The sequence below is a fragment of the Xenopus laevis genome, chromosome 9_10L (genome assembly GCF_017654675.1).
Source record: "Xenopus laevis strain J_2021 chromosome 9_10L, Xenopus_laevis_v10.1, whole genome shotgun sequence".
Taxonomy (NCBI): Eukaryota; Metazoa; Chordata; class Amphibia; order Anura; family Pipidae; genus Xenopus; species Xenopus laevis.
The window spans coordinates 59,382,090-59,453,631 of NC_054387.1; the positions used below are offsets into that span (position 1 = coordinate 59,382,090).

General features: G+C 42.4%; 2 protein-coding genes and 1 pseudogene across 6 annotated transcripts; 1 reads left to right on the forward strand and 2 right to left on the reverse strand.

Moving 5' to 3' along the window:
• Positions 1-9,403: 9,403 nt before the first annotated feature.
• On the reverse strand, positions 9,404-38,145 carry map3k2.L (mitogen-activated protein kinase kinase kinase 2 L homeolog). 3 transcript variants are annotated; one of them, XM_018235654.2, is made up of 17 exons: positions 37,796-38,145; positions 31,731-31,801; positions 26,990-27,102; positions 26,670-26,710; positions 26,276-26,375; positions 25,327-25,440; positions 24,699-24,780; positions 24,311-24,441; positions 23,855-23,934; positions 22,892-22,959; positions 21,863-21,955; positions 21,557-21,763; positions 20,151-20,299; positions 19,108-19,239; positions 18,564-18,693; positions 18,245-18,422; positions 9,404-10,276 (listed from the first exon to the last, which is right to left on the reverse strand). In XM_018235654.2, the coding sequence occupies exons 2-17, from the start codon at positions 31,759-31,761 to the stop codon at positions 10,051-10,053; spliced, it is 1,875 nt and encodes a 624-aa protein (XP_018091143.1). In that variant the 5' UTR covers positions 31,762-31,801; positions 37,796-38,145; the 3' UTR covers positions 9,404-10,050. The 3 variants fall into 3 exon arrangements, with proteins under 3 accessions (XP_018091143.1, XP_018091141.1, XP_041431812.1); XM_018235652.2 differs by having other exon boundaries at positions 24,693-24,780; XM_041575878.1 differs by lacking the exon at positions 37,796-38,145 and having other exon boundaries at positions 24,693-24,780; positions 26,670-26,717; positions 26,996-27,102.
• Positions 38,146-47,746: 9,601 nt separating this feature from the next.
• On the reverse strand, positions 47,747-57,265 carry LOC108701828 (annotated as a pseudogene).
• Positions 57,266-59,092: 1,827 nt separating this feature from the next.
• On the forward strand, positions 59,093-65,283 carry tmem169.L (transmembrane protein 169 L homeolog). Of its 3 annotated transcripts, none has more exons than NM_001091221.1 (3): positions 59,093-59,191; positions 63,229-63,612; positions 64,145-65,283. In NM_001091221.1, the coding sequence occupies exons 2-3, from the start codon at positions 63,300-63,302 to the stop codon at positions 64,765-64,767; spliced, it is 936 nt and encodes a 311-aa protein (NP_001084690.1). In that variant the 5' UTR covers positions 59,093-59,191; positions 63,229-63,299; the 3' UTR covers positions 64,768-65,283. The 3 variants fall into 3 exon arrangements, with proteins under 3 accessions (NP_001084690.1, XP_018089724.1, XP_018089723.1); XM_018234235.2 differs by lacking the exon at positions 59,093-59,191 and adding an exon at positions 59,609-59,638 and having other exon boundaries at positions 64,145-65,277; XM_018234234.2 differs by lacking the exon at positions 59,093-59,191 and adding an exon at positions 59,655-59,781 and having other exon boundaries at positions 64,145-65,277.
• Positions 65,284-71,542: the final 6,259 nt, after the last annotated feature.

Here is a 71,542-nt window from a genome sequence, read left to right on the forward strand (position 1 = left end):
GGGCTTAGAGTTGCATCCTATTAATGCAATCCTCTAGAATGCTGCGTTTTGCCGTTAAATCTGTTGAATTTATACAGTCCAAATATCTTTCCTCTGAGCACATATGCTAAGGCTGAATGAAGCTTGTGAATTCTGACATCCTTAATTGTTTTATCAAGAGTTGCTTTATAGCTGAAACACCCTGAAAAGTCTGCCCAGCTAGACCATTTCAAACTGCTACTCAACTATGATTTTCTAAAAGTTCAGTCAAAATCCAAGTCCAAATTGACTGCCCAATTAGCACTTAGCATGAAATACTAGTAGATAAGAAATATAATCCATAGGACTCATCGCATCTCCCTAATTCTCTTTTTGCTTCTGCCCTTTTCTACCTTGGCAATGCAAAGTTGTCTCTAAAAGCAGCATATTTGAATAAATTGAATAAGAGTACTTACCTTTAGCCCTGTAGTGATGGAATGCCTATCTAACAAGCTGGCTATGCTCCCTTTCTGAGGCTAAAAACTGGAGAAATGCAGTTACAGCAGCAAGACTTGTTTGGATTTGCTTAAATTCAATAACTATCTAGAAGAGAAAAAAAATTATCCTTGTTAAACAGGAGATTTTCAGTGTAGGAGATACCATGTTCTGCAGCACTTAACAATGACAACAAAGGGCTGGAGGATAGGAATTAATTATCAAAACACATATTGAATGGAAAATTACCATCAAGATCTCTGGTTCCGTTTTTAAGCCTTTTTCCCCCCCATGTAAATTAAAGTTTTGAGTCAATAAATAAAAGAAAGAAGTGACGAATAAGAAACCACACCACACAGCCATGGGCACAGGATGGCCTTTAAACTTTTTATAATTCCAATGCTTTTTTTTTTAATTTCAAAACTACAAACAAGTTTTAAACGGTTAAAAACAAAAAATAAAAAAATATTTTTTTTATTCTGTATATCAGCCAGCTGAAAATATAGATATCTAGTCATTACTCTCTCAGAAAGCTATATATATATATATATATATATATATATATATATATATATATATATATATATATATATATATATATATATATATATATATATATATATAGCTTTTATATATATATATATATATATATATATATATATATATATATATATATATATATATATATATATATATATATATATTTTTTTTTTTTTTTACGTACATTTAGTCCTAACTAAACAGTGTACTGGGAATCAGAGAGTAATGCAGGAATGAAATGTCACTGTACACACAAGGGTCCACGTATGAAACAGCCTTGCACATATAACCACCATCATGTTTGGCTCCCCTTAGATTTTTGAGTGACACATGGAACCTTGCGCCGCTCAGCATGTTGCACTCCAGACCTGGTATATCTCAAGGAATGCTGGGAAATGATTATGCTTATCGGCTATTACTGGACCACAACTCCATGCAGTTTCAGTCAACTGCTGGACGTCTAGACGGACCAGGATCTGTAGCTGGCAAACCGCAGGTTCTGCTATTACCAAACTGTGAATAACTTAACCCGACCGCACATTTTCAGAACGGATACTGTACAATTTGGCTTTATTGGCCAAGCAATCATTCAGTGGGGCAGCAACTCACTGATTGCACTGTGGGTTGACTTTGGATGGGTGAATGCACTGCACACCTGGCTGTCACTTGCCCACACACTAATGTGAGTTAACCAACTAGATTGTCATTGGTCAAAACACAAGTTCCATCAAAACAATCAAAAGCTGTGTGCATAGCTGTCTTGAAGACCCAAAATGCCCTGGCATTTTTCACCTGATGGGTGAAAATGGGTCCTATACCTGGAAAACATATTTGCACAATGGGAACAGCTCCAATCTGAGCAAAGTCTGTTGCCGGCCCTCTATATACTGCAGGTTTATGGTGTAGCTGCCACATAAAGAACTCTGCCTTATCTCTGCTCATCAATATTCAGCTAAAAAGGAAATAAACAAATAGGCATTTTCAATACAAAAATAATATGAACTAGTGTTGGATCCAGTACAAGACACATTGAGCAATGCACAAGCAGCAAGTTATGCAAGTTATTACTCACAGATACTGAACCAGCAGACTAGAAAAGTGTATTGAAGAGGAAGGCAATGGAAAGAGCAGTGAGCAGGCAACAGGGGTTAAATGTAATTAAAAAAAAGGGGACCTGTCACCCAAAAAAAATATTCCAAATTCTATTATATCACATTAGTCAAGCAAAATGAACTTTAATTACACAATATAAATTATTTGAATCTTGTTTCCTTCCTGCTGGGAATTCATAATGATAGCAAGCAGGCAGGAGCCATTTTGTGAAGGAGCCACTGTTATTAAGGCAAGCCTTGCATCATCTCAAAATCTTGTTTGTGTAACCAGTGCATAGGGATGGACATCAGGTCCCCCATTCTGGTGCACAAATGGTGAATAGAGTGGGGGAATGTGGGGAGAGCAGTGACATTTAGGAAGTGCTGAATGGAAAGTGAAAGTAATTGTCTGTCCCACCCCTATGCCTCAGGCAGCTGAGATTTTAAAGTTGAGTTTACATGCTATGAATGGTTTAATAAAAAAAATAATTTGGATTTCATGTTTAATAGGAAAAGGACTTTTATTATACATCTTTTTATGTCTAGGTGACAGGTCCCCTTGGGGTGGTGGGGGGCAGCCATTTTCCAGACCTTTTAATGAGCAGCAGACCCTCTACAAAATAAGTATTTCCATAACAATTCAGATTGACCCTTGAATATACAGCTCCAGAAAAAAAAAAGTTGCTAGGAGTTTCGACAAGTTTTCGACATTCCAGCTACTGTGAACTCCCATCATACTCGATTGCGGGCCTTGCGGTTCATATTATCAGCAGTGCAGCAAGCTTGGCATCCCTTAACCAAAGCAAGAAGCAGCCCAGTACATTGCGATTCACGGAAACATCTAGTAGTTTGTCACGCGCACAATTACAGCTGCTAGAAGTTGTACAATCAGTGTATCATATCAAACAAATTCATACAAATTATGTGCAAAAAGAGACCATATACAGAGAGTAATACCAATACGACTATAAAGCAAGATATATATATATTGTCAACTGCTGACTGTTCAACATAAGAAATAACTTACAGAAGATTAAAGAAGCGGGGTGCCTCGTGGAAGCATTTTTTTTTTCATTTTTATAGAAATCAGAACATAATTCTATAACTTATCATCGGTGAAAACCTGTATTTAAATAAATGTACCGACATCCTCCAACCTTTGCTGAAGTGAGACCAGCATATCCATAATTCATCAAATGCTCCATCTCTGTAAAATGATAAGCAGTACGTACGGGTATAAAGAAGAAAAAGCATCCCTTTCATAAAATCAAATGAAAATATATACAGTAGATTTAACGGAGGATCTCAATAAAAATGTGTCTTATTATCAGCAAATGGGCAACAAGAGTTTCCAAAATACCTGCTAGGAAAGTGTTCATTGAATGGCCCTGATTTGGGGCCACTAGAATCTTTGAATGGCAAGAGTACAGCCTAAGGAAATATATATTAAGGCATGGACTTTGCAACAAACCCCTGTATTGTACAGATGCAATGGAAAAGATGGGAGAAGACTCACAGGCTCATAATGTGCTACCTCACAGTCATTTGATCTATGGTAGCACTTGACTGGCTGAGTGGTCAATACACTCACTATTTGCTTTAAGGGTACTGGGGTTCTGCTGCAATATGACTTTATACCACAGTAACTAGTAATGGAATAAGTCAGTTTAGTACAGACTACTGATGCTTTGATTGCATTCCTGCCTTACCCTGCAACTGACCAACTGCAATCGATGGCACGTGTTAAGTACGATATTTACTATGATCTCCTATCAACAGAGGACGTCTTTGGCATGCACTGCTAAAAATGTATTTAATCCTTTCCAAAAGTCTTGGCGCTCTACAAAGCATCCAACAGATATCGGCCCCAACTTCTAGTAGGTTACACTTGTCGCAGCAACTTTGTTTAAGAGTTAAAAACCCATTTGTGAGAAGACACAAACATAGCCCATAATAATTGGGAAAAGCAATAAAATTGCTGCCTCAGTATTAAAAAGAATCAGATGATTTAAGTGAAACTTAATGCAGCAAAAAATGAAGCCATTTGCAACCCCCCAGAAACTGCAGTAGTGGCATGTGTGAGCTACCCCATAAGGCTTGAGAAAAACCATCAGCAGGAAAACCCCCAGTGCAAATCAGCCCGAAGCAAACAGTTATATCTGACTATACGACACCTGATAACCATGGATCAATACACAGTCCTCTATATATTTTTTTTAGAACATTTTTAGAAGTTTTTGACAAAACACAAAAATCCCCAAGTCACATTTAGAAAAGAAATCCTATAAAATGACAACAGATTCCCCCATTTGGCACACTGTGAAAAATACAGAGCAGGAGACTAAGAGCCGACAAATATAGTCATATATTTCTTTGCTACTGACACACAAGTCTGTGTGTATTGTACATAAACCGAGGGAGACTGGACATTGAGCCAACACTGAGCACACGTGCAAAACACGCATTGACACAAGTTATAAAGGCACCAGTTATAAACCGCTAAATATGAGTGCCAGTAATGGCTTCTGAGAACAGCTCAATGCAATATTGTAACCAAAGCCTCGTTCTGCCAACTTTACTAGATAGAGGAAACCAACGCTGATACAAAACAATATGTAGATTTATAGGAATAAACAGTAGCTGAAACAATGGATAGATGCCCATTAAATGTACCCACTAAAATAAACATAGGTGGAAAAGATTAAAACTATAATTAGAATGCCATTATCCTCTCCAGTACCATGCTGCAATAGAAGAACGAATTGGAAGTGCTGAAAGCAAGCAAATCCTTTAGTCCAGTTAATTTAGGTGAATTTTGGGGTGAACCCTTGTGTGATGTCCTTGAAAAGTCTGAATGGGTAATGTCATGCATTTGTAACCTTGTTATGAGCTAATGAGGCCCAGCCTGAAGGCCAGTTAGGGTGAGATTTGGGGTGAGTGTTTATTTGTTCTGGGTACCCCTGGAACTATAGCAAAGTGACCGATACCCCAATGTTTCTATATATCTGTAACCTTGTTATGAGCTAAGGCAGCCCGATGTCCAGTTAGGGTGAGATTTAGGGTGAGTGCTTATTTGTGCCCTGGGTACTCCTGGAACTATAGCAGGGTGACTGTTACCCCAATGTTTCTATATATCTGTAACCTTGTTATGAGCTAAGGGGGCCCAGCCTGAAGGCCAGTTAGTGTGAGATTTGGGGTGAGTGTTTATTTGTGCCCTGGGTACCCCTGGAACTATAGCAGGGTGACTGTTACTCCAATGTTTCTATATATCTGTAACCTTGTTATGAGCTAAGGGGCCCAGCCTGAAGGCCAGTTAGGGTGAGATTTGGGGTGAGTGTTTATTTGTGTCCGGGGTACCCCTGGAAGTATAGCAAAGTGACTGATACCCCCAATGTTTCTATATATCTGTAACCTTGTTATGAGCTAAGGCAGCCTGATTTCCAGTTAGGGTGAGATTTGGGGTGAGTGCGTATTTGTGCCCTGGGTACCCCTGGAACTATAGCAGGGTGACTGTTACCCCAAAGTTTCTATATATCTGTAATCTTATGAGATAAGGGGCCAGCCTGAAGGCCAGTTAGGGTGAGATTTGGGGTGAGTGCTTATTTGTGCCCTGGGTACCTCTGGAACTATAGCAGAGTGATTGTTAATCCAATGTTTTTATATATATGTAACCTTGTTATGAGCTAAGCGGGCCCAGCCTGAAGGCCAGTTAGGGTGAGTGATTATTTGTGCCCTGGGTACCCCTGGAACTACAGTAGGGTGACGGTTACCCCAGTGTTTCTATATATCTGTAAACTTGCTATGAGTTAAGAGGAAAGAGGCCAACCAAATGTATAATGTGATTTAAACTGAAAAAAAAAATTCTGGGCAGTGGCAGTTAAAACGCCAGTGTACCATAATCCATAACGCACTGAACTTGAAAGCAACAGCCATTTCTGATAGTGATGAGTTGCTATGACCACTCTATTGAGTTATTAAAGCAACAATAACATCACACGTCCTCCTTGCACACACTAAAACACACAGAGTATGTCCCCATCTCTATAAATAAAGACAGGGTTTAACATATACCAATGAAAGACATTTCAAGCACAACAAGACAATAAGGCTCTCAAGAATTTTTTTCCCCAAGTCCTGCCAACATCGCTACCAAAATCAGAAGTCTGCAAACTTTACTGTTATGTTGATATTTACATTGAAGAAAAAACATCATAAGTGCTCATGAGACATGCAATATTTTGGCACGCTTGGTAGGCTCCACATGGCGGTAGCTGTATATGATGCCATGTTTGGAAGTAAGAAGCTCATTGCCAGCAGAGAAGTGTGCTGATTGGATGCTTATGAGAGGCAAAATTAAACACAAGCAATGCTAAAAGCAGGTCAAGGTGACAAACATGCAATACCCATTTATCTACATTAACTTACCAACTAGCTCATGGGTTACCAGGCAAGTGGCCATACACATGCATAGCCATAGTCCTTTGTTTCATTTGGGGTCCAACACCTGGAATGATCTATAATTTAGGTAAAATTTAAGTAAAATAGGAGCTTCCTGGTCTGTTGATACACCTGCACCTCTTTCACATAGCAAGCTATATAAACAAGGATCCCATTGGCTGAGTGCATAAAGATATAACAGAGCCTCTGTGAGGTTTACAGTCACTATCATTTTACTTGCATACCAGCATTCACTGTTTGGTCCTAATTAACTTAGAATTGCCTGCTCGTATACAAGTGAACATTTTTTGGATGACTGTACTCCTTGAAAGGAATGGAATATGTCTATGATGAATGATGAGAGATCTAACTGTGTCTGTTGGTAAACACTCTACTAACAGCAGCCCAAATCTAACTACTAAAAAAAAACATAAGGATTGCACACTCAATGGATAAAAGTCCACATAACCAGTTTTAAGCCAATTTTCTCCCTTAATGAATCTGCTAGAGAACAGAACTGCTAAAATGTAGCACCAGTCCTACAAGACATAAGCATGACTTGGCCATGGCAGAATGGTTCAAGGCTATCACATTGCAAGGTGAAAGACTTTCCAGAGACTTCAATTTTAAGTTTTTAAGACTTCAGACATGGCAAAAGCTGTTATAGTTGCACTACAAACAAAAGCTTTGACAGAAGAGATGCATCATCTGCGAGGCAGACAAAACTGATGTTTGACTAGATAAATCAGCATCTATTCGAAAAGCTCTACAACATTTTCCCCCAACAAACAAAGCATACTGCATCTTTACATACTGTAGTTCCGGGTTGTTGGCAGACTGTTGTTCAACAGAACATACAGAAACGAATGAGCTTGATCACAAACCATGCAGGATGGATTCGGTTTTACTCAATAAAACAACAAATAATCCTCAAATATCTGTAAATCTACCCACTTCATATGACAATGTGGTGTCCACCTGGCAATATAAATAACGAAAAAAAATGCCAAAAATAAATATACAATATTTTTGTCCAAAAATTTGAAAAAATGCTGCTATCAGGCACAACTATACTGAAATCTTTGAACTTTCAGTAGGAGAGAGGAGAGCACTCTGACGCAGATTAACTGCTTGTGATTAATATTTATTTAAGCTGCTATACACAACATGTTTCGGGCTGTAATCGCCCTTTCTCAAGTGTGACACTTGAGAAAGGGCGATTACAGCCCAAAACATGTTGTGTATAGCAGCTTACATAAATATTAATCACAAGCAGTTAATCTGCGTCAGAGTGCTCTCCTCTCTCCTACTGAAAGTTCAATTGTTTGGTTCGGTACATCTGTTCGGGAGGATTGATGCATTCATTCATCAGGTGCTAATTGGCAGAGCGCGGATTCCCTACTTCCACTATACTGAAATCTTATAGCTAATTATATCAGCAAAGGCAGCATAAGGTAAGCCACTCAACTTGGCTTATCACAAATAATGGGATATCAGTGTCTGATCTACCTACATATGGACTTTTGTCACAAAATTAAGGACAAAGAATTTAAAATCCTTGCAGCCTTTATCATCACGCTCATATTTAACCATAATAAAAATTAAAAAACATAGATACTCCAACTACCATAACCAACAGTAATTTTTACCCCCGTAAAAGTGATTTTACAACAGGAATCAACTCACAAGAGCAAAAAAAAAAAAAAACAGAGCTGTGGAGTCAGGAGCAATTTCGGGTACCTGGAGTTGGAGTCTCCAAAAAAAGTACTGACTCCTAATAACTTTACATACAAGCACTTAAAATAATTAAATCAGATTTAAGAGCTTCTATGGAGGAGGATATGGCAGAAGCAATTCTGTTTCTAGGAACAATACTTTAGTTAATTTTGGATAGTATTTAACAGCTATTCTACAGCTATATGCCAGGTTAAATATATAAGTTGTTTTAGGCATTCCAATTATGTTTCATTTAAGTGGTTTAACTTTGATTTTATTTTTGAATTATCAAGTGATGCGGTTTCTATTTTTGAGCTTTGTCAGTGATAAAATGCCTTGTATGTTGAGTACTTAACTTCTTTCAATCAACATGGAAATTACATAAGGAACAGTAAAACTAAAAAAACACCTGTTAGCATGCACAGGTAAAACTGGTGTGTTTGCTTCAGAAAGACTAGTATAGTTTATATAAACAAGATGCTGTGTAGCCATGGAGGCAGCCATTCAAGCTGGTGGAAAAAATTTGAAAAAGCACAGGTTATACAGCACATAACGGATACGTCTTCTCCAATACAATGGTGTTTTCTGTTATGTGCTATGTAACCTGTGTCTTTTCTCCTTTTTCCAGCAGCTTGAATGGCTGCCCCATGGCTACACAACAGCTTGTTCATATAAACTATAATAGTCTTCTAAAACAAACAACGTTTGATACACTTTCGGTTTTTAGTATTACTGTTCCATTAAAATCAGAGTCGGAGGTACCATAAACTGAAGAGTTGGAGGTACCATAAACGGAGGAGTCGGAGGTACCATAAACTAAGGAGTCTGAAGGATTTATGCACCGACTACACATCCCTAAAAAAACAAAACAAGAGAAACCGTACATAGAATGCAATGTGAAGAATACTCTGCTTGTACCACGGGAGAACTAGTGAAGTACCATTCCTACAGTCAAGGCTATAATATATATATATATATATATATATATATATATATATATATATATATATATATATATATATATATATATATATATATATATATACATATATATATATATACATATATGATTCAAGTTTATTTCTCATATACACACATATTTGTTCCCTACAGTAATCTGTGAATCAGACAAATTTGTTCCCTACAGTAATTCCTTAGTATTATAATTCATCATCATACTCTTTTTATGTATCATTAACTCTGACAGAGTAACAAAAATGCTACAGTTTAGAAACAATTCTTTTTGTTTGAGTGCCAACGTGCTTCATACTGTACATTTAGCTGAATTTTGGGTATAAAACTTTAAGAGGGTTTTTAGAGTCCTGAGGCCCAGGTTTTTCTTGACTTGTTTTCTTGAACATCAGGTCATGTAGCACAAGGATTCCAGATCACTCATGAGAGGTTTAGGGTCATAACTCAAGAAGGTCAGACTGAAAATTTGATTTACAAAAAAAAACCAAAAAAAAAAACCAACAGTTCTGTTCTCCCAGCATCGACCAAACCAGGTGCTTGGAGATAAATGGAGCTGCCTTGTGTAGATAGACATCCTTCACTACCATCTATTCATCCAATAATGAAAATGCAATAAAGTGCTTTGTCTGGGAGAGTCAGTACCTTGTATAAAGTTCCAAATGTAGTACTCATCCTAAACCGACAACTAAACCAAGTCTATTCAGCTCTTCCAGAAGGGGATAGGGGAAGATATCGAGAGAATTGCACAGACCTCTCTTGTCATTCTGCTGTTTGAATAAAGTGCCATCACCTTTGGAAGTAAAGGAAAGCAGCAACGGAAGAGCTGAATCAAGGGAAGCCGTTAGTGATACTGAGCAAACGTGTGCCGCAAGAGTTCCTCTGCGGAGGGTCTCAATTTGGCTTCTACGAAAATTCTTTTGAGGAAATCCCGACAATGCTCTGAAACATGTGCCGGCAGCTGCGGGTTGGTGGGCTGTGTGGCAATTTTAAAGATTGCAGCCATGGCTTCAAATTCAGCCCATGGTGGCTTCTCAGTCAACATTTCAACAACGGTGCATCCCACGCTCCTACCATAGAAAAATAAAAAATAAAATAAATAACAAACAATGTGTCCCATAACAGATGGGACAAATGGTTAAAAAAGTTACCTAGTTCTTTTGTAAGCAATTATACAAAAAAATTTTTAGACTGTGAATACAAGGCTTATTACTTAACCAAGAGGAAGCAACAGGAGTGTTAAGTGAAAATGAGAAGTGCATAAAAAGGAGATTTTGTGTGTACTCACCGTTAAATCTCTTTCTCTTCAGTCGCTTGGGGGACACAGGAGACAGTGGGTATAGCTAATGCCACTAGGAGGCAGGACACAACAGAATAAGAAATGTGACTCCTCCTCCGCTGGCTATACCCTCAGCAGTAGGCGGAGCCGGAATCAGTTTGTACCAAAGTAGTACTAAGTAGAGAATAACAACTAATAACTTGTAACTTGTAACTTGAACATATTGACAACGGGCAGTAACATGTCTGACGGACAGAGAAGGGCCTCCATCCGGGAAGGGAAGTCCTGTGTCCCCCAAGCGACTGAAGAGAAAGAGATTTAACGGTGAGTACACACAAAATCTCCTTTTCTCCTTGTCGGCTTGGGGGACACATGAGACAGTGGGGACGTACCAAAGCTGTCCCCTATCCTCAGGGCGGGAAGGATAGGCCCTATGAGGAAGTAGCCACGGCGGCTTGGAGAACTCTCCTGCCGAAGCGTGCGTCAGATGCCGCAAAAGTATCAAAGTGATAAAATTTTGTGAAAGAGTGGATGGAAGACCACGTGGCCGCTTTGCATAGCTGATCAGCCGATGCCTGGTTTCTGAAAGCACAAGACATGCTCATCCCTCTAGTGGAGTGAGCCTTGACCTTGACAGGAGGAACTCGACCTTGTGCCGTGTAGGCTCTTTGTATGGCTTGCTTGATCCATCTGGAGACAGAAGATTTGGCCGCTGGTAAACCCTTTCGAGGTCCCGAAGGGAGAACGAACAGTGCATCCGATTGACGGAAGTCCTGAACTCTGTGTAGGTAGAATTTGAGGGCTCTGACAGGGTCAAGAGTGTGCAGTGCAGCCTCCTTTGGATTGGAGGGTGAAGGACAAAAAGTTGGAATGGTGATCTCCTGATTTAAGTGGAAATCCGACACCACCTTCGGTAGGAAGGAGGGTACAGTGCGGAGGACTGCTCCGTCGTGATGAAAAATGAGAAAAGGTGACTTGCAGGATAAGGCGGTGAGTTCTGAAACACGCCTGGCAGAGGCTATTGCTAGGAGAAAAACGGTCTTCCAGGTAAGCCACTGAAGGGGAATAGAAGCCATCGGCTTGAAGGGTGGTTTCTGTAATGCCGTCAACACCAGCGTCAGGTCCCATGGAGGTGCCGGTGGGCGAACTGGGGGAGCAAGGTGAGCCACCCCCTGGAGAAAAGTCTTGACGTCAGGTAGGAATGCAAGTCTCCTTTGAAAAAGGACAGAGAGAGCCGAAATCTGGGACTTTCGAGAACCGAGGGAGAGGCCCAAGGCTAGGCCGTCTTGGAGAAACTCCAGCAGATCTGGGACAGAGAAAACTGCGAAGGTCTTCTTGTGACTATGGCACCAGTCTCGGTATGTGGACCATACTCTGTGGTAGGTTTTAGCAGATACTGGTTTTCTGGCTGCCCGCATGGTGCGTATGACTGTGTCCGAGAAACCTTTCTTCCTCAGGATTTTGGTCTCAAGAGCCACGCAGTCAAACTGAGATGTGCCGGATTGGCCCTTGTAGGAGCAGATCCGGCCGAAGAGGAAGAGTTCTGGGTTCCGCTATGGATAGGTTGAGGAGGTCCGAGTACCATGTGCATCGAGGCCACCTTGGAGCAATTAGGATTAAGGTGGTGTGCTCCCTCTGTAGCTTTCTGATCGTTCTGGGGATCAGAGGCAGTGGAGGGAAGGCGTAGGCTAGGCTGAAGTTCCAGGGAGCCGTGAGGGCGTCCGCCTCCAGAGCTAGTGGGTCCCGGTAGCAGGCTAGGAAGGTTGGTACCTTTCGATTCTGCCTAGTCGCCATGAGATTGACCTCTGGAGTGCCCCAATGATCGGTTATCTCTAAGAAGATGTCCTCGTTTAACGACCATTCCCCTGGGTCCAGGGTCTGACGACTGAGGAAGTCCGCCTCCCAGTTTTGGAGGCCTGGAATGTAGATTGCCGACAGTTGGGCATGGTGATCCTCTGCCCATTAAAGAATGAGGCTGGCTTCGTTCTGGGCTTTTCGGCTTCTTGTGCCGCCCTGATGATTGATGTAGGCCACTGCCGTGGCGTTGTCTGACTGGATCTTTACTGTTTGGCCTGACAGTTCGCGTTGCCAGTGGGTCAGACCCAACCGAATGGCTCTGATTTCCAACAGGTTGATGGGTAGGGTCCGTTCCTCCTGGGACCACCTGCCTTGTGCTGAGCGTCCTTCCAGCACTGCTCCCCGTCCGAACAGGCTCGCGTCTGTTGTTAGTAGACGCCATTGGGGTTCTCCCAGATGTCTTCCTGTGGACAAGTGTTGAGGGTTTAACCACCAAAGAAGAGATGACTGGGTTTTGTGTGATAGACGGATCTCCTGTAGGAGGGATTTCCGTTTCCAGGCAGTAAGGATGTTCCACTGCAACTCCCTGAGGTGATGTTGGGCAAAGGGGACGGCTTCTATGATTGATACCATGACCCCTAGGACTTTCATGCAGTGTCTGGCTGAGTGGGTTGGTTTGACCAGCAGCGTATTCACTAGGGCCTGGATTCTCACAATCTTGTCTTGTGGGAGGGAGACTTGTTTGGTCCTGGTGTTGAACTGCATTCCCAGGAAAATCATGGATTGACTGGGAACCAGGGACGACTTCTCCCGGTTGATGCACCATCCGAGCTCTTGAAGCTTGGAGATGGAGATCTGTAGGCAGTGTTGTGCTGCCGAGAAGGAAGGAGCTTTGATCAACAGGTTGTCGAGGTAGGGAGTAATGGATATTCCCTCGTTTCGGATCAGGGCTGTGGCAGCCGCCATGATCTTCGTGAAGACTCGAGGGGCTGAGGTGAGTCCGAAGGGGAGGGCTGTGAATTGGTAGTGTAGGTTTTAGAAGGCAAATCATAAGTATTTCCGATGGGGAGGGAAAATTGGAACGTGCAGGTAGGCATCTTTGACATCGAGGGATGTCAGGAATTGGCCCTCGGTCATGGCTGCTATGATGGACCTGAGGGATTCCATCTTGAATCTTCGAGGTCGGATGAACCTGTTGAGGCCCTTTAGGTCTAGAATGGGTCGTACGGACCCGTCTTTCTTGGGGACGACGAATAGGTTTGAATAGTAACCCTTGAATCTTTCCCCTATGGGAACTGGTGAGATCACTTCTGTTTGAAGGAGGTTCGAAATCACCAGACGAAAGGCCTTTTGCTTGTCTTGTTCCCGAGGGAGTCTTGACATAAAGAACCTTTGAGGGGGCCGTGAGGAAGATTCGAGATGGTAGCCTTGTGACACTACCTCGTGTATCCAAGAATCCTGAGTAATTGAGAGCCAGGTATCCGCAAAGCGTTGAAGCCTTCCGCCTAGAGGTACCTGGGGAGACGGGGGGAGAGACCCCGTCATGCAGAGGACCATTTGTCTGCAGGTCTGGAAGAGGGTTTGCGATTCTGCCAGGAGGATCTGGGCTTGCCCCCGAACCTCCCTCTATTGTAAGGAGTGTGTCGTGGAGGAGATGACCTATTGCCCTTGTTTTGGGAGGGACAAAAGGACCTTCCTCGGCGAAAAGGCAAGCGAGGCTTTGGTTGTGGAAGTAATGTGCTTTTGCCTCCGGTCGCTTGACTGATGATCTTGTCAAGGTCGGGGCCGAATGGAAGCTTTCCTTTGAATGGAAGTGAGGTAAGAGACTTCATTGAAGAAAGGTCTGCTGTCCACAATTTTAACCAGAGGCATCTGCATGCCGCAACAGACAGGGCGGAGGTTCTGCCCATTTGTGCTGCGTCTAGGGAAGCTTCACAGATGTAATCATTCGCCTCTTTTATCTGGGATGCCCATTGCGCTAGCTGGTGGCGTGGGGCTCCCAAAGAAATTCCCTGAAGTAGAGTGTCAGACCAGGACTGAATAGCCCTGCTAACCCAAGGTGTGGCTAGCACTGGTCGGAGGGAAGTACCCGATGCTGAAAATTGGGAGCGAAGTAAGCCTTCTAATTTCTTGTCCATATGATCTTTAAAAGAAGATGCGTCAGGAACTGGTAGAGCTGTATTTTTGGATAGACGTGAGACAGGAGCGTCCACTGATGGTGGAGAGGACCACTTGTCAGTCGAATCTGATGGAAAGGGGTACAGTTTGAGGAATCTGCGGTTTGGCTGGAACCGCCTCTCAGGTTTGTCCCATTCCTGTTGAATAATCTGTTCAAGTTGGGAATGAGCTGGGAAGGTAGGCGAGGATCTACTGTTTCTTTTGAAAAGGGCTTTGGCAGCCTTGGGGTTCTCTTCGGTCTCCTGTAGGTGGAGCGTTTCAATGACAGAAGCTTGGAGAATTTTGGAGATTCGTCCTCTGGTTGATCTGAGGTGTGAGACAGCTCACCGTCAGAAAGGGAGAAATCCCCGTCAGGTTCTGGTGGAGGTGAGGAGAAACCTGGGGAATTGCTGCCGCTTTCCTCGTCTGAGGGAGAAGGGGCTCTGCGCTTTGGGACCCTTTGTTTAGGATTGTCCAAGCGGGAAAGGAGCTTGTCCAGGGAAAGGGCCAATTTCGGAATCCCCGTGGCAAGATGGGAGGCCCAATCTGGAATGGCCTGTGGCCCTGAGGCTGCAGCCTCTGACTGGTTTGGAGGGGAGGCCCTTTGGGAAGCCTGGTCCACCTGGGGGGAAGCAGGACTTGGGGAATCAGAAACCTGTGCCGCAGGTTTACATTTAGTACAGAAGGGCTCCTTATGTCCCCCTGGCAGCTTTTTGCGGCATTTGGCGCAGGCCAGGTATCTTACAGAGGCAGTGGATCCCCTGGAGAAAATGCCCTCACTGGCACCCTCAGACATGTTGCCCCCTACAAGTCAAAGTATAATGTAATACTTGCTGTGGATGCCCCTGCTGTTGGATAGCCAGGGAGAGAGCCACAGGGTAGCGCTGGTGGCAGGTACGCAGTGAGGGAGAGCCCACTGAAGCCTGTGTCCCCCGTGTAGCAGGAAGGTCTGGGAGAGAATGCGCTCCGAAGCACTTGTCTCGCAGTGCGGGGAGAAGGACCGGAAGTGACGTCACGGCCCGTGAAGCACGCGCGAGAAAAAGTGCGCGAATCAGAGGGGAGTGAGGGAGGCGCTGCTGTGAAGCAAGCGCTGCCTCAATGCGCACTATGCCTGCCTGAAACAATGGCTGGCGTGTTAAAGTATCAGACACGCTCTGCCGAAGGATAGGGGAGTGTGGCTGAGGGAGGGAAAGGGCTAATCAGGGGCTGTGTGGATAGAAGCACCCTGTGTAGCCAGTGCCCTATTTTCTTGTGGAAATCACCAGAGCCAGGTACAGCATAAGCCTTGTGGGGGCTGCTGATGGCAAATGGGACACCCGAAGGGGTGGGGAGGGGGGGGAGAGTACTCACCTACCCCAGGGCACAGATCTCTTCCTTGTCTCCTGGCCAGCCGACAGTCCTTCTGCAGGAAGAAGTCGATTAGGCTGGATGGTCAGGGCTGCAGTTAGCCTTAGTGACGCCAGGGACAGAATCCACGATGGGAGAAGTCAGAAGGACACACAGCTCAGTGCAGGTGACTTAGACTCTCCAGTGTAGAAGGTGTTGTATAGAGAGATAAGAGAGATAGTCCTAACCTCCTTAGGACACAACAAAAACTGATTCCGGCTCCGCCTACTGCTGAGGGTATAGCCAGCGGAGGAGGAGTCACATTACTTATTCTGTTGTGTCCTGCCTCCTAGTGGCATTAGCTATACCCACTGTCTCCTGTGTTCCCCAAGCCGACAAGGAGAAAAGTGCATATTTAGGGTTACCTACTTTCTGGGCCTTCAAAGGCACCTGTTGAGCTGAAAGCCTGCCTAGCAGTATAAAACTTAAACTGCTAACATCTCAGAAACCATTAGAAAATGAATGCAACTTGCAAAAGTACTCAGATAACCACTCTGTGTAACTTTGTATAAATTATTTTGGGGTTAGAACCCATTTTGTTCTATGATAGACAATATTGTATGTGCTTCAACCACCTTACTTAACCTTGTAGGTTGGGTGCAAAGCAGTCCGGAAACCCTTGCATAGATACAGGAAAAAATAAAGCTGCAGCACCTCTTTGTTGCAAAAAGTGAAAACTTGTGCCGTGGCACCTACCTATGCCAACTTATATATGGCAAGTTTTGAGGAGCAATATGTATATCCAAACCATCTGTTCATAACCAACTGTATTTCTTATCATCGCTACTACGGACGTGTTCTTGATTTGGAGGGGCACGTGTGATACTTTATTACAATTTCACAGATGGTTGAACAAAGTGGTGCCCACAATCCAATATACTCATATATGATAAGGAGCATGTGTCAATTCTTGACCTCAAAATCTCTATAAAAATAGTCAACTAGAGACTAATTTGTACAAGAAACCCACGGATCGTAACATACTTTTACATCACAGTAGTTTTCATCCACCAGCCCTTAAAAATCCTTGCCAAAAACTTGCACGGATTAAGAGGATTGTCTTTAATCCCACTGTGTATCCCCTAAGAGCTGCTGAAATGCTAACACACTTCAAAAAGAGGGGTTACCTACCGGAGGTTCTTGCTGAAAGTAGTGAACATATTAAAAATATGCCACTGCAAGCCTTAATTGATGTAAAACAAACACAAAAGGAATCTAAAAGACTAGTGTTTGTGAACCAATACACATCTGCCAGTACACACATTGCTACTATTTTACGCAAACACTGGCATGTATTACAAAAGTTTGCCCCAGACATGGAAGTCTTTCTATCTCCCCCTATGATAACCTACAGAAGGGGTAAAACTATAAGAGATACCCTGGTGAGCAGACATTGGCCCACAAAAGAAATCTAGGCAACAGCTTTTAGCTGAAATTAAACCAGGGACGATTCCCTGTTTAGATGTGCCCAATGTGACAATGTGACTAAGGGCAATACTTTTACACATCCCCATACTGGGAAAAGTTTTCCACCTATGAGTCCACATATGTGGTTTATTTGATAAAATGCCCATGTAGACTTGAATATGTGGGAGAGACAAATGGTTAAAGACAGAATTTCAAAACATAAATCAATTATAACATGTGATAACTTGGAACTTACTATACCGGCACATTTTCACACTGCCAGACACACACCTAGCCAACTTGGATTTTGCTGAGAAAGGGATGTGATCAACTGAAGGCTCTTAGAAAAAGGGAAATCTTTTGGATTAACAAATTAGATACACTTTGGCCAAAAGGTCTTAAAGAGTATACGCCTATTTCTTTCATCTAAGGTAAATACCCTGTTGTTCTATGGTAAATAAACAACCTTTAGTAAGTAAATTGTTTAATATGTCATTGTTTATATTCATTTTCTTTTGAAAGTTCGCAGTATAACTAAGAAATGGTTTCAGATCCCAGACTGCACTGGGGAAGGTATATCTGAAACGTACAGTAACAATCCGAGGAAAAGGTACCATTGTTTTAATTATCCTTTTTTTAACACTATATATTTGTGTATTGAGAAGGGTATGCATTATGTCTATCCAGGACACAATGAATAATGGACTATCACATCGCTAAAAAAAATGAAGCAATGGACTTTAATGAACTAAGAGACTATTTAATACAAATGGACTCCTCACACTTGTTACACTGATGTATGTGTGCTAAGGGGCGGGTTCTGGTGTGGTACACTCCCACACAAGAGGGTTAAATAGTTTGTACATTGCATCACCAAACAGGCTCGAGAAAGGGCAAGAGTAAGCCTGAACGTTGATTGTTTGACCTAATAAATTTAAGTTTTCGCTTTTTGCAACAAAGAGGTGTTGCAGCGGTATTTTTTCCTGTGTATCATTTTGCTCTATGAACCTACCAGATATCAGCTTTTCGACCATAACCTTCTCCACTGATGACTTCTGGGCTCATCCAGTAAGGGGTCCCAGTGACGGATTTCATCCCAGTGCCAGAGAGACAGATAGTCTGCAGCCTCTTACTGGCACCAAAGTCTCCCAGCTTGACATTGCCTGAAGAGTTGCGAAGGATATTGGCTCCTGTTAGAGAAACATGTTTCATATAAGTCAATTAAAGACTGTTTTGCTTCCACTCATTTAGACTGCAGGCTCTGTAAGGATTTGCTACTACACAACCTTCTAGTGTCAGCCTCAAGAAGATTCCCTGGCCCCAGAACCAACCTTTAATATCCCGGTGTACAATCATGTTACTGTGCAAATAATGAACACCCTCCAGGATCTGCCTTGTATATTTCCGCGTCACAGATTCGGTAAGTGCTCCATAAGCTTTAAGCTGGTCCTTTATAGATCCCTATTCACAACAGAAAGTGAGAATTACAATTCACTTTAACACCACAAAGCAGATTTATTATGCAGCTGTGATCATACACAAATAAGTACATTACTATGTCCAGTGGCCTCCCATCTTGAATTAATGCTTTAGTAAAATGCTAGTTCTAGATGTATATCCAAAAAGCGATAATTGCTCGTGCTTCTTGCGCGATTTAAGTAGTATTTCCTTGGAAATGAGTGGCAGCTAACTGCTCCATAGAACTCGGACACACAGCAATAAATATACCAACTGTTCATGAACCAAATCGTACAGCTTAGTCAGCAGGTCATCCTGTCCAACTTAATAGTCTTAATTTAACTTTGGCTTTAAGTCACCTGGATACAGTAAGCAGATGGTCTGAATGACTGGGTTATACAAGTATGCTTATCTTACCCCTGGCATGTATTCCATGAATATGGACAGAGTCTTCTCCTGCGTATCTCTCAGACAACCGTAATACTGTACAATTCTTTCATGCAAAAGATTTTTCAGCAGCTGAATTTCACACTCCAGTGCATTCACTTCCTGAAATTCAGGCAAACGTAGTTTTTTTTTTCTTTTTTTATGGCAGGCCTTTAACAGAATGCAATTTGGCTATAACACAGATAGAGCTCAACTTGCAAGCTAAAAAGAAGAACAATACTGTGCAGGATAACCAGTGCTACCAAATATATTAATGCCAGACAAATATTAAACTGGCAAATAAAGCTTAACGAAGAAGGAAAGCCTCTCACTTGCCTGAAACCTTGTACCAGTGCTCAGTAGAAGAAAACTGCAGAGACCCAGGGTACTTTTCCACAAGTAACATGGAGCGATCCTCTTGTTCGCTTCTTTTTTTCCCAATACCTCTGGGCTGACGCATGCACAGTTCAACAAAAAAGCCAACTTTTTTTGTTAAAATTTAGCTTTTCTCTCTACTGTGCACACACACCCACATGCAGAAAGAAGTTTCCCAAATCAACCAATCAGAGCTTCACTTACTGTTCAAAACTAATTGCTGATTGGTTGCTACTGTCAACTGCATTTGAGAAATTTAGCACCTACATTACCTAATGATTTCTTATGCCAGTTATTCCCAACCAGTGGCTCGAGCAACATGTTGCTCACCAACTCCTTGGATGTTACTCCCAGTGGTCTCAAAGCAATTGCTTATTTTTGAGTTCCTGGCTTGGAGGCAAGATTTGGTTGCATAAAACCAGACGGATTGCCAAACAGAGCCTCCTTTAGACTGTCTGTCCACAAAGGGGCTACCAAATAGCCAATCACAGCTCTTACTTGGCACCCCCGGGAGTTTTTTCATGCTTGTGATGCTCCCCAACTCTTTTTACAATTGAATGTGGTAAAAAAAAAAAAAAGTTGTGGACTTCTGCCTAGTACATGGTTTCCCACACATAATTAATGTTTGCAGGTACTGTCTCTTTAAGGTAATTCTTTACCTTACTCGTTTCCGGACTGTCAGGGTCAAACTGCACTTGTTTAACAGCCAATTCTCGACCAGTATCTGCATCGTAGCACAGATAAACTCTGCCAAAAGCACCCTGGCCCAGCAGCTTTCCAAGCCTCCAGTTAGATGGTGCACGGGGAGCTGTAAAAATGGATATTAAAATACTATAAACAAGAATAGCAACATTTTGCAGGCTAACTATAGTTTTTTCCATATCTCATACTGCAAACGGTTTGCTAAACAATTCAAATGAATTATGAATAACTAACATGCTCTGTGAGCCTAACTATTTTAGTGTGGTACAACCAACTGTTCCTGTTGACAGTTCAAGACTGACTTAAGCTGCTGCTGCTACGTATTTTTTTTGTAAAATAAATGTGTTTATACAAAGAACCCCCATGAATTACATACATAGAACATACAGAGTTACATACATAACGACCAATACCAGTACTAAAGGTGAGGAAGGTCCTGTACAATTACAATCTAAAAGACGAAGGGAATGAGACACAAGGTGTGGGGTAGGGCAAGATCAAAATAAGCAAGGCAAGAAATGTAGCATATGGTATTGCATTTGGTACAATTTGATAACTTAGCGAGGGTAGGCTTCTCTAAATAAGTGTGTTTTAAAGGAGACATTTTGCATCATACCCATCTATTAGTATGATATTGCCCCCAAATAAAGATGTGCAGTACTGCAAAAAAACAAAAAAAAACATTTTACATCCAAAAAAAATATCATTATATGTGAGCAGCAGAGAGATCCTCTCTCTTCGCAGGCTAGGCTGAAAGGAGGGTTGGGCATGTCACCTCATTCTTCAACAGGAAATAGTCATACCACTGATTGACAGGCAGTACTCTCTCAGGTCCTGATCTTCACACCATTAGACATCATTCGTTTTTCATCTTATTTTAGTAGCCCTTCATTCTCCTTTATTTTCTTCACTATTTGCTATTTTACTATTCTGCTTTCCTTCCCATATTCTGCTAACTGCAAAATCCACACTTCCAGGTTTATCTTTCCCTTCTCTGTTATAACGCACACTGCTATTCCTTTTCCTCAGCTCAGTTTTAAACAAAAAGTACATCCCAAATATAGTGCTACCGTCAATGTTTATAAATATATAATGTATTTCAACAATGTACAGAATTACGGTACATGTCTCCTATAAGAGATCTTTTAAAAGCAGAAAGGTTGGGAGAAAATCAGATAGACTGTGGGAGAGAATTGCAGAGGAGGATACAGCCTTTACAAAGTCTTGAATGCTAGCATGTGAGGAGGTAATGAGAGAAGAGCAGGTCAGTAGAGGAGTAACCTGTTGGGTGAGTATGTTGTGGGACCTCACAAATGATTAAATATCTTAAAGACATTATTATAAAAAAACAGTGATTACTTACATCTACTGGGTGGGCTGATATCCATCACAGACAGGGTTGGATTGTCTATGTCACTTCCCCTTCTCCTCAGACGGTTGTCTTCATATTCTGGGGTGAACACACTGCTGCCGCTGCTAGTGCTTAGCGAGTGTTCAGTAGGGCTGAAACTGATGGGCGACCGGAAGCTGTTACCCTGAGTTCTTCTGGCCCTTGGAAAGGTTTTACGCCCTAAGGCAAAAAGACCACAAAACAGGCTGCTGTTAGAAAGAGATATGAACAGAAGTGTTAATTCAACATGTTAACATATTTTACCTTCCTGTCACTTACCATCATTGTAATCCTGATGATGATAAGACACATGGTACTGTCGTGGGTAGGTCCCACCTTTCCCAAATTTCTCAAACACTGGAATGTCATATTCTAAAGAAAGAAAAAGGTCTATTAATACAAATGGAAATACATCACCATTGGCCTGCCACAAAACACATAGGGAAGCTAATTTTTTTCAAACACTGCCATTATTGTTCTATGAGTCTCAATCAACTTGACAACAGTATAACCACATACGTACTCTGACTGCAACTAGCAGACTATAACTGAACACAATTCTGAGTGAAGTTACCAAACTTGTCCCTGGTAATCAATATTCAATTATGGCCACCCCCCCCCCCCCCCCCTTGTGCACAGCAGTACTTGAATAAACATAATTAATGCTTACAGCTTGAAGCTGGGGGCAATTTTATCAGGTTCTATCTTCAGTGTCATATGCACATTTTTTGAGGATAATTTTAGTGCAATTTTAAATTATTTTTATACATAACGCACAAAACTATTTCACAGCCAGGTACATTTACCTTGATACTGCATAATTCTATACTGGTTCTTGCAAAAATAGTGATGCAAAACCATCACTTAGGGCTATGGCACGCAAAAGGTTTGGACTGACCAAAACACTGGCTACCTGGCAGGGTACCACTGAAGAGAATGCAAAATGCTGCTGGGTTGTGCTGTGCAGATGATTATAATTTAGAAACACAGTTGTGGTTGTTTTTGACCAAGTAGGGCATGTTGGAAGCAATCCACATAAGGTAGTAGGCAGTTTCCTCAATGCCAGGCAATCAAATATCATGATCCATAAGCCTTAGGAGTCAGGTGTGCCATACCCAGTTTTCTTTACAAGGTTACATCATTTCCTGAATGAAATTGTTAGCACATTCCAGCCTACAGTAGAAACTATTTATTACATATTAACTAAAGCAATTTAACTTGGCTTCCTCTGAAGTGCACTTTGTTCCATAAAAATCTGATTTTGCAGAACTGGCAACAAATAATACAAAATGGAGCAGGCAGACATACCTAAAAACTCCTGGTAATTGTCGGGATAGCTCTGAGCTCTAGGCATGTGGGATTTTGAATAGCCGTCTCTGTAATTACAAAGTGTAGAAAATAAATGGGAAAAAAACCCAGCATAGTAAAATATTACAATATTCATTTGTTATGGACACACACGCGGAGGGATCCAAGACACACAGAGAAGTCTTATGTTAACCATGTACATTAATACTGCACCAGCAAATATATGGAGTGATAGCTGCATACAACCATTCATTTAGTAGAGGGAAATTATTCTGGTATAGTTTTATGTTATCTATCTGTACAGCGAATGTACAAAGTGGGAAAGAGCACACCAGAATATGTAGGCAATGCCTTAGTTCATTTGCAGATTTATTGGTGCACTCAATAAATCTGCAAATGAACTAAGGCATTGCCTACATATTCTGGTGTGCTCTTTCCCACTTTGTACATTCGTTGTAATATTTGGCGTGGAGGCGGCCAGGGATACGGATGCACCCAGCAAGAAAGTAAGTGGTGTGCGGCAAAAGACTCTGCTGTTGATCTATCTGTACAGGCCATGAGTTGGGGGATATTCCTGCTAAATTGTGCATAGCATATGCTAGCATAGTTTTATGGTATCTGTGTTTGGGTTATGAGAAAACTTAGGAGGCTGTTTCTGTAGATTGTGCTAAATTTAGGGGAATACCTACTCTGGGGCAACAGTGGAATGTCAACGCTTTATTTTATAATTCTCTATACAGACTATGTGGGGAAGAAAAAGCTACAGAACACAAACATCCATCAGGAAAAAAATATATAATCCTTTTTTTAAAGGAAGCCACTTTTATGATACCTCCCTGTGTAAAAGAAACTTGCTGAGTGCTACACAAAATGTTATTACCTGTATAATCACTTTCTTTTACACATTTCAGACTTATGGATTAAAGGTTAGTAATGTATTTGCAGTATCCCCATGGGACTTACCCATCTAATGGACTATCAAGCGATGGGCAGCTTCCAGATCCTGAGTTTTCAGGGCTGCTGAGGGACAAGGGGTCAAGCATCTATTGAATGAGAAGATTAAGAATCAGATGCAAATTACTAAGCCTATACGTGCATTAATGAGAATAATACTGAAGGTGCACTAAAAGTCAATCATCTTAGTGTGCATTCTTCTACAATGTATTTAGTTAATCAAAGGAATAAACTGGAGAAAGCACCCGATCACACAAAATGACATATGCCATTAGCAAGGATACCACATGCCATCAAATGAAGTTATACTGAGCATGATTCAAACATTCTGATCAGCCCAGAGGTCTGAATGTACTTCTAACCACAAACTCTCTACAAGGTTGTGTAGTATTCTAACAAAAGTCCACATCCCCATAAGATACCTGATCAATAGATTTCACATAAAAAGAACAGACAAAAGCTTACCTGGTCCATGCTTTCAGGAATAAATTCGCCTTCACTGTTGATACTTGTAAATGATCCATTGCGCACAACCTGATGCAAATCTTCTGGAATGTATCCTGGGGGTGGGGAACTACTGTCCCTGGTCTGAGAACCTTAATTATAGACAAGTACACTCACAATTAGACTTTTTCCCCTTTACATCATCCAAAGGAATGGTGCACTCCGTAGAGAAAATTAATACCTGGGTGCCAGCATGGGAAATAAGCAGTGAAAAAGGATTGCGGCACTCACAGGGTTTTAGTGAAAAAACAAAAAATGTTTTATTATTAAGCCTCAACGTTTCGATCCCCCACAGGGATCTTCGTCAGGATACACACACAACATTGTGACACTGGGCACCTACCAATACCTGATGTCTTATTTTTTGCAAATACTGAATTATCCAAATCTTCAAGCGAGGGCATGTGTTCCATATCGCACAGAGTGGAAACCTGCACAGGAGGAGGACGAAAAATGTTATATTGCAGACACGCAGGTTGATTGGGTTTATACTGAGCTGTATTTATTATTAACGTTTATTTACATAGCGCCACCATACTTCGCAGCGCTGTATTTAAAACATAACCACCATAATAAAGACTTTCTTGCATAATGCAAAAATCAAAACGTCTGCCGCACTGGCAGGGATTAGTTAAGGTCAGACACCAAAGCCTACGGCCAGTATCAATGACCATAAGAAAACATCACTGCTGGAAATTGCCTAGAATTGCTGCTGTTCCCTTCCCATAGTGAAATATAAGAATCTCCATAATCATGATACACCTATCAGGCAACCATCCTATAGGTGTAGCACATTTGTAGAGATTCCGGTTGTCCACAAAGTTATGCAATTTTGTGCAAAGACGAATAGTTTTTTTTTCTGCATTCACTTTTGCTTCATACAGGCCTACAACACCGCTATAGCTGGGAATATAGGCAGGACAGTCCAAAATAATAACTGTGTACAAATGGATAAAAAAAATGTTGACAATAATTACCTCTGTGTGACCATGCAGTACAAGCAGGATTTTAAGGCTCTTCATGTGAACACTTCTGTCCAGCAACTCAACAGCCTTGTCCAAGTCATCCTGTGTTTTCAGTGGAATGACCAGCTGCAAATGATGAAAATGACATAGCATATATTGCAGTGCACCCCACTGCTAACAAGAGCTGTGTTTACTTAGTAAAGCACAAGTGCACTGACTGTAACAATTTAAAAGATTTCATTAAACTGATGCTCCAAAAAGGAACAATATGGAATTATCCTACTCAAAGGATAACCATAAATACCTAACCTAAATAAGGCTCCAAGCTCAGGATAAACTATTCTATATAGTTTATTAAATACTGATGGCTATAGTGGCTGTATCCCTATATTTTGTACCTTACTAACAAACTGGGTTTACTTCAAGTTATTTAAAGAGAAAGTGTGAAAATAAACTTTTAACATTTATGCACACCAGATGGGTCTTTTCACCTGCCATGCCCTTGCTTGGCCTGCAGCTCAATTGTCTTATTGATGACTGAATCAGAACAGAAGAGAAAATGCGTAATTACAACAGAATCTGGATTTCAGCCAGATTCCATTAGGCTGTGTGATTACTACACTGCTGGAACTGCTCCACTGAAAAGGATTCTCAAGATCTCCTGTTCTGGTAGTTGCAAAAGCACTCACAAATATGATATGAGAAAATATAAACAGGCTAACATTTATATGACTAACAAAGTCTGGCTGAGGCAATGGAGTCCACAGGTTCTGCATTTGGCACTCCCCCAATATGGTCAGATTGTTGGCCATGGGGCATAACGTGGTACCAACTTGGGTGGCCAAATCAACAGTAACATGGCTGCCCGTAACACACCCGCTGCAAGAGAGCAGTGTGCATGGCTTTAGAAAGTAGCTAAACTTGCATTACTATCAAACTGCATTACTGCAATCGGGAATACCTCATTATTGCTGTAGTGCAAATCCATGCACTGTCCAAATGCAACTTTGGCTTTAGCATAAAGATCTTCCAGTAGAACTGGTCGGGAGAACTGAAGGATTCTGAAAAAGATGACAGTGGAGTATGTGATCAGTAGGAGAAACACAGTAACATTTTAATGTGGTCATACATGTGCCAATAGCATGTCGATTTCACACTTCCAGACCAAGTCTGCAGCTTACTGCACCATGTGTGGGCCCTAGGCACAGATAAAGTTCTGCTTATTTGGTGACCTTTACTTAGTGATTTAAAAAAAAAAACACAGGGAAAAACTCTAACATCTATATTGCTCCACTATGATTTCTAAATTTAAAGTCAATCATTAACAGAGGAATCACTGTGGATCATTCACTTACCTCTTCTCCCCTCTGTGTTCAAATTTGACACGAACATCATTCTGTTTTGAAAAGAAAGGGAATATAGTTGGAAATATCTGTTTCTAGATTCAGAAACGGCGATGTGAAAGATGAATTAATGTTTACAGGAAGACTGCTTAAAATTACTTTTTATTTCACTTTTTTTCTTTTGGTTGAAGTTCCCCTTTAATAAGGTTGAAGGATGGGGAGCAACCCCCTATATTACAGCTTAGGTATAACTACAATACACAGAAGCCCTAGGAGTTAGAAGGGGGATAATGGGAATTGTAGACAACCTAGTATATCACAGAGCTGCTTACCTGTTTTTTTGGTGACTTTGAGCTGCCGGGTGCATGTAAGGAAAAAGCAGGCCTGCTGGCTTTGTGCAAAACAGCCAGATCCTGCATGATCGAGTTTAGAGCCTGCTGCTCATCTGTAACAGAAAGAAAACGGGTCTGGGTGAAAAGGGGTCCAGAAATTGTATAATTACAGTTATGCTCATATGTAGTACATCTATATTTGCTGCAAGCACTGGTACACATGAGAAACACTGCTGATCTTATATTGGTTGCTATGGGTTATAAGACCAGTTGCAAACTCTACACCTGCCAATTGCAATGTTACATTAATCTTCTTCCACACATCTGCGCCGTGCATAAAACAACATGTAAAAAGGTGATGTTACAGTCAGACCACTAAAAAATACCGAATGTGAATTATATATAGCTAAACGGACTATTTAAACATCTTCTTTAAATTAACAGTAACATCAAAAAAATTGTGTTTTAAAGTAATAAAAATATAATGCAGTGTTGCCCTGCACTGGTAAACTGCTGTGTTTGCTTCAGAAACACTACTATTGTTTATATAGATAAGCTGCTGTGTAGCAATGGGGCAGCCATTCAAAGGAGAAAAGGCTCAGGTTCCACAGCAGATAAGCTCTGTAGATCATAATGGTGTTATCTGTTTTCCACTATTTTACCGGTGCTTTATAGCCTTTTTTCAATTTCCGTCATTGCTACACAGCAGCTTGTTTATATGAACTATAGTAGTGTTTCTGAAGCAAACAGATCACTTTTCCCAGTGCAGGGCAACAGTACATTATATTTTCATAACTTTAAAAAACTTTCAGGGATTGTTCAGTATCAAAATAAAAACTGGATAAATGGATAGGCTGTGCAAAATAAAAAATGTTTCTGATATAGTTAGTTAGCCAAAAATGTACAATTTTACAAACACTTGTGTGAAAGGATGTCTAACATAACAGTCAAAGCACTACTTCCTGCTTTGCAGATCTCTTGGTTTCCACTGATTACATTTTTGGCTAACTGCCTATATTAGAAACATTATTTTATTTTGCAAAGCCTATCTATTTACCCAGTTTTTATTTTTCACTGCTCTGTTCCTCAAATTCATACACAAAATTATATAAAAAACACTTCCCCCATTCTAAAAACAAGAGCATTCATGGATTGGGGCACCACATCTACTATTTCTCCATGCGCATCAGTACTACCATATTGTGACAATGCCCAGAAACTCAACAGATACACACTTCAGCTATACTGCTCAGTAGTGTTTCTCCTAATTTACAAGGTCTAAATAAGCAGTTAAATCTTCCAACAGTGCCCCCAAATGCTGCTTTCAGGTAAATCTCTTCTGCAATGTTTTTTCTGACCTAGAACCTCTCATATAAAGCAAAACAGTGCTATTGTTAGTAAGCAAGAGGTCTGTACCAGTTCCTTGCTCTGTTCATTGTACATTGTGACATGCAGTTCTAAACATGCACTTCTGAGCCTGCACAGAAGAATGAGTCAGTTGCAAACCAATGTAGAAATACCAAAAGCAGACTATAAAACAAACACTGCATTCTCAGAATAACCCGCAATACGGCGCTGACAAAGGCATCCACAGAGTCGCTGCTGTATTGGTTGAACGGCTTTTATTAAACAACACTCAGTGACATTGGCAGTGGGTGAGTAATAGAACTAAAGCGTTTCATGCCTACAGACCCGGCACTTCCTCAGAATTCCATGTGTATCACATGCTATCGACACTATCTAATGTGCATCAATAAAGAACATGTGTGTGCAAAAAGCGCTGGAACATACACTAAAAACCTGTCAATCTGTCAAGAGTGTAAAAAATGTGGACTAAGTGTTCAAAACTTATAGTGATTATTAAGATTGAATTATAAATACATGAATCTGTGAGTCTATGAGTTAATCATCCTCATCCATTAAATGTAATGAATAATTAAATATTTTATATTTAAGGGATGAGGATGATCAACTCATAGAGCAGCGAATGGCAGAGAGACGCTACACTACACGAGGGTGAGCTTCGCTTATCTTGCTACACATCCTTAATTTGTGTTTTATAAAACAAACACGCATGGTGGACCTTCTGTTAGCTTCACAAATCCTGAGATCACATGGAATACCCATGAAAGTTGTTTACCATTAAAAATGTATGTAGTAGCCAACACAATCCCTAAAAACACATAACCATATGTGTATTGTAGCATCCTGCCATTCATGTAGGACGTATAAGCAGTTTGGTTAGTAATATAAATCCACTGTTACCATGTTTTAATATCCAGCCCCGTGAGATCATTCTCAGGTATTTGATGTGCACTGCATACTTGACTAATCTTTTACACCAAGAATAGATTTGGATATTGCTCATATAGTGCATTATACTGCCCACCAGGTGAGGCTGAGCTGTTCTCTGCTAGCTAGATATTATACTAACCATGAATTAACATTTACTGTAATAAAGGGTTTCTACAGCCCTGCAGAAGGATTATATATCAGTGCTGGCATGAAGTTGTTTTGAAGTAGAAAGACTAAATATTTGCTTTGATTACCTCATCCCTTGTTTCCCATTGGCGGAGCGACAAGAATGCCAGGCTGCTCTGACAGTACAATGGGCAAACAGGTCAGACATGACATCATGTATTTATAGAACTAAATGTGAGCTTTATTTCTCTTGTTTAAACTATACTTGCCTGCAAGGTCTCATGCTGTGCCTTCAATATCTATTCCCATGGGCTGCCCTGTGCCTAAGGCTGACACCTGGATGGTATTTTACCAGTCTGGCTGGCAAAGGTTATGCTTGATGCCAATGTTATTAAAGAAAAAACTTAAAACGATAGGAAGGCAACCGTACCTGCCAGTGTAGAGATGTTTGCCTCTTACAGTTGAGTACATCTAAGAAATGGTTAGTATGCTGCACATGGAAGTGATCTAAGCAACTAATAACCCTGCCAGTAGAAAGCAGACCTGAATGATAATGGACACAGTAAAACGGATATGTTTTTAACCATATCCCTTGGTGAAAAGTCTGACTGCAACTTAACAGAAATGCAATCGTGACACTGATGACTGTTTTTCTAATTGTAAAAACTGGAGCAGGGTTAAACTAGAGGACTGGACTGGGGTGTAAAAGGGCTGTGATACAAACTGGCAACTTGAGTGTCAAAGCCACAAATCAGCCAATGACTCAAATACAACTTTTGCAGTTATCACAAAAAATATAATAAACAGTTAAGGCTGCTTCAGACGACGATGATTTTGGCAAAATGTTTTGTTTGGCTGTCAGGCATGCTTTGATGCAGAGCCTTTTTGTGCAGACACAGGTGCCAGTAGGGGCTGGCAGATCAGATCATTCTCACCCTGCAGCCTTTCAGCCAAAAGCCATGCCATGACTGATGCACTGTAACAGAATACTTTTAAAAGATAGTTGGGATAGTCTCAGCCATAAAGCAGGGCAGGACTGCAGCTTACAATGGGTATCAGATAGGATCTGTGTCACTGTGACAGACTGCTCTGTTATACAGATAGCTAGAATCTCAGCCATAAAGCAGGGCAGGACTGCTGCTTACAATGGGTATCAGATAGGATGTGTGTCACTGTGACATAATGCTGTTATACAGATAGCTATACTCTCAGCCATAAAATAAAACAGGACAGGACTGCTGCTTACAATGGGTATCAGATAGGATAGGTGTCACTGTGACAGAATGCTCTGTTATACAGATAGCGAAAATCTCAGCCATAAAGCAGGGATGACTGCTGCTTACAATGGGTATCAGATAGGATCTGTGCCACTGTGACAGAATGATCTGTTATACAGATAACTATACTCTCAGCCATAAAGCAGGGCAGGACTGTTGCTTACAATGGGTATCAGATAGGATCTGTGTCACTGTGACAGAATGCTCTGTTATACAGATAGCTAAAATCTCAGCCATAAAGCAGGGAAGGACTGCTGCTTTCAATGGGTATCAGATAGGATCTGTGTCACTGTGTGAGAATGCTCTGTTATACATATAGAATATCGCAAATAAGGCTAGTGACACACAGGGGATGAAATTAGCCTGCTGAAATAAGCAGGGCGATTTCAGCCCCTACGGGGGGTAGTAGCCTCCTTTTCCTTTCTCATCCTGAATCTTTGTGTCAGCTCCAGCACAAACACATTCAGTGATTTTGGCATACAACACATTCGGCTGATTTCGGAATTTCCTCCAATTTTTAAAGCAATTTCTACCAGGGAAAAAAAAACTGAAAACCTCTAAAAGTCTGTATTACAGAAAATGCTACAATTTGATAGGACAGCTATCATTGACAGGTACACTTTGTGGATGAATTGATCCTTGGTTGTTCAGTGGGTTCAACTTCAGAGTAAGGCACCACCAGGCCTTCCAAATTTTCACAAATAGTAGACAGCACTCTGGAGAACCAGTTTCCGTAGTAAAAAGTTACTTTATTTAGATACACAACATGTTTCGGTACAGCTATCATTGACTTCTATATGACCTCAGCAGCTTTTAGATGGCTTACCTTTGTTTTTCATTTTTGTGGTTTTAACATTTATTAAATCACATTTTTTTTGTGGTTTAGACTAATCAGAAAAAAAACATGAATATACATGAAAACATGAAAATACAATTCGGTAAAACAAACATTATTAAATTGGGTCCCTAAAAGTTTTAAGTCCTGAATGTCTTCTAGGACTTAAAATAACTACAAAAACTCTTGGAAAAAGCATAATTCTTACCCATGATGGGATCCAGAATGTTGCTGTGCATTCAGGGAGAAAATCCTCCCATGGGAATGGCTCAATTTTCCCTGCAAAAAAGGAAAACATGATCAGAACATATTTAAAACTTTAAGATTTGGATACTCTGAAAGAAAAAGAATATGAAGAATAAGTTCGAGGGACAGAGATATTTACCCGATGTTCACATTCTTCTATTGTGCAGCACTGTGAAACATATTTTCACTTTATAAATACATATTAAATGGAATGTCAACCCAAAAAATTATTTTTTGCCTAAACAAAAATAAAACAATTCTAAGTAACTTTGCAATATAGAATCATTACAAATGTTTTATAGGTGTTAAGTATTTATATATGGGTTGTTATTGAAAGCAGTGTTTGCTAGTGGTTTCAGATTGTTCACTAGAAATAAAGGCTTTTCCCAATTATTTTGTATTTTAGATTTTATTTTTCTAATATCGAACTGTAAAGTTTAATTTTTCACCTTCTGAAGCAGTTCTGAGGGGGGGCGCCGACTCTTTAGCTGTTTTAAATTGATACATTTAGTTGATACATTTGTTATCATTGTCCCTGCTGAGCAGAATCGCTGAGCTTCATTAAAGGCAGAATTGATACAATAGTTGCTAATATTGCACAGATGCTGCTGAGAAATGTATCAACTAATTGTAGCAATTAAATTTAGCAAATTGTAATAGTTCAGAATTTTCCAGGATCACTGAGCTGCCAGACTGAATTACCAGGGACAGGAACACTAAACTTTAACCTTACATTTTGGGAAAACATTATACAATAAAAGTTGGAAAGCAATTGAAAAAAGTCTTTGTTTGTGGTGAACAATCTGAAAACAACTGAACTGAAACAAGTGTGTGGAAGGTGAACAATCCCTTTAAATCAAGGCAATTATTTTTACAAATAACTTTAAAAGCACTGAATATTTTTAGGGATGCACCGAATACACTTTTTTGCATCCCTAAATATTTTTAATGCATGGATAATGGAGTTGCTTAGAATCATGTTTTCTTTTGCAATTTTTTATTTTAGGGTTGACTTGCCCTTTAATAACTTAGAAGAAAGAAAATCCCTATTTTACTCCCTAATACACACAATCTTTTAGCCTTCAGTACCTACAAATAGTAACGACCTTGGGCTTTATAGGATTTTCATCATATAATTATTTTTTTATGTAACAATTAAGTGCCTTGCCATGAGTGCTTCTCAAGGGTAGATTACCTGGTACTAGAACAGCAGAACTTTCTTGCTAAATAAATATATTTATCTGATGAAACTTTTGCATTTTTGTATTATGAACTTAGTGATGTGGTCAATCCCTTCCCAGGAATGCGCAAGGTATTTATGAACACTGATGAGTGCATTGCCCCTTATGGAAAACACAAGCAGGCACAGAACAAACAGTTGGTAGAATCAAGAGGTCATCAGGCTATATGAAAATCAGTTTGAAAAAGGAAACTCTAGAGTAACTGGTTCTTATATTTGCAATTATTTAGGCTAAATTTGGTGTGCTTATATTACCCCCTAACTGTACCCTTTAAAGGGGTGGTTCACCTTAAAAGGGGTTGTTAACCTTTAAATTAACTTTTAGTATGATGTAGACAGAGAGTGATATTCTAAGGGAATTTGCAATTGGTTTTCGTTTTTTAATATGTGTTGTATTTGGAGTTATTTAGTTTTTTATTCAGCGACTCTCCAGTTTGCAATTTCAGCCATCTGTTTGCTAGGGGCCAAACTACCCTAGTAGCCATGCATTGATTTGAACAAGAGACTGGAATATGAATAGGAGAGGCCTGAATAGAAAGAGAAGTAATAAAAAGTAGGAACAATAATAAATTTGTAGCCTTACAGAGCATTTGTTTTTAGATGGGGTCAGTGACCCCTCATTTGAAAGCTGGAAAGATTCAGAAGAAGAAGGCAAATAATTCAAAAACAATAAAAAAAGAATTTGAAAATTTGCATATTATTGGCCATTCTATAAGATACTAAAAGTTAATTTGAAGGTGAACAACCCCTTTAAGGTAACTTTTAGTATGTTATAAATTGACCAATTCTAAGCAACTTTTCAATTGGTTTTCATTATTTATTTGTATACTTTAATAGTTATTTTATAGTTAAAGCTCTTTGAAGCTTTCAAATGGGTGTAGCTGACCCCTTCTAAAAAGCAAATGCTGTGTAAGGCAACAAATTTATTGTTATTGTAATTTTTATTGCTCACCTTTCTATTCAGGCCCAATCCTATTCATTTTCCATTTTTATTCAAATCAATGTATGGTTGCTATGGTAATTTGGACCCTAGCTACCAGATTGCCTAAAACGCAAAATTGAAGAGCTGCTGAATAAAAAGCTAAATAACTAAAAAACCTTAAGGGCAGAGACACACGGTCAGATTCGGGGAGATTAGTTGCCCGGCCACAAATCTCCTCTTCTTCGGGACGACTTATCTCCCCGAAACAGTCTTCCCGTCGGATAGAATGAGAATCGCCAGCGGGATGGCAATCAGAGCACCTCGTTTTCCTAAGTCGCAAGAAGTTTCCTCGTGAGGCAACTTCAAGCGAAACCCCTTTAAAGTTTGTTACCTGTAGATCCTTCCAGTGGACACAAGGAAATCTGAAAAGGAGGTTCCACTTTATGGTGCAATACCAAATTGCATCAGTGAGAGCTGCAAATTCTCTGGTAGATACATTAGATTAGTTTCAAAAAAGGGTTGTGCAACAGGCAAGTGATTAGAGCTCTGCTGGTTCTTATTCCGATCAATGGGCTAACGTACAGGGTTCTGCTGGTTCTTTTTACAGTAGATAAATGTAAAATTCAACCCCCTAAATATACACTATAAATTGTAAGCTCTGTAGTGCAGGGATCTCTTTGTCTGTTGCATTGGTTAATATGTTTATGTATTTATGTATGCATGCATACATTTCTACAGCACTGCAGAATATAGTAGGGTTTCATAAAGAAAAGTTAATAATAAATTGTTCTTAATCAATACACTGGGCAACTAAAGATTGATCGTTAATTGTTATTACAGACACTGAGCAAACTGTAGAGTGCTTCAACGCTTCTTATTTTGTAACTGTATCACAAACATTTATATTTCTAACCAATTCAACGACTAAAACAATCCACCAATTATATCTCTGGTGTGCCAAAATGTTTTTAGGACACAGCCTGCAGCTTGCTTCACTATATACTCCCAAATGTTATAAAGTAACACTATGGAAACAGTTCTAAGGTATGGAAAGCTATAATAGAAGTAGTAAAGTTTGCACCATCTAGTAACCAATAGCAACCAATCAGATGCTTGCTTTTATACAATTGTTCAGCAAATTCTACTCTCCTACTGCGTGTTATAGGTTTCTAGACTTGAGGAAAGCTTTCTGCCATTTATAATGTTAACCATAATTCAAAAGCCTAATTTTAGGAACCCTGTTCTAAGATAAATGTACATTGCTACTGACCAGATGTTCTTGACTACAACATCCAGCATCCCGCTGGCAAAACTTAAATTCATATGACTTGTCTTTCTCTTCTTAAAAATTCCTTAAAAAGAGGAAGATGCACTTTGCTGTATGAAAAAAGGGGACCTTTCATCACCGAGTACAATTACATAGATTGCAAAGCTGTTGACATAATTAACCCTCTCACTGCAGAACACCACCAGTATGTAAACACAACAAATGGTATTAAAGGAACAGAAACACCAAAAAAATTAAAGTATTTCCCTGCACTGGTAAATCTGATCTGTTTGCTTCAGAAATACTACTATAATTCAAACAAACTGCTGTGTAGCAATGGCGTAAATTGAAAAAAGGCTATATGGCACAGGTTAAATAGTGGATAACAGATAACACAATTTTGTTCTACAGAGCTTATCTGCTATCTGCTGTGTAACCTGAGCCTTTTCTCGTTTGAATACATTGCTACACAGCAGCTTATTTATACAAACAATAGTAGTGTTTCTGAAGCAAAAACATCAGTTTTACCAGTGCAGGGCAACTATGCATTATATATGTATTACTTTAAAACACTTATTTTTTGATGTTATTGTTTCTTTAAATGAGAGGTTTTCCACCACCACTACCTGAACTTTAAATTGGTAACATAATAAATTAGGTTGAAGAAAAGACACACGTCCATCAAGTTCAACTTTTAGTATGTTACTGAACTTACACTTATTAAATTTGCATCTGGTCTTCTTCATTTTTTTTTTTTTACAATTATTTCCTGATTCTTTTCAGCTTTAAAATCAGGGTCACTGAATCCAGCAGCAGAAATACAATTGCCCTGTAAGGCTACAATTTAATGTAAGTACATTACTTATCTTTTTTTTCAGATCCTATCTTATTCAAACCACTGCCTGGTTGCAAGGGTAAACTGGACCGCTGTCGGCATCATTGATCAGCTGGCGACCAACTTCGCAGCACAAGGGAACATTCCCAGGCTGATTTTAGCATTTCCATGAAGAGCAGTGACCAAAACAATTGTTCTTCCCAATCCACAGCTGTTTGGCCCTGTACAGGCACTGACTAGAGCAGCTGGAAAATCTGGTTGCCTAAAAACCACTTGAGCCAGTTTAGTGACTTACAGCAAAGATTGGATCTACCTGATCTATTCTAAAACACAATTTTGTCATATCCACCAATCTGCACTTTTTGCCTCTTTACTCCAACCAAAACAAGCAGCTAATTTACACCACCCTGCAGACTGTATTGCATGATTTGCTGGATCAGCTCCCAGACGTCCTCCACACCGCACAGAATGGGGTGAAACGTCCTTCCCGAATATAAACAGGCAACTGGTCCCATCCCCAGTCAATCTACCTTAGTCTTAAGGTAGTCATACATGAGCGGATCTTTCCCCGAAATGCCCACCGAAGTGAGGGCAATATCGGGCTAACTGATCGTTCGGCTCTAGGGCCAAATAATGACTGCATCAACTGATGCGGTCATAGGTTGCAGGCAAAATAAAACCTGCCCAATCGATATGCAGACATTTTTCCAGATATCGGTAGGGGAGGCCTGTAGGAACGCCCCGTACATGGCAGATAAACTGCTGAACAGATCTAAAGGACCTGAATCCGCATCTTAAATCTGCCCGTGTATGGCCACCTTTAGGGCTAAGCTACATAAAGTATCTTGCAACTACACACTGTATCACAAGATCTTGTAGGATGCTAGAAAATCTGATGAGACTATAAAATCTGCCAGTCAATGTAATTCAGTGAGAAAGAAAAGTTAAAATGTCCCCTTGCAGCAGTTGTGTTGTACTGGAAAGAAACACTCTCGTGGGATTTCCAGATCAGATTTTAATATTAGTCCTGTGCATCTGGGTCCCACTTGTAGGACGAGATCTGTCAGTAACCAGGCACCCAAAAAACATAACATTGAGAATGAAATGCCTTTAGAATAATCCACATAGGCCACATTAACTGCAGCCCCAAAGTCCAATCTCCAACTAAACATCCTGTAAAGTGAGCTTCCGAATACACAATCATTCCTTATTCTCACTGGTTTTAATGTTTAATCTGCAAATGTAATTGTGATTTACAGTATCTATTTCTGCACTGCTGGCTCTGACTCCTGAAGCAATTTAGCAGAAGACAGTCGATTAATAGCCCTCCCCCAAAACATCCCCCTCAACAGCACCCCAGACATTGCTCCTTTGAAGCAAACAACCCTCCCAAGCCACAATACATAATTTCAGACCCCTAAAATGCACATCCCACCCCAAACATTTATTCCCCCCCCCAATAAAACTCTACCTACACTATCAAACAATTGCTGTCCAATGTATCTGTATTGTCACAACCAAACAGTTACCTTCGGAAATGGTTCTCCTCACCCCTCCCCCTCCAGTAAAATTCCTGCCCAAATAACTGTCCCCCAAGCCCAATAAAACAATACTGAAGCTGTAAATAATCCACTGTTGCGCCCCATAAATCTCTCCCATACCCTCTCAGTTTCCTCTCCCCGCCATGACACTTACCCACAAGTCCTGCAGCCCCTCACACAACCCCATTATCCTGCTCCCCCAACATAAAGCGTGGCCCATACCTGTCAGTGAAGCGGGACGCACTTCCCCAAAACACTTGCAGCTCTGACTCCAGACACCCCCTTCCCCCGCCCCCAGCCTGTTCCTCCCGGGGGGCGGGGGTCACAGGCCCGGGGGCAGCGGCGGTGTTACCCCAAACTGGGCTCGCTCTTCACAAAATGGCGGCCATCCCGGAACCCTTGGAACTCGCACACTCTCCGTTGCTGCTCCGCTTACAAACACGCAGCTCGAATCCGTGGCGTAAACCGAATAAGCAAGGAGCGACAGAACGGAACCGAGTATGTGAACCTGGGACTGCGAGACAGGGCCGAGCGCGCGCACGTCAGAGGGGGCGGGGCTAGCGCCAGGTAGAGAGGGGCACAGAAAACGTCAAGGGAAGGGAGGAGCACGTACTGTCATCGCCTAGAGACGAACTTTGCAACTTATTGGCCACAGCCCTGTCTGTCATTTCTACAGGGGAAGGAATAAGCGCTTGAGCGATCTAATTGGCTATGCGCAAACAGTCAACAAGGAAATGTAGTTGAAGAGCAGATAGCGATGAGGAAACTGAGATTATAAACTTTATTATTTTATAACAGTTTTATGCAAGGACATCATGTAAATTAGAAGTATATTAGAAGTTCGAGTTCAATTAGAGTTATTACAGGGAGCTATAATTCTAGGATAAGGATAATACGGAGTCACTGAGGGGTTATGTGACAATATAAAGGCACAAGGCTGCAGACTGAGATATACAGAGAACTCTGAGTATCACTCATGTATTATACGGGATAATGTAATCCCTACTGTAAATTTATAGTGATTAAAGTACCCCCTATTGTAAAATATAAGGATATTATTATATTAAGTTACAGAGGAGTCCTGTGACCATATAAAAGCACACTCCGAGGTGACTTCTAATATCCTCATATTTTTCAACTGGGGGTATTTTATTTATTATAATACACAAATTTCAGTGAGTCGTGTGACAGAAATGACATCAGAACTCACCGTTTATAAGGATATAATTTACAAGATAATGGCTTTTGTGTATTATAATGATATCAAAGTCACTGATGGGTTCTGTGACCATATAAAGGCATAAGGCTGCAGTCTGGGTTATACAGGGAACTCTGAGTATCACTTGTAAGGGATAATGCAATGCCTACTGTAATTTATAAGGCTGTTAGAAGTCACTGAGGGGTTCTGTGACCATATAAAGGCGCAGGTCGATTTAAGGATATTAGAAGTGACGGGAGGGGTTGTGTGATCATATAAAAGCACAAGGCTTTTCCTGAGGTCTGACACAATCAATAGAATAACATGACAATCTCTCTGTCATAGAGCCTGTGGAAGTTTGGTACAAACCAACATGGGGATCAAAGTCCTCAGAAATCTCTCTTTCAAACTAATTCCTGAAAACATAATAATGCTGAATTATTATCTAAGTCCTTGTACAAAAGTCTTGTCAAGTATATAAATCACCTATAATAACAGTTGCATAACTCAGAGTGTTAAAGGGCATCTCGAAAATTCACTTTTACTATGTTGTGCAGTGTGATATTCAAAGATCTGCTCTCTTTTTTCTGCAGAGAAGATAACTTAGAGACTGTAAGAAATTCTGAAAACAGTGAGGTTGCATCGTCATAGTAGCTGATGTGACAGGGCTGATTATGGGTCAATTCTAATACAGAACTCACAGATTTCTATGCTGCCATGTAATGTGAATCTGAATTAATTACTTATCAGTCCAGGGTCTGACTGGGGGCCCACCGGTGCTGCTGTCCCAGGGCCCCCCTCCAGACCCCTGCCCTCCCCCATGAGTTTTTCTTTTAATTGCATGCAGCTTTTTTCGACAGTCGTGCACGTTTTTACGCACATGCATGTTTTTTATTTTTTTACTTGCGTCTTTTTTTTTTTTTGCCGATGATCCAGGGATCGGTTCTGGGCCGGCAGGGTAGTCCGACCCTGAATCAGTTTTGTATTGTGAGCTATGTTCTTTTATCCCTGCCCCACAAATGTCTATAAAGGACTGGCCTATTAAATGCTATGTCATCTGCAGGTTGAATTGCCCTGTAGAGGGTTCTGTAGCTCCTGGAAGGATTATGGGGTAGGCAGAAGAGGCAAATGCCTAGGCCACAACTTTGGGGAGGGGGGTCTGGATTCATAGTATGAATATTTCAGTGGGCACATCACACAACATGATCATAGTGAAAAGTAAGGAAAATAGGCCAAAAACAACCTTTAAAAAAAGGAATACCACAAGTTAGATGGACTACACAAGTCAGATTTTTTCAGTCTTCTTTAAAAAAGTAACACCACCAGAAAAACGATTGTGCCTCATAAAAAGAAAGTGGAATTCTAGTCAATTTCGCAATATATACTCATTATACACTTCACTGGTTTTATAGTTGTCTAACTAATTGCTACAGAAACAGTGTTTTTCTGTTTATATTTATTAAACTGCTGAGTCTGACTCCTAAAATAATGTAGCAAAAGCCAACTAATTTACAGACTTGGAGGAGAACTGAATTCAATAGACAAAACCAACAATGCAGAAAGGGATAAAGAAATACTGCATTCAAATACACATAACTTAAAAGGAAAAGAAAACTCAAATTCACTGTGGGGTGGCAATTTGTTAGGCACTATTATTGCATATTTTCTACCCCAGGCTAGTACTTCTCAACAAAATGCACCAGGTCAGGGTACTTGCAGTCTTCCACTAGGGATTCTGTGCGCGCACTGTATAGAAATTTTTTCCGGTTATACTGTACCACATATGCATCTATCAATAGATGCCTGAGAGAAAGATGATGGCAGAGCAGCGCCCTGATGGAACCCTGTCTGGTGCATTTGTTAGAGAACAGGAGAATTGTACTGAGGTAGAAAGTAATGTTATCCCTGTGGGGGCGTCTAACAATTTGAATTTTCTAATTTGTGAACACGTATAAATATAGGAAAGCTACTTAGACCGTATTTTCTTTCATTAGCCCAAAATACAGACTTCCCCATTAGAGGTTTTGCTGTATTGCAAGGCTACCACTTCTCCCTGGTTATTCTGCTTTGACTCTTACTTATACCACTTTTTGGGTGGAATTACCTTTTAAACACAAAGCAGACTTCCATATTGCTGGCAGTCATCAAGAATCAAGCAGAAAGTACAGACTGCAAATAACAGGCCAAAAGATGGCAGTGTAACCCTGCAGATTATCACAATTCCCAGAAAAGAGATCACAGAGTTATTTGCTTTTTCATTTCTGTTAGAGATCACAAGAGCTTACAATAAGTTCAGCTGTTCCTTCGATCACAGTCTTATTAGGTGTCAGGTATTGCTGGGAGTCGAGCCAGGGACCTTTGGGTTTCTGGCTCGATACCCTAACCATTTGGCCAGGTGAGCAGCCTGTAGGGTTGCTCACTGTGTGTAACCTGGCCTCTGCAGTCCCAGCCCAGCTGCCGCCTGATTGGCCTCTCCAGCCCCAGCTCAGCTGCTGCCTATCTTAATCTACCAATCAGGGCTGCCTCTTCCCTATTTAAGGGCAGCTCTCAGACCACTCCTGGCCAGAGCATGGCATGGTTTTCTAGTACTGCGGCATCGCCCCTAACTAGGTTTCTAGCTCTTGCCCCTTCTCCCTTGTTAGTCTGCCTTGTCTTGTCCTGCTTACCTTTCCTATCTTGTACCTTTCTAGCCTCGACCTTGTTCCAACCCTACCTTGTACTCCTCTCTTGCTATCCAGCTTCCAGCTCTCTAGCTATCCTGCTTCCAGTCCCTTCTTGCTATCCTGCTTCCAGTCTCTCTTGCTATCCTGCTTCCAGTCTCTCTTGCTATCCTGCTCCAGTCTCCCTCTCTTGCTATCCTGCTCCAGTCTCCCTCTCTTGCTATCCTGCTCCAGTCTCCCTCTCTTGCTATCCTGCTCCAGTCTCCCTCTCTTGCTATCCTGCTCCAGTCTCCCTCTCTTGCTATCCTGCTCCAGTCTCCCTCTCTTGCTATCCTGCTCCAGTCTCCCTCTCTTGCTATCCTGCTCCAGTCTCCCTCTCTTGCTATCCTGCTCCAGTCTCCCTCTCTTGCTATCCTGCTCCAGTCTCCCTCTCTTGCTATCCTGCTCCAGTCTCCCTCTCTTGCTATCCTGCTCCAGTCTCCCTCTCTTGCTATCCTGCTCCAGTCTCCCTCTCTTGCTATCCTGCTCCAGTCTCCCTCTCTTGCTATCCTGCTCCAGTCTCCCTCTCTTGCTATCCTGCTCCAGTCTCCCTCTCTTGCTATCCTGCTCCAGTCTCCCTCTCTTGCTATCCTGCTCCAGTCTCCCTCTCTTGCTATCCTGCTCCAGTCTCCCTCTCTTGCTCCCTTGCTCCAGTCCTGTCTTGCTCCCTTGCTCCAGTCTCCCTCTGCACTCTATCCCCCAGTTTGATCTACGCCCGCACCGTCCTGTCCCATCCAAGCCGTTCCACTCCAGCCACGTCCAGTCCTTTCCTGTTGAGTCGTCGCCCTCTTCTTCCTGTCTTGTCCAGTCCTGATCGTCGTCCTATCCGTCCTGTTCCAGTCTGACTCTTCGCCCTCATCTAAAAAAAAAAAAAAAAAAGGAGAAAGGTCTGGCACACAGAGCAGTTTAAACCGGGGTGCAACCCCTGGTGTGTTTATTGCATCAACAACGTTTCGGAGGGCGTTCCCCCTTCGTCCCCCTTCGTCCCCCTTCGCCCTCATCTACCTGTTCTGCTTCCCTTCAAGTTTCCCCTTGGCACATACAGCCCCTGCCTCAAGGACTCGCCCTTTCCCTTCAGACTCTACAGTGCCCCCTACCTAATCCTTGACAGAATGCTCTGGCCAAAAGAGTCTGCAAGGGCTGTTCCTGTGCCTTCTGACCGGATTCCCAAAAAAACTGAATATTCTATTTTGACCCGCAGATACTGTGATGGCTCCCCAAGTAAAATTCCTATCTTTCTAGAGGAAGTCCTGCTCCTTTCAGAGAAAAAACACTTTCTAAGTGCTCCTCCAGTCGAGCAAGTTTCGGAAATCATTTTCTTCCTGCTAGAAGGTGAAGCTCGTTACTGGGCCGAGAACTTACTGTGCAGTAAATCCCCTATAATCTACGATACTGCTCAGTTTCTGTTGGCATTCCTAGATAAATTTGCCTCAGTTCCAGGGCCGGCTATCCCTCCGCAGTCTGCTCCAGTTCCAGGGCCGGCTATCCTCCGCAGTCTGCTCCAGTTCCAGGGCCGGCTATCCCTCCGCAGTCTGCTCCAGTTCTAGGGCCGGCTATCCCTCCGCAGTCTGCTCCAGTTCTAGGGCCGGCTATCCCTCCGCAGTCTGCTCCAGTTCTAGGGCCGGCTATCCCTCCGCAGTCTGCTCCAGTTCTAGGGCCGGCTATCCCTCCGCAGTCTGCTCCAGTTCTAGGGCCGGCTATCCCTCCGCAGTCTGCTCCAGTTCCGGGGCCGGCTATCCCTCTGCAGTCTGCTTCGGTTCCCGGGCCTGCCACCCCTCAGCAACTGCAGCCTCGGCTGCCCACAGCTCCAGAGGGGCCTACCCAGCAGCATCGGCTGCCCACAGCTCCAGAGGGGCCTACCCAGCAGCATCGGCTGCCCACAGCTCCAGAGGGGCCTACCCAGCAGCATCGGCTGGCCACAGCTCCAGAGGGGCCTACCCAGCAGCATCGGCTGGCCACAGCTCCAGAGGGACCTACCCAGCAGCATCGGCTGGCCACAGCTCCAGAGGGGCCTACCCAGCAGCATCGGCTGGCCACAGCTCCAGAGGGGCCTACCCAGCAGCATCGGCTGGCCACAGCTCCAGAGGGGCCTACCCAGCAGCATCGGCTGGCCACAGCTCCAAAGGGGCCTACCCAGCAGCATCGGCTGGCCACAGCTCCAAAGGGGTCTACCCAGCAGCATCGGCTGCCTACAGTTCCAGTGGGGCCTTCCCTGCAACCGCCATTGCCTTCAGCTCCAGAGCCGGTTCCCCAGCAGCCTCCGCTGCCCATGGCTTCAGCTAGGCTTCCCCGGCGACTGGCTCCCCACTGGCTGCCTCCTGCACTTGTGCCGGCTCAACAGCAGCTGCCTCCTGTACCCATTCCTGATCCTGTGCCCCCAGAAGTGGGGCTTCTGCCTGATCTTGTGCCCCCAGAAGTGGGGCTTCTGCCTGATCTTGTGCCCCCAGAAGTGGGGCTTCTGCCTGATCCTGTGCTCCCAGAAGTGGGGCTTCTGCCTGATCCTGTGCTCCCAGAAGTGGGGCTTCTGCCTGATCCTGTGCTCCCAGAAGTGGGGCTTCTGCCTGATCCTGTGCTCCCAGAAGTGGGGCTTCTGCCTGATCCTGTGCTCCCAGAAGTGGGGCTTCTGCCTGATCCTGTGCTCCCAGAAGTGGGGCTTCTGCCTGATCCTGTGCTCCCAGAAGTGGGGCTTCTGCCTGATCCTGTGCTCCCAGAAGTGGGGCTTCTGCCTGATCCTGTGCTCCCAGAAGTGGGGGCTTCTGCCTGATCCTGTGCTCCCAGAAGTGGGGCTTCTGCCTGATCCTGTGCTCCCAGAAGTGGGGCTTCTGCCTGATCCTGTGCTCCCAGAAGTGGGGCTTCTGCCTGATCCTGTGCTCCCAGAAGTGGGGCTTCTGCCTGATCCTGTGCTCCCAGAAGTGGGGCTTCTGCCTGATCCTGTGCTCCCAGAAGTGGGGCTTCTGCCTGATCCTGTGCTCCCAGAAGTGGGGCTTCTGCCTGATCCTGTGCCCCCAGAAGTGGGGCTTCTGCCTGATCCTGTGCCCCGAGATGGGGGCTTCTGCCTTGTCCTGTGCCCTCAGAGGTGGGGCTTCTGCAGTGTCTTAACACAGTGACTGTACCAACCCTTAAAATAACATTCAAAACCCAGGCACTCATGTGGAGGGCACCCGCGAGGGTGGAGTTGCCTATACTGTTGCCAAGTCCCAGGGCACCCGCATGGGTGGCTCTGCCAAACACCTGGGCACCCGCCAGGGTGGCTCTTCTGAGTCCCAGAGCACCCGCCAGGGTGGCTCTTCTGAGTCCCAGAGCACCCGCCAGGGTGGCTCTTCTGAGTCCCAGAGCACCCGCCAGGGTGGCTCTTCTGAGTCCCAGAGCACCCGCCAGGGTGGCTCTTCTGAGTCCCAGAGCACCCGCCAGGGTGGCTCTTCTGAGTCCCAGAGCACCCGCCAGGGTGGCTCTTCTGAGTCCCAGAGCACCCGCCAGGGTGGCTCTTCTGAGTCCCAGAGCACCCGCCAGGGTGGCTCTTCTGAGTCCCAGAGCACCCGCCAGGGTGGCTCTTCTGAGTCCCAGAGCACCCGCCAGGGTGGCTCTTCTGAGTCCCAGAGCACCCGCCAGGGTGGCTCTTCTGAGTCCCAGAGCACCCGCCAGGGTGGCTCTTCTGAGTCCCAGAGCACCCGCCAGGGTGGCTCTTCTGAGTCCCAGAGCACCCGCCAGGGTGGCTCTTCTGAGTCCCAGAGCACCCGCCAGGGTGGCTCTTCTGAGTCCCAGAGCACCCGCCAGGGTGGCTCAACCGAGTAACAGAGCACCCGCCAGGGTGGCTCTACCGAGTATCAGAGCACCCGCCAGGGTGGCTCTTCAGAGTCCCAGAGCACCCACCAGGGTGGCTCTACCAAGTATCAGAGCACCCGTGAGGGTGGCTCCTCCAGGTCCCAGAGCACCTGCCAGGGTGGCTCTACCAAGTATCAGAGCACCCGCCAGGGTGGCTCTTCCGAGTCCCAGGGCACCCGCCAGGGTGGCTCTGCCGAGCATCAGGGCACCCGCCAGGGTGGCTCTGCCAAGTTCCAGGGTGGCTAATACAATAGCATTACCTTCTAGTTGGGCACCCATGTGGTTAGTTCTGCCCATAGCATTGCCAGTTCCCCAGGTACACGAAAATGTTGGTCACTGTGGCGCCTGGGAGTCGCCTTGTGAGGGGGGGGATACTGTCAGGTATTGCTGGGAGTCGAGCCGGGGACCTTTGGGTTTCTGGCTCGATACCCTAACCATTTGGCCAGGTGAGCAGCCTGTAGGGTTGCTCACTGTGTGTAACCTGGCCTCTGCAGTCCCAGCCCAGCTGCCGCCTGATTGGCCTCTCCAGCCCCAGCTCAGCTGCTGCCTATCTTAATCTACCAATCAGGGCTGCCTCTTCCCTATTTAAGGGCAGCTCTCAGACCACTCCTGGCCAGAGCATGGCATGGTTTTCTAGTACTGCGGCATCGCCCCTAACTAGGTTTCTAGCTCTTGCCCCTTCTCCCTTGTTAGTCTGCCTTGTCTTGTCCTGCTTACCTTTCCTATCTTGTACCTTTCTAGCCTCGACCTTGTTCCAACCCTACCTTGTACTCCTCTCTTGCTATCCTGCTTCCAGTCCCTTCTTGCTATCCTGCTCCAGTCTCCCTCTCTTGCTATCCTGCTCCAGTCTCCCTCTCTTGCTATCCTGCTCCAGTCTCCCTCTCTTGCTATCCTGCTCCAGTCTCCCTCTCTTGCTATCCTGCTCCAGTCTCCCTCTCTTGCTATCCTGCTCCAGTCTCCCTCTCTTGCTATCCTGCTCCAGTCTCCCTCTCTTGCTATCCTGCTCCAGTCTCCCTCTCTTGCTCCAGTCCTCTCTTGCTATCTTGCTCCAGTCTCCCTCTCTTGCTATCTTGCTCCAGTCTCCCTCTCTTGCTATCTTGCTCCAGCCCTCTCTTGCTCCAGTCCTCTCTTGCTATCTTGCTCCAGTCCTGTCTTGCTATCCGCTCCTGTCTCCCTCTGCACTCTATCCCCCAGTTTGATCTACGCCCGCACCGTCCTGTCCCATCCAAGCCGTTCCACTCCAGCCACGTCCAGTCCTTTCCTGTTGAGTCGTCGCCCTCTTCTTCCTGTCTTGTCCAGTCCTGATCGTCGTCCTATCCGTCCTGTTCCAGTCTGACTCTTCGCCCTCATCTACCTGTTCCTGCTTCCCTTCAAGTTTCCCCTTGGCACATACAGCCCCTGCCTCAAGGACTCGCCCTTTCCCTTCAGACTCTACAGCGCCCCCTACCTAATCCTTGACATTAGGAAACAGGACAATGTGCTTCTTTCTTTTTGTAAATAATAAAAGCTTACAGTATTTGTGTTTTGAAGGGGAACAAAACAGGCATGTATCAAATCTTATCATTATGGCATTGCTGGAAACGGAATACGCTGCATAAAAAATGTCTGGACCCAATCAGAACTTACATAAGGTGCCCAACAACTTGTTTTGGACAGTGCCTGAGAATTCTACAAAACTTTGTCAAAATGTCTGTTGTTTAGGCAAGTACAAGCGGAATATTACATTTGGTGGTTTCCCTTATTCCAAGCATCAGAGAATTAGTCTCCAATTCTGTTTATAATAAACGCAGTTCCTTCCCATTTCCTGTATGTTTATATATGGGATATATTCACTGCATTAGCAGTTTATGTCTACATTTCAGCTCCAAAAGAAGCTGCAACTAGGGGTACGCAGAAAAGGCACATGTTTAGGGCACAAAGGTGAGGGGGCACCAGGCAAGTACCTCTTCTGCCTGGATGCCCCTATTCCATAGCCCTGCTATAGAAGATTTGCATCACTCCTCCCTTCCTTGCCCATCCCCCACACAAGAGTGATTTGCCTTGGGCGCACCGGTGACTTGACCCTGCTCCAAAACACTTGATTACGATCTGAAATATCTGATTATATTAGTGGTGCTTTACATTCACATTGAAGCCATTTGTTGCAGTTAATATATTGATATAATACACAAAAGCCATGAATATCCTGTAAATTATATCCTTATAAACGGTGAGTTCTGATGTCATCAGTTATAAACGGTGAGTTCTGATGTAATTTCTGTCACATGACTCATTGAAATTTGTGTATTATAATAAATAAAGTACCCCCAGTTGTAAAATATGAGGATATTAGAAGTTACCTCGGAGTTCCATGACCTGTATAAAAACACTCAGCCTTCGGCCTTGTGTTTTTATATGGTCATGAAACGCCTCGGTAACTTATAATATCCCTATATTTTACAAAAGGGGGTACTTTATTCACTATATAACGCAACTGCGCCATTGGAGAAGCAATTAGGCCCCAAATTGAGTCTGATTTGAATGAACGCTGCCTTTATTGCAGGATCCAGCCAACCAGCTGAGACATTAGAGCTTTGGCATGGGGATGTTTGAAAGAATTTTCTTCAGAGCGTTGGCATTTTCTCCTTCAGGGGCATCCGGCCACTTTCTATGATCTAAACAAGAACATAGGGAGGATTATTACAGACTACAGAGTCTTATTTTACTTCTGTGCTTATACAAAAATATGTATCTATATCTTACTCAATTTGCTTTCACACTTTCCTTGAAATTTCAGCTTTAGTCAGTATTAGTAGTGCAGTGAGTCTGTCAACAGAGGGCACTGCTGGCCAGAGTTTGCATTACTCCATCCCTGCTAGTGATGTTCAGGCCGGCTCGAAACCCCTATGATCTGTGGTTTTGACCAGACAAAATTAAATTTGGTTGAGGGCCAAACTTCCACTACCCTCCTGACTGCAAGTCAAGGTACTTCTATTTCTTTTCCCCCATAAAACTGCTTTTCAGAATCAAAATCCAATGTGCATATTCTGAAAGCCTGCACTATTTACTGTGCCTTCTTTTGGATCTCCCTTTGCTTACTGTGCTAGTCCTTTATAGACATCCGTTGGCAGTGTCGGACTGGCCCACAGGGATACCAGGAAAACTCCCAGTGGGCCCAGGTGTCAGGGGGCCCTTGTGCTGCTAAAGATTTGGCCCATTTCATGGCCATTTCCTATTTCTTTGAGAACAAAGAGACTAAATAGATGGAATAATATATTATAGTATGTAAAGAATAGATACTAGGAGAATAGAGGTTGAGTGAGGAGAATTATAATAATGAGAGTGTATCCCAGGTCTATGGTTCTTTGGTGGGCCCCTGGTCCAAGGTTTTTTGGGTGGGCCCCTGGTGTCCCAGTCCGACACTGTCCGTTGGGCAGGGATAAAAGAACATCCGTGCCTCCATGGATGCCTCAGTACCTACCTATATTCTTTTCTGCCGATTCCCAGAAAATGTTTTGAGTTGCTATCACTTACCTGGGTTTAGGGACCGACTCACAATATAATGTATACATAGAATATAATAGCCACAATACAAGGCTTAATAATTAATTCGGTTTCACATTACACAGCAGAATAGATATCAAATCATCCATGTAGCCTCAGCTTCTCTGATGAACCTAACTTTCTGCTAGATTTCTAACAGCACCTGAGCTTAGCTTCTCAGAAGCTGCCTAGAGCCCACTGAGCATATGCAGTGCCACTGACAGACAAAATATCATGTAGCAAGATTCAAGACAGGGACCTGAGGATAACTTTACAGGCCTGTATCATTGCTGTCATAGGGCTTCTGAATCACTGGGTTTGTACAGTAAGTTAAATATATAAAGTACAGATTTTAGCTATAATATTGTTTAGTCTTTACTTCTCATTTTATGCCTCTGTTTAGACTGTAAGCCCTCTGTACATTTATAATTATTGGCTGCATGAAAATCTGCATGTTCAACGTATATCCCCATTGTGGAATATATTGGCACTTTATAAATGTGTGATAATAATGCCCCAGCTTTCATCATTACCAGGCACTTCCCAGGGGGACTGGTACAAGCTTTGCCCAGCATCAATCTTTATAGTCTCTCCAGAGATGAAGGAAGCTGCAGGCGAGAGCAGAAAGCAGACTGTGGGCGAAACCTGTATGAATGAGAATGTTACATGAGATTGGAAGAATTTGTTAGGGTGAGGTTTTTAAGAGCCCAAGATGTGAATAAAATAATGAATGCCAAGTCTCATTTATAGCTAAAGATTCTAGTCACAGTGGATGCTAATAAAAAGGAGAATTCATGTTTACCTCTTCCGGCAGCCCAAGCCTCTTAGCTGGTATCTTTGGGATATAGCTTCTAAATAGCTCTGGACCCACATCTTTATAATTATCTACAGCAGTCTGAGAAAAGATTGTACCCTGAACAGAAAAGGGAACATGTTTAATCTGAATAATAATATAATGCATAATCGGATATATTCATTATTCTCATGCATAATTACAATAACTGCCATAAAACGGACTAAGAATTTAAGGGTGCCCACTAAGATCTCTGTAAACTATGGCATGTTTCTAGAAAATCCAGTACAGGAATTCATTCATTTGTTGCTAATGCTTTATCCCAGCCAATAAAATATGGCATCATTCACCCACACCTATAAATATAACTACAGTGAGGATAACTGTTCTGGGTATAAGATTTGGTGAAAGGAAAGGAACAAATTATCTGTTACCTATAGGAGCGACAGAATTAATCCGGACACCACTGTGTGCCCATTCGATAGCCAAGCTTTTGGTCAGGTTATCCAACGCTGCTCTTGCTGCCCCAGTATGCCTGTTACAAAGACACACACCATGGCCACACATGGTGACCAATGAGAGTGATGTAAATATATGAATATAGAACAATTTCATGCAGGACATTTGAATTGCGACTGTGTTTTGCATTAATCAGACTCTATCCTACTAACAGATGGCTTTCCAGGACATGTTTCCCACTGATATCAATGCCTCCATCAGGAACCACAGAGCTCCATACTACTAAGCTTGTAGGGCCTTTGCCAACAGGGGCATCAAATTATAGTCCATTGGTCAACTGGGACAAAAGCAGAGCCAACAAGTAGAATGGGGCCCCAATGGAAAAATACACACACCCCTAACTAACCTCTCTCAGATCTGTCCCATATTTTAAGGTGGCCATTCATGTGCAGATCCGCTCATTTGGAGAGGTTGCCAAACAGGCAGATTTTGCACTGGGCTGATCTGATCCCAACAATCAGTTTACAAGGCTGGGAATGTAGGCTGTGGGAGAGAGGACCACATCAACTGATTTTCAGCCAGATATTGTTGGGGAAGAACATCGGAGGGCCCCATACACTGGCCAATAAGCTGCTGATTTTGTCTGTCGGTGGTTTTTATCGACCTGTGTATGGCCACTTTTAGGGCCCCTGAAAGCAGTAGGGAGAATAAAAGAAACCATTTTATACTTAGGATAAAGTATAGGCATTGTGTCTCTGGGATACACAGGGCACAGGAAATTGTATGATAAATTACAGATGAAATTCTTACGCCATGCCAGGGAAGCCTTTCCACATATCCGCTATGATGTTCACAATGGCACCTCCATGATCCTTCATCCAGGCATTGTACACTAAAGCAAGAACAAAATGTATTATTGACCCAAGCTACAATTAAAGGGGGATAAAACCCAAGTAAAATTTGTTTTAAAATATCAGATATCACTGATGTAACCATGCATACTGAAAACAGTGTTTATACTTGGCTATTGCCTTTTGTAGCAGAAACCAGCTCTCTGGCAGCAACAATTCAACTTCCCCCAATGCTTCTCTGTAGATCACAGAGCATACAAGGAATTGTGGGATTGAAGTCATGCCTGGAGGAGAACTGATGGAATGAGTATGAGTGGTGAGGGAAGGCAGAGGTTGGGGCAGTAAGAGAAAGTAATAACATGCAAAATCCTCTCTCTGTGTATGTACTCTATTTAAGCATAAACAGCAATGAGTGTAGATTTGCACACTCAGTGAAAACTCTGTGGATTCTAGACTCTTGCCAGCAACCTTAAGTGGATACCATGTACCATCATCCTCTGGTGCTGGACACAAGCCCATAAGGCCAGCAGCAGTCATTTAAGAGCCTCTCAATACTCAATACTCCAAGCTTTTGCCTCTAGCTCTCCAATTAAAGTGAATAAATCAGTTCCTCAGACAACATTGCATCATGTGTAATAGGCTAAAAATGCACATTCATCATCTCAACCGCAGTAAAATCAATAGCTTTATAAGTCAAAGCAAACCTCTGGGAAATATCTATACAACAGTAAAATGAACTCGTATGTGCAATAAATTACATGGAAATTGCATATTGGACTCTTGGATCTGCACTGCTCTGTGCCTGCCAGGGTTTGGCGGTTACCTCTACTTTCACAGAGCACAGCCAAATCACCAATATCCCCCATTAACAGGAAAGTAAATATATCCATGTGTGCAGTCTAAAAGCTCCTACTATGACTACTGCTAGATTGTCCAACGAGTGAACTGAGATCCTACAGGTAGCACTGAACAAGGACAGCTCAAAAAACAATGTAGTAATTATGCCCAAAGCTCAATATCAGATACATATCAACTGTAATAAATGGAACAGCCTATTGCATTCCTAGGACATCAAAGAGACTAACCTGCCAGCACCAACAGCAGATTGCAGATGCAGAGATCGGTTCCGTGTTTGGTGAGTGGTACATGGTTAAGAAAACATTTGGCTTTTATAACTGGTACGTACCTGCTTTACAGCAGTAGAACGTCCCGGTAAGGTTGGTCTCTATCACAGCATTCCACCCTTTGGCACTTATTGCTTCACTGGGACTCGGGAACTGACCTCCCCCATTGTTAACCAGAAAATCAATCCTTCCATAAAGGTCCAAGGTAGATTTTACCAATGTTTCCACCTACAGAACATACAAGCCAGATGGAAGCGATGAGCACAAGCAACATGAGATAATAAATTAGGGATGCACCGAATCCAGGATTCGTTCGGGATTCAGCCAGGATTCTGCCTTTTTAAGCAGAATTCGGATTCGGCCGAATCCTTCTGCCCGGCCGAACCGAATCCAAATCCTAATTTGCATAAGTAAATTAGGTTCAGTGAGAGAAATCACGTGTTTTTTTTTCACAAAACAAGGAAGTAAAAAATGTTTTCCCACCCCTAATTTGCATATGCAAATTAGGGTTTGGATTCGGTTCGGTATTCGGCCGAATCTTTCACAAAGGATTCGGGGGTTCGGCTGAATCAGAAAAAGTGGATTCGGTGCATCCCTATAATAAATGTATTATTACTTCCCTCAGTGTTTAGTGGCCTGGTGGGAGATTCATACAGTAGCCCAACTTTAAATGTTCAAAGAAGGGAAGAATGCCTGTTCCTCAGTGACCCAAAGAAGCACTGTGATCGGCTGACATTTTTACCTCTTCCTCTTTGCGTATGTTGCACTGCAGCGGTGTTAGCAGGGTGGGACTTGAAGGAGCAATTCTACTGGTCAGGTCTTTGGCCGCCTCCTTCAGCCGCTCAAGCTTACGAGAGGCGATGACTACACTACAACCTGAATGGGAGCAACGGATACACAATTTTGGTCTTATTTACCACAGCCACATGCATGGAACATCTCACCAATTTGTATCCAATAGGGTAACAATACATTAAAGGGGTTGTTCACCTTTAAATTAACTTTTAGTATGATGTAGAGAGTGATATTCTGAGACAATTTGCAATTGGTTTTGCGTTTTTTATTATCTGTGGTTTTTGAGTTATTTAGCTTTTTATTCAGCAGCTCTCCAGTTTGCAGTTTCAGCAATTTGGTTGCTAAGGTCCAAATTACCCCAGCAACCATGCACTGATTTGAATAAGAGACTGGAATATGAAGAGGATCTGAATAGAAAGTTGAGTAATAAATAGTATCAATAACAATAAATGTGTAGCTTTACATACTATTTGTTTTTTAGATTTTTTAGATGGAGCCAGTGACCCCTATTTGAAAGCTGGAACAAGTTAGAAGAAAAAGACAAATCATTCAAAAAACTACAAAAAAATAAATAATGAACACCAATTGAAACGTTTCTTGAAACTGGCCATTCTATATCATACTAAAAAAAGTAAACTCAAAGGTGAACCACCCCTTTAAGCAAACACTCCCTTTAAATTAGTGGGGCTGCTGTGCTGCTTGCCTAGGCTGAAGTATTCTCCCTGGCTTACAGCAGACTGGTTTTGTCTGTGACCTTAAAGTGATGCTGCCAAAGAATGAAGGAAACAGTATGGGACATTTTATATTTCTTACAAAAACACATTGTATCATGAGTGGAAGACAAATGTAACAATGTAACTAATTCAGTTGGTTGCTAAGGGAATTTGTGCCCTGGGGGTGAAGGTTCCATGGCAGATAAGGAAGTACAAGGACTTTATGCATACTGGGACTATTCGGGCACCATTTTTTTTCATATTTTTATTGATTTCAATTATCAATAAGATTTATACTGCTATAGAACACATCAAGCTTAGTTATACATAGATATAGTTGTACATTGCTCAACAGACACAGAGCTTGCTTGCGCATGCGCAGTTGAAGATACCCCCGGCAGGGGCGTAACTATAGAGGAAGCAGACCCTGCGGCTGCAGGGGGCCCAGGAGGTATAGGGGGCCCCATGAGGCTCAAATTCATATACAATTTCAATACATTTTGGTAAAACAGGACAACCTCTGGATATGTTTGGGGCCCTAAAATTAATTTGCTGCGGGGCCCAGTAACATCTAGCTACGCCACTGACCCCCGGGATTACCTTCAACCATGCATGCGCCAGCAATCTCCGTGTAGCATTGGAAAAGACAAAGATTCAGAAGATGGCACCTGCTAGCTCCACTGTGCATTCTGCTTATAGAGGTCAGCTTTACTATGAGAGGCATTGTTCATTGAAATAGACTCTGCAGGGAGGGGGCAGAGAGGGGGGGTCATTTGATGGCTGTAGATAGGGAAATTTTAGTTCTCCTTTAAGGTGGCCATACACAGGCAGATTTAAGATGCCGATATTGGTCCTTTAGACTGATTCGGCAATTTATCTGCCCGTGTATAAACGTTCCAACGGGCCTCCCCAATCGATTTCTGCCCAAAAATCTGGCAGATATTGATCAGGCAGGTTTGATTTTCCCTTGCGATCAAGGACCGCATATGCTAGTTGATGCAGTCCTCATCCGGTCACAACCCAGCCATAGTTGTAATCCGATTGGATTAGCCTGCTATCACCCTGCCATTGGTGGGCATATCGGGGAAAGAGTCACTCATTTGGCAACCTTGCCAAACAAGGGGTTCTTATAGTGTATGGCCACCTTCAGGGGTGCTCTGCCATTGAGGCGAGTTGAGCAACCATTTCTGATCAATATGTGTCTGATTCCTTAAAAAGGATCCATCTGCTGGAGAACTGAGTGAACTTGTCGTCTGTGCACATAGAAAGTCCTCAAAGCAGAACAGTTCCTGTATTTTTGTCAGCCATTCACAAATTATTCAGGCCCCTCTCTTATTCCTCTTCCAGTCTCTTATTTAAAGCCCTGTCTGGTTGCTAAGGTAAATGGGACCCTAACAACCAGACAGCTGCTAGAATTCTGCTAGGCAGAAAGCTAAATCATTCAGAAACCACGAAAAAAATGTTAAACAATGCAGACCAGGACTTTAACCCCCAACAACTACTTTAGTTCTGCCAGCGCTAATGTCGAACCCCACAGGAACTAACCGGAACAATGACAGCAATGATCAAGCAAAACAGTATTGAGACCCTCCGGCTGTAAAGCTGCAACGCTCCTTATCTCTGTAAGCAGCTGAGAGCAGTAGGACGGGAAGGTCCTGACCTAGTCCGAGCAGCTCTGCCGCTATCGCCTTGCCAATGCCGGTGCCGCCAGGCCTGGATTTGTGGGAAGGCCACCTAGGCCCGGGCCTAGGGCGGCAGGATTTTAGGGGGGCGGCATGCTTCCCAACCACACCCACATTGGTAAAAAAACACTGGGGATGCGCTGGAGATACAACCATTTTTTAAATTTCCCATGAGCCAATCCCCATTGCTCTTGTCCGCCTGGAGGGGACAGGGGCGACTAACCACAGTGGGCCTAGGGGCGCCCACTATGTAAATCCGGCCCTGGGTGTCGCCCCCTGTGACAATCGCCACCTTGTTCCGAAACAACCCCGGGCTGAATACACTGATGGCCGCCATCTTGATAACGTCAATGTTACCCGGAGAGCGCACAAAAAAACAATCAGAGCTCAGGAAGGTGACAGGACGGATAGAGGACTTTGATACGGCTCTAGTCTTACCATAAATTGTCCGCTAGGGGCGCACTGTTATAACCAGTGTTGTTAGGTTCAGCCGCGCTGTGAGAGAAGTAGAAGAAGCTTGTATATAGAGGGGGAAAAGCTGGGGTAAATGTTTCCCTTCTGCCCTTCACTGCCTTGTGAGAGATTTCTTTGTTATGATACTTTAATGACCATTTTTTTTCAGCATGCAGTTCTGCAGCTGTCACTGAACCACAACTCCCAGCATCAATGTAATATCTGGAAACGGATTACATGGTGTGGAAAACAAGAATGTGTTAGTGCATTGTACTCTTTATTTTTTAACTTTTTTGAAAGTTTCTTTGAAATCCATATTAGTCACACCAGGGACGCGATCAAAAATCACAGGGCCCGTAGAAAAAAATATTCTGGGTCTCCTGGTCCCCACCCAGCACCACCCAAAGCCCCACCCCAGATCCCACCCACACCACAGTAAAAAAGCCATACATTCATCCGAGCTAAAACAATAAAAACAACCCCCCCCCCTCAACAAAAAGTTATATAAAGCCATAGGTGGTCAGGGCGTCCCTACAAGTTAAAAAAAAATTATTGGTTGCCATCAGTTTAAAAAAACAGTTGGTGTCCTGGGCCCCCCACAAGGTAAACGCCATTGGTAGCCAGACAACCCACAAGTTAAAATAAGTCATTGGTGGCCAGGGCCCCCCATAAGTTAAAAAAACAAACAAAACATTGGTGTCCAGGGTCCCCCATAAAAGTTACATTAAAAATATTGGTGGTCAGGGGTTTAAACAAAAAAAAAAAGACCATTGGTGTTCAGTGGAACTTACTTTTAAAGGTTTTCTTCATTCTCCTCTTCTTTAGGCTCCTTCTCCTCTTCTTTGACTCAATTCATCAGCTTTGGGTCCTTTCACCAGCTTCGGATCCATTTGCCAGCTTTCGGGTTCTTCCAGCGGCTTTGGGTTTTCGTCAGGTTTGGATCTTTTTTGTGGCTTTCGGGTACAATCGGTGGCGGCTTTCGGGGGCTTTTGTTTCTTCGAAACTTAAGGGGGCAGCGAATCCAAGAAGTGCACCGCCGGGCCCCCCCCTTTTCACGATTCAAAAACCGCCGGGCCCGGTACAGCTGTACCCGCAAAATAGTCCCAAAAGAAATGCAATGAGAAGAAGAAATGCAATGGTATTCCAGGCTACCAGGAGTAAAAATGTATAGACAAAGAAGGGAATTTTTTTAGCCTCTTGTATGGAAGTAGATTGAAGGAGTTCTGATCTCCCAAGACCCAGTCCAGGCAGGAATGAGATTAGGTCAGGCGATAATCTCAAGGATACAGAATATAATTGTATGTAACAATATTTTTAAAAGTACTCCAATACCAGGAGACTGGACAAAAATATAGAAGTTCGTTCAGAGCACATTCTAAAGTCAAAACAAAGAATGTTGTGCCAGAACTGGTGCAAGGAAGGTGTTTTAACTTCCCACTATTCCTAGTCCAGAATACTTCAGGCAAGATAAAACCGATATTGCACCTCAGAAAATTTAACACGTTTAAAGAACCTTAAAGAGGACCCGTCACCCAAAAAAATTATTCAAAATCCTATTTTATCAGATTAGTCAAGGAAAATGAACTTTAATTACACTATATAAATCATTTGAATCTTGTTTCCTTCAGTCTGGGATTTCAAAATTATAGCAAGCAGGCAGGACAAGACAAGCCTTGTATCATCTCAGAATCTTGTTTGTGCACCAGAATGGGGGACCCGATGTCCATCCCCATGCCCTGGCTACACAGTTATATGGTAAAAAGAACTGGGGGAATGTGGGGAGAGCAGTGACATCAAAGAAGTGCTGAATTGAAAGTGAAAGTAATTGTCTGCCCCGCCTCTATGCCACGGGCATAGAGGAGGGGCAGACAATATTTAATTGACAGCTGAGATTTTTAAATGAGCTTACAACAGCTATGAATGCTTAAATAAAAAATAGAAATTGGATTTCATGTTTAATTTGAAAAGGACTTTTATTATACAGATTTTTGTGTCTGGGTGACAGGTCCACTTTAATAATAAATAAAGTACCCCCTGTTGCAAAATTTGAGGCCTTCGGCGTCATGTTTTTATATGGTCACGAAACTCCTCGGTAACTTATAATATCCTTATATTTTACAAGAGGGGTACTTTATTCCATATATAAACCGTGCTTAGTGATGATTATAATATATTGATTATAATCAAAACTTAGTGATGTCATTTCTTTCACACAACCCAATGCAAAATATGAGGATATCAGAAGTCACTTCAGAATTCCATGACCTGTATAAAACACTCAGCCTTCAGCCTTGTGCTTTTATATGGTTATTGAACTCTTCGGTAATTTATAATTTCCTTATATTTTACAAGAGGGGGTACTTTATTCACTATATATAACATCAGGCAAGGAGCAACCAGAAAAGCAACCACACACCATCTCCTATACCCTTATAAGCTCCCACAAATCCCATGATTGTTCAATCCTTGATCCAGTCATTTATGTGACATGCTGATTAAGGTTTTTCTGAGCCCAGGAAGAGCCCACTGAGGAACAGCTGATGAGTCACAGGGTGGACATGTTTTACATGTTTATCAGCTGAATCTGAGAGCTAAAGTGCAGCAGCACCTGAGTTTTTCTTACATTCTTCCTCAATAATGAGAACCTTAATATGGATATGAAAAAAACGCTCTTTAAATTATTGGGCATGCATTGGATTAGAGCAATGGAATCCATATGACAAACTTCAGGATAGAAGCTATGAGGAGGAGCTGGAGTGGCAAGATCCGTGGGCCCAACACCTGGAGACTCTGCAAAAGAGAGGTACCACGCAATGAGCGGGAGCTAGTGTGTCCCCAGATATAGCCAAGACCTGTTTACTTTCCCTATTCCTTCCTCTTCCTTTCCTTCTCATTCCCCTGTCTTACCCTACCTTTCCTATTTACCCAAAAAAATTTTTGGTCCCATGAGGATTCAATGCTTTTATGTTATAATGCAACATACCATGCCATTGGTGTTAAGCAATTTATGAGCAATATGATAAGATACCCCCGTGGTGGAGGATCGGATAAAGTCATGCATACACGTTGACAATTTCTAATGCATCTCTGCTGTTCATATTATTCTTCTTTGGAACTGAAAATCAATAAAAAGTTAAATTTAAAAAAAAAAAATATTTGGCATGATTACTTAGCAATACTTGTAACAAGCCATACACATTCTGAATCTGACAGCAGAGGTGGGAAATATTAACATGCATAGCCTTCAGACTGGCCGACAAAGAGTTAACCTTTTGGGTAGAACAGCAAAAATGGCCGCTCTCAGCTGTGCCTGTCAATGACGTAATGTGAAAGGGCCCTATCTCCTCCCAGAGATGTTCCTGGTGGGTGTGGCTTGTCCTGGACAGTGGCTGCTGCTCTGTCTTTTGTGCAGGGAGCAGTGATTAGGGCTCTGCTGTGAGGATGGCAGCTTACCTGCTATCCTGAACCGAGGAAGAGGAGCAGAGCTCTGATGGCTTTTCCTACATGGTAAGACATCTATGGCTTTATATACACAGTTATCACATATATATGTAATGTTTATCTCTATATGCACTCAATTCTCTGGGTTTGATGAGTGGTGCCAGTGATACAATGTTTCATATGATGGGGTTATTCCTCCAGGCTGTATTATTACATATATGGTGAATTAATCACCAAGTGCCCTGCAGTATCTGGGTATTAATAAATGCCTTGCTGGGCAGAATGCAGAATATAGAATATATTAGGGTAATTAAAGGCTAATGTAGGCTGGGATAACTGGGGCGAGGCAATTACTAAATGGGGGGGGGGGCTGTTAGGCTGTGCTGATTAGAGAGGAAATGCATTAGGACAGCTGTGGGATATATATGTTTATCCCCCTTCCCCTTGTTCCACCCACCAGCTGAGGTTTCACTGCAGTAAAAGTCTGAGAATTTGCCATATCCTAAGACACAGGTCAGCTTCCACCCTCCCCCCCACACCAGCCTATTCCTGGAAATACTTTTCTCGCATTTAAAACTTGCAAATGCTTCCTGACTCTGCAGATGGATTGAGCTGGCTTTCTGGAAGGGATGTGCTAACTGCATCATAGGAAATCGGTCAGTCAGGGAGGGGGAGAGATCCACTAAAATGCAAAATCCAAACTTGAAAGTGAGAGGGCAAATCCTGTGCAACCAGCAGTTCTTTCTAAATATCCCTGCAGCTGCTGATGAACTAAGACTTCCAGCATCCCCTATTGAGTCAAAGGATACTGGGAGTTGTAGTTGTGCATGTAGCAAAGAAACTCGTTCTCTAGCGACAAATACACCCATGATAAAAAATTCATACCCTAAACACATTTTCAGCTTCTATTATTGAATGCATTAACACAAAACTATACTGATGCATGCTAAAGCAGAATTCCATTAGAAGTGGGCTCTTTAGGCTAAAGCTGGGTATGGAAATGGTTGGCAAACCTAAAACTGCTTGCCGTAAGTGTTGCAAGTCCACAGTAAATGGCATTTATTTTACTTTTTGTAGGTTGCGTGAACCTAAATGTCCTTTTAGCATACCAAGTGTAGCCCACATGCAGCAGTAAAAACTGAATTAACGTAGGTACAAAGCTTTCTTTGCCCCAACACAATTCATGTGTGTTGGGTCCACAATTTGAGCGGACTGATGTCACGATTTATTGAACACAAGAATGCTTGGCTAATGGTGACTTGTTTCTTTGCACATGGGCAATTGGCACTAAAGACTTTTCGCTAATTGAGAATTCAAGGTGGTGTCAACTGCCAACTGTAATATTATGGTTTTCCCATCCAGGAAGAGGAACTCTAGCTAAAGGTGTTCCACCTTTTGTAGAGGGATATATTGTGTCATAAAGAGTAGTGTTAGGGAGTCGTTTAATTGACACTTGTCCCATGGCTTTAAGTGACTGAATGCTGGATCAACTCCTATCACGTTTTTCCAATTTCCACTCTTTTAGGGAAGAAATCTGCATCAAAGAGATTTTTTAATACCATCTGTTTTCATGCTCTGCCATTCTTTCCCATATGGGAAATGTTACTGTGCTGTCATATTCACAAGGCAGGTGCATTATAAGCAAGGCTTTGTGTTCCTGGGCTCCATCCACACCCACAATGGTTATCAAATTCAGCCCATGGCTGCTGGGGGTGGGAATGAAATAGAAGTGTGGTCGGGGGAGTCTGCCTGCCTTTTTCCTTAGACAGTGCAGTATGGAGTATAGCTTATTGTATGCTCATAACATTCCTTTTTTGCATAGTTGTACATATGGGTGTGTGCTGCCATATTATTTGCCTCAGTCTAAAAATTCTCCATAAATATTAATATAACAGTGCAGTCTATTTTGTAGACTAGGAACTCTCAGATGGGAGGGAGGCAAGGTGGTAGTGCTGCATAATGTCCCCTTTTGTATTGTGCCTCATGTGTTACAATAGGGGCAGCTGATGGCAGCCTGGGGAGGCTTCATACTAATTTGCAATTTCAATGTATGAACAGATGTTCTTAGATGTAGAGGGGCTAAAGATTTTCATATGGGGCCCAGAAAGGGCTAGCTATGTCTTTATTGTGGCCCCATCCCATTTATAAAGCTTTCAGAAGGCCCAGTGTAGGAGTGAAAATATGTTTATTTTTTTTACTTTTACCCCTGAGGTGAATATGATGGGCTCCTTAAATTTCTTACATGACTGACGGTTCCATGGCCCCCGACATCAGTCCACAATCTTTTACCCAGTAGAGCTCATGTGTCTGGAAGCAAAGAAAGATTCTGATGGCTCCCAGACATAGAAGCGAATAAAAGCCTTACAATTAAACCCCAGTGGCTGCCAGAAACTGTAAAAACATTCAGTCAATGTGTGTCTATTCCTCTGACTGCAGGCAAGATCTTGTTTTCTTTCGTTAATGCTCCTTGTGCCTAACAAAGATGTTATCTGGGGAAGAACTGAAGCATTTACATGGGAAATTAGCCTTAAAATTAACTTTTACTATAAGATAGTTTGCAGTGAGTGTCTGCTACAGTCCCGCAGATCCTCAAAAAGGAGCAAGAGAGAAGCAGATAATCTACGTGTTGCTCATCGCATAGCTGTAGCTGTCCTTAAAGTGCAGACACCAAACATATGCATTAGGATAATGACTTGTGGGGTCAGAGCTACCATCAGAAATCGCCCTCCTCTGGGGGCTGCAGTTATTGTCCCACCGGCTTCCTGGGTAGAGTTGCCACCTGGCCGGTAAAAATTATGGTTGATCCCAATGTTATTAATAGGGAAAAAAGATAAATATAAAGGAAGGCCGGTATTTTTTCCCTGAAAAGGTGGCAACCCTATTCCTGGGCCCCACTGGGTTAATGCTGCCAACTTAATAGAATAGCGCCTCAATGAAAGTAATGCCCACTGAATTAAATTTAATGCCCACACTCCTTGATCTAGCGCAGTCAAGCCTCGTTAGGTCCAAACACACCCCTGAACCCCCCAAACCCTGCCCCCTCTAAGCTAACTTTGCTCCCTTTGCAGTGTCTGAATCAGGCCTATAGTCCCTGCCACTGAGCCCCTATCTGGACTCCCCTTCCCTAATTCATGGGAAATTTTAATCACAACTGCTGCCTGATGGAAAACAGTGATGGTCAAAAAACCTCTTCACTACTAAAGCTGGCCAAACTCTTAAAGATCACCATTCGGGTGGTGATCCTATTATTTGCCCCCCAGGGCTAACTTTTTAATCATAATGGAGGCCTATGCTGGCTGATCAGGAGATGATCACATCACCATGACAATGTGATCCCTGCCTGATGGGAGGAAGTTTGCGAGGGTCCAAATCTGTAGCTTAAATCTGCCCGTGTATGGCCATCTTAAGGGAATAGTAACGTCAAAAAATAAGTGGTTTAAAGTAATGAAAGTATAATGCAGTGTTGCCCTGCACTGGTAAAACTGCTGTTTGCTTAAGAAACTCTACTATTGTTTATGTAAATTAGCTGCTGTGGAGCAATGGGGGCAGCCATTCAAAGGAGAAAAAGCTCAAGTTAAACAGCAGATAGCAAATAAGCTCTGTCTGTCTAATGGTGTTATCTGTTCTCCATTTGTCAACCTGTGCCATATAGCCGTTTTTCGATTTCCGCCATTGCTCCACAGCAGCTTGTTTATATGAACTATAGTAGTGTTTCTGAAGCAAACAGATCAGTTTTACCAGTGCAGGGCAACAATACATGATATTTTCATTACTTTAAAACACTTACATTTTTTGGTGTTACTGTTCCTTTAAGCTTACTGGCACATATTTTACTCACTGGCATGTGACAGTAGTTTTATTTTACAGAATGAGAAGCATTGTCAGGCCATCTTGCTATGGTGTTCCCAACATACCCCACTATACCTATTTTACCAACATGCTTCATCTACTATCACATGCCATTCCTACAGTTGCTGCTTTACAGGTTCACAATGCCTGTTGCTTATTTACTATTGAATATGTAATCAGTTAGTAAGGTAGATAGGACTCTGTATCCTTTTGAAGGCATTGCAGTTAGTAACAATTCTTTCTTATCCTCATAGGTAAGACACAGCATACATTGGCAGCTTTATGCTTTATGAAGACAGTGTGTGTCTGGCACATTTCCTAAACAATGTTGGCTGAGGAGATTCAAAGTGATGTCGGGGTTGAGGAACATCCCCTAAAGGAAAATAAAAGTGCACCCCAAAGCCCTCTGAGAGGAACTCTGCGCAGAGCTGCTGCTGCTGCAGTGTCATTTGAGGGGGTAATTGGAGAGACCACTGTAGAGAGGAAAAAGAAAAAGAAGAAAGAGCCTCGCCCAGAGTCCATCATTGTCTATCGTTCTGACAGCGAGAAGGTGCTTGAAGATGAGCAGGCTGATGATAAAGATGGAGACCGGAAAGCAGAGGAAGGTTCCAGATTTCTGGGAACCCCAATGTCTGATGGTAAGCAGTTTATACTGGCAATACACAGAGTCACAGAGACTCTTCAATTGTTGGTTCAGCCTTTGGTCCGCGCTCTCCTTAGTTCATAAAAAGGTTCCAATATAGAAAAACAGTGGTGTACCATTGCCTCTTATAGTTCCAGGGGTATCCTGGGTGCAAATAAGCACTCAGCCCAAATCTCACCCTAATTGACCTTCAAGCTAAGTTTCAGCTGTATTTAAAAGAGCAAATAGCAATCTTACCCTAAATGGCCTTCAGGTTGAATGTGCCAGTATACTTAGAGAGTGCATACTTCTATAGCCAATGTGTATTGGCCCTAGGGTTGCCACCTGGCCGGTATTTTACCGGCCTGGCCGGTAAAAATGATGGTTGATCCCAATGTTATTAATAGGGAAAAATTATAAATATATAGAAAGGCCGGTATTTTTTTCCAGAAAAAGTGGCAACCCTAATTGGCCCACAAGTGCTACAGTGAAATTTGGATGGAGGGGGCTTGACTATACTGGTTAACAGCATGTTTCTGTCCCTATAGGAGGATGGAATATGCCACCAGACAGCCGCTATGTTACCTTAACTGGAACAATTACTCGAGGTAAGAAGAAGGGCCAGATGGTGGACATCCATGTCTCACTAACTGAGAGAGAACTTCAAGAGCTTGCCAAATGTAAAGAGCCTTTGCAGGCAGAGCCAGAAGAAGGCAAGAAGAGCTATTCCACAGGCTGGGATAGGGGTCCACACATTGTGCTTTGGAGTCTACTTTGTCTACCAGTTGTATTTGTACTCTCCTTTGTACTGTCCTTCTATTATGGAACTATCACCTGGTACAACATCTTCTTGGTGTACAACGAGGAGAGGACTTTCTGGCATAAGATCACTGTTTGCCCCTTCCTAATCATGTTCTACCCCATCATTATTGTGGTTGTGTCCCTGTCCTTAGCCCTCTACACAGCGGTGACTCAGATCTCCTGGTCTTTTGAAGAGTGGTGGCACGCGGTGAGGGACATGGAGAAAGGATTCTGTGGCTGGATCTGCAGCAAACTAGGGCTTGAGGATTGTTCTCCGTACAGTATTGTGGAGCTTCTGGACTCGGACAATATCTCTGGAAGTCTGTCGGCAAAAGGCTCCACGTTAGGGGTAGAAACATCAGCTGTTTGATGCTTTGTTGCCCTCCAGATCTGTTCCTTTACATACGGTATTTATCTCTCATGCTGGAATTGGTGATTTCTTGTGCCAATGACTTGCTTCAGACTTACCAGGATCACATGGGTGCTGAAAATGTTATTCACTGAACATTTATCCAATTGTTTTTTGTTTTTCTTTATTCTCAACATTGTTGTTTTCATTAGGAATGTGTCCTTCCGTTACAGTTGTACAATAGTTCTCCAGTGCAGCTGGATCTGCAGTTTATTATTACAGCAGTAACAAGTTCACTGCTTGTCAAAAAACACAAATATGTCTCTACATGGCCAGGCCCACCGTAGTTACTGAAAATCCGCCTTAACAGTCCAACCATTCTATGGGGTTTAATTGTGTTTCTATATAGAGGAACCCAGTTTAGAACCCAGAACATTATTGGATAGCCATTTTTATTTATTTACTTGTATTTAAATCTCTGTATGTTGCCTTTGTTTTATTCAGAGAAATAAGAGACACGTGTCTGATTTACTTGCACTCCATTTATTTAGCTGTGTTTCTTTTATTTACCTGGGGATTAGGGGTGACACTTACAGAGTAATGTAAGTCTATTAAATAGCAAATAAAGCCTGTGTTCCAAAAACAGAATTCATTCAGTAACTCAAAAGTAGCTTCCATATAGGAGAGATTATGCAGTGCAATGGTGGGGCTACATGGCCTTTAACCCTTTTAGTTACCCTATGAGTTAAGAAGGCCAGTTAGTTAGATTTGGGGTTCTGTGGTACCTGGGTACCTTTGGAACTATGGCAGTGTGACTGCTACCCCAATGTTTCTATACATCTGTAACCTTGTTACAGGCCTGGACTAGGATTCAAAATAGACCCTGGTATTACAAATACACAGAGGCACAAACAGCACCCCCCCCCCCACCAGCCCATTAAATAGTGACAATAGTAGTCTGTGGCATCTTACATTTGCCAGAAACCACATATGTACAGTTCAGGCCTTCCTTCTTATAAGCTAAGGGGCCCCAGCTTGAAGGTCATTTAGGGAACTATAGCAGAGTAAACAATATTCCAATGTTTCTATATATCTGTAACCTTGTTATGAGCTAAGGGGGTCAAGCCTGAAGGCCAGTTCGTTTGAGATTTAGAGTTACTGCTTATTTATGCCGTGGGCACCCCTGTAACTCATCAGAGTGGCTTTTTCAGTTCAACTCGGTTCTGCTATCAGATGTTGAAAGACAAGGACCCTCTGGCGCTGCCCAAACTTTCACTTATTTTTGGAATTTGGTCCTGTACATTGCTAGTGGAGCTATTCATGCCTGTGAGAGAACAGAAATATCCCACCCCAAGGCAAAAGGGAGAGATGACTCAGTACCCTATGTTCGGCTTGTCTGGAGTCCCAGAAAGGTAGAAAGATTTTCAGCCTTAGCACAGCACAGTTAGGATATAGTTGGCACATTGACCAGCCTTAGTTAAAGGGGACCTATTGCGAAAATGAATATGTAATATAAGCTTTATCATACCAAAATAAGATGTTTTCTAAGCATAATCAATTAAAAATTCTAAACCATTTCTGAAATATTCAAGTTACTTTTCACTCTCCCCCTCTCGGCATCTGTCTCTCTTCATTATGTCCTTATGCAGGTGTTGGGAGTCTGATTTTGAATGACCGTTAAATACAATATATCTTTTAGGAGCTCCTTTTGTCTAGAATATGTATTAGAGCTCGAAACCACGAAACCTGTTTGTCATCCTTTTTATTGGGTTTTCAGAAAAATAACAGGCATAAAATAATTTCCATTTTTGACAAATCATATAAACCAAAGTGATACTAAAGATAAGCATAAACAATGCAGTTTACACCATAGGAATCATGTCTCTCTACATGCAGCAGTTGTGCCAAAGGCAATTAATTTGTTAGATTTTGTTTATAATGAAATCAGTTATTTGAATGAGCTCTAATACATCTGCTAGGAAAGGGAGCAGCAACCACCCCCACCATAAGAGATATTGGATCTAACTGTCCATGACAATCTCACACCCAACTCCTGAGTGAAGACAGAATGAAGAGAAACAGATGCTGACAGTGAGGATAAACTTTATTATTTTAGAAATGCTACATCATTTTTAATTGATTGTATTTACAAAGTTTCTTATTTCAGTATGATGAAGCTTATATTAAATTTTCATTTTGTGATTGTTCCTCTTTAAGCTTTATAATATTGACCTGCCCAAATAATTTTCTCTTTCCATGATGATGTTTAATGATGATGCTGGATTTTAAAGTAACAGTAACACCAACAAATACAATTGTATCAATGTAGTTTTGCTCTGCACTGGTTTAGAAGGGGGTTAATTCTCTAGGAAATCTAAGTAGGTCAATAGACAATTCGCTGTCAGAGTGAGCTAGATTAATATAATCACAAGGCTGATCGAATAGAGCTCATGCTGTCTGCCCCGGCGCCATACATTGGGAAATACAGAGCATAGGGTTCTAATGTGCAGCTTCACCCTGGGGGACATGCAGGCATATTGAGATTTTTCCAAGAAGCAAACTTCCATTACAAATATCTGCCCCATGGTACACTCCACTGTCACTTTTACCCCAGCTACATCCTGGGAAAGGCATCAGGAGTCACAACAGGAATGTCAGTTCATACACTATGCACTAATGGGTGGATGTCCTGCTATATTAGGGTTGCTTTTCTCAGGGGTCCCATCATCAGAAGCCAATAAAACTGTTTGGGGCTTAAGGGGTGGTGTGCCTGATGGAATCTCTCAATAGAGACATGGTGAAAACATAGACATGTCTACATGTCACAGATCACAGTCACTTCTGCATGGGCCAAATAGGATTTACACAAGTGTTGTTCATGTATAACCCCTATGTGTGTTTTAGTAGAGGCAATTCCCAGTATTGTCTTTGGCAGGATATTTTTTGACATTTTGTAGCTGCTACTAGTAGCTCAGATTGTGTTCACCCTAAATCAGTTGGCTTCTGCTACATTGTTTCAAGACTCTGAAATAGCAGAAAATCTATTTTTGCGTGCAGTCTCCCAAGTGTGCAAAAATATTTTGTTAATACAGTACATTATTAATTAACCTTCCATAATCCAATTTTACTTTACTGCTGCTTTGTCAATAACCTCAAAGTCATGATATGTTAACCCCCCCCCCCATCCCATCACCTGTATTTGCTGGTGACATAAAAACACAATTGTTGAATGTAAGAGACTGTGGGTGTGAGAGGAGCCTTCAAGGCTTTAATCACATACTGCAGTCAAAAAGCCACTCATTTGCCTCCAGCTCCCCGCAATGAGTGCACAGTGAACGGCACAGAGATTTGGGGATATTTTGGCTGAGGGTCTGTAAAGGCCTCATTGTTCTGCAAACAACTTGCCCTTTGTGCCAGTGCTGCACCCTGCCAGTAGCTCAGAGGAAGGCAATTAGCCATGTCAGGCTGAGCCTATTACCAACTAATGGTTGTTTGCTGTGAACCAAACAGCTGCCCTGAGATATGTCCCTCAAATATCTCCCCCCCCCCTAAGTATAGGGGAGATACCAGAACCTGCGCTGTACGACTGAGCCAATTAGCCGGCAGGCAGATCTCACTTAATATTTATATTATATACAATTTATATCTAGGAAACCCAGCCGCAGCAGTGCACAACCAAGTGCGTGCGTAACCGTGCGCAACCAAGTACGCCCGTGTGTAACCGCGTGCAACCAAGTACGTGCATGCGTAACCATGCGCACCCGAGAACGCGCGTGCGTAACCGAGGACGCACTTGCGCAGCCGAGTGCAGTTGTGTATAAAGTACTTAGACTTCAGAGACCCAGATTTTACTGAGATAACACTTGCCGGACTAGGGGTAGGCTGAGGTAGGTGCCTGGCGCCCCCCAAGCTTTGCGCCCTAGGCACGTGCCTCTTCTGCCTAACCCTAGTTTCAGCCCTGAATGTAAGAATCAAACCTGGCTCATTCTGGTATAATGTCATCACATAATGACCCTTTTAGTATGAACCTAATGAAGTGACAAGGAAAGACAAAACACTGAGGGTGACCCCTGTGAGCAAAATCTCTACCTAAAGGCAACAAATAGCATTTGGAAAGGGTTGCACCTACAGTATTGTGGCCCCCAAACATTTTCTACAGGAGACACATATAGGAAGTGCTGTGGCTGTAAACTAAGGTTAGAGGATCTGCAAGCAAATCCTATGGCAGAAATTTAACATTAGACATTTTAGCTGAATCATACTATGGACATTTAACTACGACAATGGAATAAAGTGAGAGAAGGGTGCTGATGAGCAGTAAATACAATTATGTATAAGGACCAAAAGGGCCGAGGTGTCCACAAACCAAAATTGTAAATTTATGTACGCAACCCAATGGGATTTAAACCCCCTGCCCAAATAGTTCAAATACATTCAATAAAAGTGAAACATATTAGTACAATAAAAAGGCAATATTTATTAAACACTAAGCCAAAGGACTCCAGTTAAAACCAATTAAAATAATAAGCAGCGCTGCATGTGGAAAACGGGATCCCTTAATACAGGTATAATCTATGCACTAGTGCCAAGTACATGTCTAAATATGTGCGTAGTAAATTGCTGCCCAATGGGGCGTATATCGATGCACTGAGCACAGCAGTGTAATGGTGAAATGGAGGTCCCAATGTTCAAATTAGATATATAGCCTTCCAATGTCCGATATTGATATCCAGAACAATTTTTGATTTTTTTTTTCAAATTCGAATCGAATTTGGACTATTACCTAGTAGAAGTACACAAAAAATAATTCAAAATTTGATTTTTTTTTTCATTCGAAAATTCACCTCGACCTTTGATAAATCTGCCCCTTAGAGTGAGGTTATTAGCACTTATGCATACACATAGGGCAGATTTATCAAAGGTCGAGGGGAATTTTCAAATGAAAAAAAAAAATCAAATTTCGAGCTATTTTTTGTGTACTTCGGCTAGGGAATAGTCCAAATTCTATTCAAATTTGAAATTTTTTTTAATAAAAATCGAAAAAGCCGAATATGGTCCTGTTCAAAAAGGCCAACCTAAATTAAGTAGAAGGTTTTTTTGGGTCGAATAGGTTAGTTTTCAATCGAATAGGTCTGTATTTGGCCGAATTAGAATCGTACGAATCAAAGGAATAGCACATTCGATCGAATTTGATTCAAAGTTGTTCCCCAAAAAAACGTAGATTTTTCCAAGTCCACCAATTGACTCCAAATAGGTTCTAGGAAGTCCCCCATAGGCTAACACAGCAATTTGGCAGGTTTTAGATGGTGAATGGTCGAAGTCAAATTTTTAAAGAGACAGTACATCATAAATTTTGATTTTCGAATTTTCAATTTTTTTTTCAAATTCGAATTGAATTTGGACTATTCCTTAGCCGAAGTACACAAAAAATAGCTCGAAATTCGATTTTTTTTTTTCCATTCGAAAATTTACCTCGACCTTTGATAAATCTGCCCCTTAGAGTGAGGTTTAGAGTGAGCTATTTTTTGTGGTTTTTGTATTTGATCGAAAACTGACCTATTCAACCAAAAAAAACTTTGACTTAATTTCGGTTGGTCTTTTTGAATTGAAATGTAGAAGTTTTTTCAATTCGAAATTCAACCCTTGATAAATATGCCCCATAGGGATATACACAGTGACCTGGAGCTTGGGCAGGGCCCTGACCCTCTAGTGAGCTCTAGCCTAGAAAGGAGAGGTTGTGAGCACTAGAGCAGGTGCAGGAGCAACACAGGGCCATATAGCCCAGGTGTTATTGGGTGGTAAGTCACTGTAGTTCAGAACCAGTGGTGGAACTACCGGGGGAGCAATTACCCCTCAGGGCCCCCCGGCAGCTCGCGCCCCGCCGATTTCCGGGAAGATAATTGTATATGGAGGGGGCGGGGGCCCGGCTGCACGTTTCGCACCAGGGCCCACCCCCCTCTAGTTATGTAACTGTTCAGAACATGTGCACCAGTCCTAATAATGTGTATTAGAAAAGAAATTTTAAAATCAAGTTTCAGTTGCCCTTTAAACATTATTTACTTGTTGTTTGTGCTTGTATCATCATAGACTACATGTACTGACTGATCTAAATTTTAGCTAAATATTTCCTAGGGAAGTTTATTGCTAAATATACATATCCCATGTAGCTACTACAGTAGTTGAAGTTGGAAAAGATACAAAAATTAAGTTTAATCTTTTGAAACAGAATTCTAGCCTGATTCTAGCTGAATCAGGCTAAGTGGACTTTATAGGGCAGATTTATCAATGTTCGAATTAATTTTTCCAACAAATCAAGTTATATGGCGCTAAAACTCTTGAATTCAAATTATGCTTAGAAAAAACTTGTATGTACAATATTTATTAAGCACAAAAATTAGTAAGGCCAATTTTCAAGTAGAAGTCAGTGGGCAATTTTTGACCCTTTGAAAATGATTAAAATTTAGCTATTTGAACATTATTTTTTTAATTAGGGGGATTTATCAAAGGTCGAGTTTTTGAGGTTTGTGAGGTTTTTGCTACCTCGAATAAACTCAGAACTGGAATGTTTGCTTATTTATGAAAAAACCTGAATGTAAAAAACTTGATTGAATGCAATCGGGGGTGTTATAAGCTAAAAAAAACCTTGAATTTATTGATTTTCGAGTGCAAACCTCTGTAAAAATACTAATGGTTAAAGGGACTTCTGCCATTGCCTTCTACGTGACCTCGACAGGTTTTAACTGGAGCATTTTCGGATTCTGGCTTTTCCCAGCTTCGGAGCATAATAAAATTTGAG

What these genes read in the sequence shown, in the direction of transcription:
- map3k2.L (XM_018235652.2), bottom strand. Translation starts at nt 31,761, where the DNA reads ATGCACAGCAACATTCTGGATCCCATCATGG. An exon ending in CTTGATAGTCCATTAGATGG is followed by an intron (nt 22,960 to 23,854) that starts GTAAGTCCCATG and finishes TTGTAATTACAG; the next exon opens with AGACGGCTATTCAAAATCCC. An exon ending in CAATTACCAGGAGTTTTTAG is followed by an intron (nt 21,956 to 22,891) that starts GTATGTCTGCCT and finishes TTCTTTCTTTAG; the next exon opens with AATATGACATTCCAGTGTTT.
- tmem169.L (NM_001091221.1), top strand. Translation starts at nt 63,300, where the DNA reads ATGTTGGCTGAGGAGATTCAAAGTGATGTCGGGGTTGAGGAACATCCC. An exon ending in GGGAACCCCAATGTCTGATG is followed by an intron (nt 63,613 to 64,144) that starts GTAAGCAGTTTA and finishes CTGTCCCTATAG; the next exon opens with GAGGATGGAATATGCCACCA.